The 72089-nt window shown below is 44.6% G+C and overlaps 1 protein-coding gene across 1 annotated transcript; it reads left to right on the top strand.

The window, feature by feature from the left end:
• Window positions 1-32799: 32799 nt before the first annotated feature.
• Window positions 32800-58541, top strand: LOC120914477 (RING finger protein 224-like). Its single transcript, XM_040325160.1, has 2 exons — window positions 32800-33177; window positions 57735-58541. Exon 2 carries the CDS (start codon window positions 57742-57744, stop codon window positions 58255-58257), a length of 516 nt encoding a protein of 171 aa, XP_040181094.1. The 5' UTR covers window positions 32800-33177; window positions 57735-57741; the 3' UTR covers window positions 58258-58541.
• The last annotated feature ends 13548 nt before the right edge of the window (window positions 58542-72089 follow it).

Here is a 72089-nt window from a genome sequence, read left to right as displayed (position 1 = left end):
CCTACTAACATTTCTTCATTCAAGACAAATGTATTGCCAAATGGTCGTAATACTCACTTTGAGCCATGCCCACATAACTACTGGGTAAAGGAGAAGGTAACTAGCTGCAAGTTGCAACATTGCAACACAAACCTTTCCCGCACCTACTATGACAGCTTTGGTTCTACAGTTTTCAATGTAAGCAGTGAAGACGACAAGTTGGCTCCTTCGGCAGAAGACAAAGAATTCCTTAAAGTAATGGACAATGAGTTCTTTCAGGAAGATTCCAATAGTTGGGTAGCACCCCTACCCTTTCGCCTCCCGAGAGAGAAGCTACCAAACAATCTACATCAAGCAGTCAAAAGATTCTCCTCCTTAAAGCGTACCTTAAGCAGGAAGCCAGAGATGGAAAGACATTTTGTGGACTTCATACAGAATATCTTTGACAGGGGTCATGCCGAACCCGCACCCCCATTGAAAGAAGGAGAAGAATGCTGGTACCTCCCTTCCTTCGGTGTGTATCACCCACGAAAGCCAGACCAAATCAGAGTTGTCTTTGACTCCAGTGCCCAACATGAAGGCTTCTCACTTAACGACATGCTCCTCACAGGGCCCAACTTGAACAACAACCTCATTGGAGTCCTAATTCGCTTTCGTCAAGAACCTGTAGCGGTGATGGCCGACATTCAACAAATGTTCCACTGCTTCATCGTCAAGGAAGATAACAGGAATTACCTCAGGTTTCTATGGCACAAGGACAACGACATCAACAAAGAGGTAATTGATTACCGAATGAGGGTGCATGTCTTTGGGAACAGCCCTTCCCCAGCTGTAGCAATCTATGGACTAAAAAAGACAGCTCAGCTTGAAGAAGCTGAGTATGGATCCGATGCTCGTCAATTTGTTGAAAGGAACTTTTACGTAGACGACGGGCTCAAATCCTTTCCTACTGCTAAAGAAGCAATTAATCTTCTTACCAGAACAAAGGAGATGCTAGCTGTAGCAAATTTGAGACTTCACAAAATTATATCTAAGAGCCAAGAGCTAATGAATGCATTTCACCCTGAGGACTATGCTGCCAGTGTGAAAGACCTTGACCTTGGGTCAGACAGACCCCCTATACAGAGAAGTCTAGGTCTGCTGTGGAACATCAAGGCAGACACATTCACCTTCCAGGTGTCAACCTGTGACAAACCCTTCACCAAGAGAGGAGTCTTGTCCGTAGTGAACAGCATCTACGACCCACTGGGATTTATAGCCCCAGTCACCATCCAAGGTAAGATGTTATTAAGACAGCTTACTACTGATAACATAGATTGGGACACTTCGTTACCTATTGAGAAACAACAAAGATGGGAGAAATGGAGAGGTTCTCTGAAGACATTAGAACAGCTCCAAATTCCACGTTGCTATGCCCCAGTCTCCATCTCAGCCGCTGTCCAGAGGGAAATCCATATTTTCTCAGATGCATCAGTTGAAGCTATAGCTGCAGTGGCCTATTTGAAGACCTCAGGAGTTAATGGAGACATACACTGCAACTTTGTTCTAGGCAAGACAAAGCTAACACCAAAACCCGCACATACCATACCCAGACTTGAACTTTGTGCAGCTGTGCTAGCAGTGGAAATAGCTGAAGTCATAATGAGTGACTTAGGCAGGAGTACCGGCTATACCCGCTATGGCGGGGAGAATATCACTATCACTATTGACTGTGCTACTGTTGAAGTCCCACGATTATAAACGATAGACTGCAGGACTCAAGCCATCTGTTTTTTGGACGTCATGTTTCATTGTTCATTTACTTCATACCTTCTTGTGTTTGCGGGTATCTCGTATCTATGGTTTACACACCAGTTTTACCTTTAACGTTTCTTTCCCTACAGGTTCAAGTTGGACTTATCTTTATATATGTAATAGACTTTGAAATCTAAAGATTTCAGGCGGGGAGTGTCATGTTACATGATATTATTTTATTATGTACTGTCTCTTTAATGTCTATCTATTTTGTCTCTTGTGGCATTCCTTAGTTTGCATGCTGCTCAGTCTCCTCCCCCTCTTTTCTGTATCAGTCATTTTAATGCTGTAATTCATGTGACCTGTGTCTTTTCTCTATACCTGCATGGAAGAATCGTTCTTTTACCTGTTGTAACTTGCATTCTACGGATCATACGACGAATAAACATCGCCAGATCTTCTTTCATGTGAGTTGTGACTGAGTAAGCTATCTGGAAAGGTGATTTGGGATGGATAATCTCTTCAGGGCAATGAGCTCCATGTGCTACTGAAAACCCACATTCATAGCCTTAGCAGCCGATTCAGAATAGGGTAGGAGGCACATCCCTTAGTAAAAGCGCTACACTGTACACACAAAAAACACTGTTGGGCACACGTTTAACCCTTTGATCACTCTAGATATTTAAAGTGGAGTTCCACCCTAAAAATGAACTTTCTATGAACAGCTTGCCTTTAAAGGAACACTAAAGGTTCGTTTTTTTATTAGATCAATTGATTGCTGTAAGCTAGAGCATTTAAACATCACTTACCTCGTTTTTCCTTTTGACCTCCAAAATACAGTAATCCAGGTTTGAAAATGCCATTTCCTGTCACTCCTCTTCTTGCTTTCCACCAGCACCTGAGCCGTTTTGCATGGTGGAAAGCAGAATGTGCTCACCCCCTCCCTATGACTACAGCCCTGCATGAAGATGCTCTCTTATCCCTCACAGGCATGGAGGCCAAGCCTAATGGGAACTGTAGTTCCCATTAGGCCGTGATGTAGCAAGAATGAATGCGCACCGCAAACCAGGAAGCCAGTGAGAATAACGATTCAGGAGTGACGGAGGTGAATAAAACAGCTCGATTTCAACAGGTATCAAACTAGTTATAATGCAAAACATTACTTTTTACTTTATCAGCTACTGTCAGCCTTTAATTTAAGAGGAAAATATTTTTGTCTTTACAACCCCTTTAATGTAAAAAAATAATAATCATTTTTACATTTTTTTTACTCACTTCTATCTGGCTGTTACTAAGCTGATTTTGTAATCTGCTTAGTTCCTGGTCCTAGGTGGTTCAACTTCCTGTCCTAAGACCCCATTGCCTCCTGGGAAATGATGACACTCATTTCCCAGGAGTCTCTGGGCATTACTGTGCCTAAAAATCACCCAGCATGCACCTCTCCCTGAAAACCAGGAAGAAAAAGGAACTGGGCTTCACATGCCCACACATATGACAACATGAGCTGAAGGATATAAGGCAAGTGTTTGCAATCATTTCTGGAATGATTGGGGAGCTATTAATATGTTCTAAGACTATTTAATGTGATTAATTTTAGCGTGCAAAAAAAAAAAAAAATATGCCTGGAACCCCGCTTTAACCCCTTCCCAGCCAGTGTCATTAGTACACTGACAGAGTATTTTTTTTAGCACTAATCACTGTATTCGTTTTACTGGTTCCCACAATGTGTCAGTCTCACTATAAGTCCCTGATTGCCGCTAATACTAGTATTATTTTATTTATGTATTTTAATTGCAGTATACTGTATATCCTGTAGTTTGCAGAAGCTATAACTTTTGCTCAAACCAAGCAATACACCCTTATTATATGTATTATTATTTTTTTACCAAAAGTATGTAGCGGAATACATATTGGCCTAAATTTATAAAGAAATACATTTTTTATTAGATATGTTTTATAGCAGAAAGTAAAATAAATATATATATATATATATATATATATATATATATATATATATATATATATTTTAAATTGTCAATCTATTTTTGTTTTATAGCACAAACAATTTAAAATCCAATGGCAAACAGAAAACACAAAAAAAAAGCTCTATTTGTGGGGAGAAATTATATAAATTTCATTTGCAATGTCTGTGCAATTGTCAGTTGAAGTAAACCAGTGTCATATAGAAAAAAATGGTCTGGTCATGAAGGATGGTACATTTTCCAGAGCTGGTTAGGTTTAATAATATGCTTGGGGAATTCTTAAAACTCTACACAGTGTTACAGAACAGTATGCTTTTCACATATAGTCTCAGCGACAGCGTACACTGACATTGCAATAGTTGGCTAGGGAATTGTTTTATTCTTTTATGATGAGCTTGGGTTACATACAGCAGCATCCCAATCAGATTCATTTCAGGTAGATTTATTGGCAGCATATGCTTTTTCATCAAGCAGTAATAGACCCAATTTGACCAGCATTTTGACAGAATTTTAAGTATTTTAAGGGGTAACACATGCCAAAAATAACAAAGAAAATTAAATGACTTCCACTCCCCCCACCTCAAAATCCATACCAGAATCTTATCTGAGAATGCACCCTAGCAGGCCAGGAAGGGGAAGGCTTTTGAGCCTGCCCCCTCCTGCACCATATCAAGCCACGTGCCCTCACCACCGCTGCTGAAGTAAAAAAAGGTGTGGGGTCACCCAGTGACGTCACTGACCATATATTGACATGTCCATTTGATCAATGATGTCATTAGAGGTGGGGACATCTATGGTTAATGACGTCACCGGGTGACCCAGCCCCTTTGTTTAATTCAGTGGTGATGGAAAGCAGAAATGTCATTGGGCAAGCGACAGAATCGGTTGGGTGTTAGCTTATGCCGGGTTTTTCATCCGTATGGGTTGGCAGCCATCATTTATCATGATTGACGTGGACCTAGATTGTTGGACAATGTGATTGATGCTGGATGTACAACATGGGCATTTTTAAAATATTTAAATTGTATTTCAAGACAAGTTTGGAGGATGTACCCCCCCAAAATAGCGTCCGCCTAAGAAATACCCTCCCCAGCATGCCCCGTGAGGAAAACACTCCTCTGATTGGCTGCTGGAGAAAGGCGCCTCCGCCTGGACTCCTCTGGCACCACCTGCTATCCAAATGTATCTATGGAACACAGAATGAAAACACAGAACAGTCCTCACTGGTCCCTGCTGTCTTCTGGGACATGTGTGTCTCCCAGAAGACAGTGGGTGGAGGAGGGTCCGGACATGGTGTAGCTCACCACGGAATCTACGTCGATCAATCGTCGGAAGTGGGAGCAAATACCTTTATTATACAGGTATCTGCTCCCCCCTGAAAGGTGCCAAATGTGACACTGGAGGCGGGGAAACCGGAAAAACTCAAGTTCCATTTTTGGCTGGAGCTTTATGACGGCTCACATAGGGAACCATTGATTAATAAATAATAATATGAAATAAATAATAAATGAAAAATAACGCTTGACGCGGCTTAACGCTGTATCCAGCGTTTAGAAGTGTCAGACGTTTTTTACAACTGTGACACTGGTCTTCAAAACACGCTGGCCCTGGGTTTTTTGCAGCTTGAAAACACCTATGTGTGCATGGACACATAGAATAACATGAAGAGACGTTTTTTATTTTTCCACAAAAATATTTTATTTGTGGAGCATTAAAGAAGATATAAACAGTACCAAGATTACATTAATTGGTAAGTGAACCATGACATAATTGTATAATACAAAGCATAAGTTGTGAATATGTGACGAAAGCGGATGTCAGATACCCGCCCTCCGCGCTAACTTGCGACGAAGGACCAGCCAACCTCACACCACGCTGTCACTTATGTAACAATGCCACTCTCACCTGTGTCCAGCACCAAGATTTTCCAGCTTGAGGGACCACAATCTAAGTGCCAGCAGCCTGAGAGCGATTGTCACTGGGCTAATTACGCAATTAACCCTTTAACTGCCACCACCCCCGTTTTTAAAAGGTGTGGAGTGTCATGCTCGCCCCCTCCCTTGGACTACGGGAGAGTCAGGATGCCCACTAACACACAGCTCCTTTCTCTATCTGCAAAGTAGAGAGCGTCCTGGCTCTCCTGTAGTCCAAGGGAGGGTAAAAGCACAACACTCCACACCAAGGAGAAAGCCTCGCATTACTGTGTGGAGTTACAGATAGAAGAACAGGAAGTGAGGATTTCTCAGAAGAAATAAGGACATTTAAAAGTAAAATGGAAGGATGAGGTAAGTGAAGGAGGACTGCACTAAGGTAAAGAAAGCTATTTAGGGCAAAAAAATGGACCTTTACAACCCCTTTAAGGGGGATAAGCGGCATACTTGATGGGTACCGACTCCCATTGCTTATGGTGAAGGCAATTGACAGGTGGCCATTAACTCGTACTCTTGCAGAGGGATTGGAGTATAATGAGTTAATATGAGCAAACATGCGGGGTAGGTGCCCAATTCCTCTAAGCACTTCTTGCATTTAGTCCCAGGCCACTCTGTCAAACGCCTTCTCTGCATCAAGGGCTAGAAAGAAACCCTGGGTTTCGGATGTGGTGAGCCAGTGGTGGAGATTCAGCGGGCGTATGGTGTTGTCTCAGGATGAAACCTACTTGGTCTGGGGAAATTAGATCGGGTATGAGTGGGAGTAATCTGCTATCTTGGCGTAGAGCTTAATATCCACGTTGAGCAGGGATATGGGTCTGTAATTAGAGACTTGTGTCGGATCCTTACCGTCTTTTGGAATCACAGCTATGTGAGCTTCCAACATTCTTCCCGGGGACATCAGGGGATTAGCAAGTGTTTTAAAGGTTAAAAGCATTTTAGAAGATAAAATGTCTAGGAAGCGTTTATAATATTGCAGTGAGAGGTTGTCCAGTTCTGGGCTTTTGTCTACTTTCATCTGTTTTATAAGCTATACATAATTCCTTCATGAATAGAGGACTTTTCATGTCTTTGGCCTGCTGGCTGGTGATTGTTTTGAGGCCATATTGGGATAAGAAGTCTCGGATCCATAGGGTATGGGCCTCTGAGAAGCTTGGACCCAGGCTGTCAGACTCCAAGTTATAAAGCTTGGAGTAAAAGAATTCAAATTGTTTGTCCTCATTTTTAGAGAAGAGTGTGCCCTGCTTATTTCGTATATGATAAATCATAGACTAGTTTTTAGAAGCCTGTACCGTACGTGCTAGTAGCCTCCCATTTTTATTGCCATGTTCCTAGAAAATGTTTTGTTCCAGAACATAGCGTCTCTGTAAGAAAACTGTTGGAATGCGCCCGGCGTGCAAACGCACACTCACGGGCAAGACAGATTCACACGTGCACCAATGCGCATGCACATCACACTGCGTGCACGTGTATGAGCACCCCCTGACCCCAATTGGTGCCAGATGGCCTATTTAAAGGGTGCCCTGACTCCTGAACAGTGCTGACTGGTCTTCAGCTGTGTCCTGATATCCTGAATCCTGTAATATCCTGCTTGATACCTGTTGCTGAACTTGGCTTTCCTCGATCCTGCCTTTGGACTGGTTCCTGATCCTGGCTTCCCATCTGACCTTGAAGACAAAAATAAATAAATAAATAATAATAATAATAATAATAATAATAATAATAATAAAAAATAAGGAGTTTCTAAAGGTGGGGAGTTAAACTAAAAAAAAAAAAAAACGGGGGGTGGCCGGGCCCCTTACAGGTGTAATGCCTGTACCCCCTGTCTATTCGAGAGTATTTTTAATGAGGGGCTGATTAGAAAGTGTAATCAGTTGGGAAAAATGTATCTACCTTCTGGGTCTATGAGAGAGTCAGATAAGTGAAAATCAGCACTATTGGCTATTAGGATGGATACCCCTTTAGTCTTTGAGTCTGGGCTAGTGGCATGTAGTGCTGTTTGATTGTGCCGCTTCAATTGCAGCTAGATGGGGGGTTTAGTATAGATGCCTCTGTAGTGGTTAAAGAGAAGGGGGTTAGTAAGTTAGTGGAGTGTACAGTCTAAGTATAAGGGAAGATACCAGAGGTGGCTATAGAGAATCTATTCCACCTAGTGGGGTATAGCTGGAACATCAGCTAAAGACCTTAGAGACTGCTGTCTGGGGACAGTGGTAGGCGAGGGAATCGTGCCACTGAGGACAATAGGGATACACAAATAAAACAGAAAAAACAGGGGATTTGAAAGAATTTTCTGATGTCCATGGTAAACCGACAACAAAATGGATAAAGGTGGATTACTCATCCTTCAGTACATCAACTGCTTAGCAAGTGCTCCTTTGATTCCACTGTCATGTCTCATTAGACTATGTGTACAGGTGATTAAAAATGTCTGCGTTGCGGATGGTTCCTGGGTGCTCAGAATAACCCCTTGCAGTTAGGGCCCAAGTCTTTCCCATCCACTCATCCGCTATAGAAAGCATAAGTGCAGTGAAATTAGCATAACATGTAGTAGTGATAGGAAAAAAAAGGAAGTTCCGTATGGGTCGTAAAGCTACCACAGCTCACATGAGCCTTGCGTCATATGTGGTAGAATCACTATTTCCATTTGCATAGCAGCCATACTCAGCTCAGCTGGGATCTATGGGAAAAAGCAGTATTGGTAGCTTTGAGGGAAAATTGTCTCTGCAAGGTGAAGTGGTGTCAAACATCTCATGACATCATTGTAGATGCTAACAGTCCAGAGCTTAATGTGGGGACGTGGCCAAGTAGTACCTGCAGGTATGTTGAGGTTCAGTTCCAGGCATCATGTGTGTGCCAGTGCCTTTAGAGTAGCAATGCTGGTATGTATGAGGGCCTCGATAAAGTTAGCGAAAGAGCAAAAAAGAAAAAGAGAAAAAAAAAAGAAAGTCAAAACCAGGAACAATTCATAGTAGCACTTACAGGCAGAATGATATGTTTAAACCTCTTGGCAGTCTCGACGAGGAGTCGCGGACAGCCCTGGACTGCATCAGGCTACCTCTCCATGTGAAAGCCAGTTGTTGGGCGAAGTAGGATCCAGTCTGCGCCGTCTGGAGCACTGTCTTTGAGCCTTGGGTGAAGGGCTGAGAGAGGCTGGTTTTTACGGTTCAGTCGGGAAATAGTACCATTCAGGAACTTCAATTTGCGGTAAGTTGAGTTGATCGCAGAATGAATGAAGGTCTTCCGGTGTGCGGAGGAGTGCAGTGTGACCTCTGGTGGAGGCAGATAGACAAAACGGAAACTTCCATCTGGATGTTGCGAGAGCATAAAGCATCCAGCAGGGTGTTTAATGTACATGTATTCTGCAGTGTTATTTGCAAGAGGTCTTGGAACAGTTTAATTTCTGTACCATTAAACAGTATGCAGCCTTTTTCTCTGGCTTTACAAAGTATTTCCTCCTTGAGAGGGAAATTAACAATACAGCACGCAACATCCCTTGGTGGTTCAGAGTCCCGGGGAGGAGGTCTTAAAGCATGGTGTATATGTTCCATCCCAATGGGGGAATCTGCCAGGCGATCGATCAAATTGTTAGAGATGGAACATATTGCCTGTGTCAGCGCAACAGCATCAATTCCTTGGTGTGCTTCCCACCCTCTAATGTTATGCCTACGACCCCTGTTATCTAGATCTTCTACCTGTCGGTGTAGATCAAAGATATGTGGTAACTGGGTGTTATATGTTTTTTGGACTTGCCTGATTGCTTCTGTATGGGTTTGGAAAGTCTGCTCCATGTCTGTGAGACAGTGAGCCACAGCCTTTACATCTCATTTCAGATCCGATATGGCTGCTAAAAGGTTGTTTTTGATATCCAACGCCACTTTTTGCAGTTTCAGAAGGCTTGGAGGTTGACCTGGGTGGTGGCATGGTGGGGCTTCTCTATCCATGTGTGATACGGATCCACTACTAGGCGTCCCGGAGGTTGAGGCCTGTGAGGCCACGTGCTTTCCTGAGCACTGAGTCCAGAACAGATCCAGGATGTTTTTGCTGAGCTGCGTTCCGGTTTCTTTGGAGGTGCGGGGTGATGAGGCACTTCTATTAGGTTTACCCATGTTCGATATCGGCTTCAGAATCCCCAGGGAAGGTGTTTTATGTCCTCAGTGTGCAGGAGATCCTCATGCTACCACCTCGATTCCCGGTCAGGCCACGCTCTGCAACGAAAATGCCTGACACTGGTAAAAACAGCTGTAAAAACGCCCTTTGTGCATGAGGCCATCAAATTAATTTATATTCAGTCATGCAAGCCTTGCACACTCTTTTTGGTAGATTTAAATGAGATCGTACAATAAAATTGTAACGTGTGTGGTGATCTTTAGGAGCTGTAATGCGTCCTACCTGTTTTTTGGCACCTAAGTGTGATTGATGACTAACTGATCAGAATGTTGAAATGTATGTAAAAATGTAGGAAATGTATTATTTACTCCTGAAACATGAGTGGGCGTTAATTTGCAGGAAATAAAAATGTCACAGTTTGCCTATAGGTGTGATCTGTAAACTGATCTGCCTATCACCCCAAGCAGGGAGGGGGGCTGTTTTCTCATAGATCAGCTCTGCTGCACTTTGAGAACAGTCCATTGTGATCAAGGAGACTCTTTTTTTTACTTGTAACTGCACAAACGGCGGACTGCGACAAGTGTTCTTCTAGCTGGAGTCCAAGATATGTCATACTGTACAGCGATACGTGACTTTCTGCTAAGCAGTTAAGTGTCACGTCATCTGTAAACAGGTAATTTTTCTGGGCTATTTCTCAGAATCTGACAGTCATGTGATAAGGAACTAAAAATCTCCTCTGTCTATCTCACAGGAGGTTAAAAGCCACATTGTTAGTTATATTGTTATCATATCTGCTGGTTAAAGACATACCTGGTAGTTGTTATGGATTCAAATAAACATTTATAATAGTGAGTAATGTCTTAGTTTCCTACATTAACTATTTATTTTCAGAAATTCTAAACCAAAATAATAATACAAATATTATATATATCTATACATATATATATATATGTATAGATATATATACTGTATATATACACACATATATACAGTATATCACAAAAGTGAGTACACCCCTCACATTTATGTAAATATTTTATTATATATTTTCATGTGACAACACTGAAGAAATTACACATTGCGATAATTATTATTATTATTTAACCACTTGCCGACCGCCTTACGTATTTTAATGGCGGCACTTTAAAGATGGATATCTCGGTAACGGCAGCAGCTGCTGACACAACCGAGGTATCCATCTTTAGTGCCAACGGTCCTGTAAACGATAACGGCGGTCTCCGCGGTGGATTCTCCGCGAGATCGCCGTTATCGTGGCGGGAGAGGGGCCCCCCCCTCCCGCCGCTCTCCCGCGCCCTCCGCCGCTTACCGGAGCCGTTGGTAGCGGCGGAGGCGAACGGGTCCGTTCGGCACCTGTGTGGGGATGCGACTGAGGGAAAAATCGCCCCCACCCGTCCCCATATCTCTGCTGGGCGGAAGTGACGTCAAAACGTCAGTCCCGCCCAGCGTCTTAAAGCAACATTTTTTTTTTCTGTCATTTGAAAAAAAGGCAGTTTAATTTTTTTTTCTTTTTTTGCATTTAAGCCTAAATATGAGATCTGAGGTCTTTTTGACCCCAGATCTCATATTTAAGAGGACCTGTCATGCTTTTTTCTATTACAAGGGATGTTTACATTCCTTGTAATAGGAATAAAAGTGATATTTTTTTTATTTCAGCGTAAAAAATTATACAAATAAATAAAAATAAATAAGAAAACAAAAATTTATTTTTTAAAAACGCCCCGTCCCGACGAGCTCGTGCACAGAAGCGAACGCATACGCGAGTAGCGCCCGCATATGAAAACGGTGTTCAAACCACACAAGTGAAGTATCGCCGCGATAGTTAGAGCGAGAGCAATAATTCTAGCCCTAGACCTACTCTGTAGCTCAAAAAATGCAACCTGTAGAATTTTTTAAACGTCGCCACGAGATTTTTAAGGGTAAAAGTTTGACGCCATGCCACGAGCGGGCGCAATTTTTAAGCGTGTCATGTTGGGTATCATTTTACTCGGCGTAACATTATCTTTCACAATATATAAAAAAAATTCGCAAAAATTATTGTTGTCTAATTTTTCACAAAAAAAGTGCGCTTGTAAGACCGCTGCGCAAATACGGTGTGACAAAAAGTATTGCAATGACTGCCATTTTATTCCCTAGGATGTCTGCTAAAAAAAAATATATAATGTTTGGGGGTTCTGATTAATTTTCTAGCAAAAAAATTGTGATTTTTACATGAAGGAGAGAAGTGCCAAAATAGGCCTGGTGATTAAGTGGTTAAGGTACTTGAATAGCGCTGTCAACTTACGCAGCGCTTTACATTAACATTGTACATTCTATTCACATCGGTCCCTACCCTCAAGGAGCTTACAATCTAAGGTCCCTAACTCACATTCATATACTAGGACCAATTTAGACAGAATCCATTTAACCTACCAGTATGTCTTTGGAGCATAATGTAAAGTAGTGAGTGTACAGCTTGTATAACAGTGTAAATTTGCTGTCATCTCGAAATAACTCAACACACAGCCTATAATGTCTAAACCGCTGGCAACAAAACTGAGTACACCCCTAAGTGAAAATGGGTCCAATTAGTCTTGTGACTCATTAGTGTTACAAGGTCCCAGGTGTGAATGGGGAGAAGGTGTGTTAAATTTGGTGTTATCACTCTCACTCTCTCATACTGGTCACTGGAAGTTCAACATGGCACCTCATGGCAAAGATTTTTTTTTTTTTGCTCTACATAAAGAAAAAAAAAAACTGGGCTACAGCACGGTGGCCAAGACCATACAGCGGTTTAACAGGACAGGTTCCACTCAGAACAGGCCTTGCCATGGTTGACCAAAGAAGTTGAGTGCATGTACTCAGTGTCATATCCAGAGGTTGTCTTTGGGAGATAGATGTATTAGTGCTGCCAGCAGTGCTGCACAGGTTGAAGGGTGGGGGTCAGCCTGTCAGTGCTCAGACCATACACCACACACTGCATCAAATTGGCCTGCATGGCTGTCCTCCCAGAAGAAAGCTTCTTCTGAAGATGATGCTGAAGACAAGCTAACAAAGGACATGGATTACTGGAACCATGTCCTGTGGACTGATGAGACCAAGATAAACGTATTTGGTTCAGATGGTATCAAGCGTGTGTGGCGGCAACCAGGTGAGGAGTACAAAGACAAGTGTGTCTTGCCTACAGTCAAGCATGGTGGTGGGAGTGTCATTGCCTGGGGCTGCATGAGTGCTACTGGCACTGGGGAGCTACAGTTCATTGAGGGAACCATGAATGCCAACATGTGGCATAGCAGAGCGTGATCCACTCCCTTCGGAGAGTGGGCCGCAGGGCAGTATTCCAACATAACGACCCCAAATACAACACCAAGATGACCACTGCATTGCTAAAGAAGCTGAGGATAAAGGTGATGGACTGGCCAAGCATGTCTCCAGACCTAAACCCTATTGAGCATCTGTTGGGCATCCTCAAATAAAAGGTGGAGGAGCGCAAGGTCTCTAACGTCCACCAGCTCTGTGATGTCCTCATGGAGGAGTGGAAGAGGATTTCAGTGGCAACCTGTGAAGCTCTGGTGAACTCCATGCCCAAGAGGGTTAAGGTAGTGCTGGAAAATAATGGTGTCCACACAAAATATTGACACTTTGGGTCCAATTTGAACGTTTTTTTTACTTAGGGGTGTATTCCTTTTTGTTGCCAGCGGTTTAGATATTAATGGGTGTGTGTTGAGTTATTTTGAGGGGACAGAAAATGTACACTGTTATACAAGCTGTACACTCACTACTTTACATTGTAGCAAAGTGTAATTCCTTCAGTGTTGTCACATGAAAAGATATAATAAAATATTTTCAAAAATGTGGGGGTTGTCTTCACTTTTTTGTGATACTGTATACAGTGCCTTGAAAAGGTATTCATACCCCTTGAAATTTTTCACATTTTGTCATGTTACAACCAAAAACATACATGTATTCTATTGGGGGTTTATGTGATAGACCAACACAAAGTGCCACATAATTGTTAAGTGGAAGGAAAATTATAAATGGTTTTCAATTTTTTTTACAAATAAATATCTGAAAAGTGTGGTGTACATTTGTTTTCAGACTCCCTGAGTTAATACTTATAGAACCACCTTTCGCTGCAATTACAGCTGCAAGTCTTTTTGGATATGTCTCTCTCTACCCGCTTTGCACATCTAGAGGGTGAAATGTTTGCCCATTCTTCTTTGCAAAATAGCTCAAGCTCTGTCAGATTGAATGGAGAATGTCTGTGAGCAGCAATTTTCAAGTCGTGCCACAGATTCTCAATTGGATTTAGGTCTGGACTCTAACTGAGCTATTCTAATACATGATTATGCTTCAATCTAAACCATTCCATTGTAGCTCTGGCTGTATGTTTACAGTTGTTGGTAGGTGAACCTCCGCCACAGTCTTAAAGTGGAGGTTCACCCGAAAAGTTAATTTTTAACCTTAGATTGATGCTCATTTTGTCAAGGGGAATCGGGTATTTTTTTTTTTTAATCGAAGCAGTACTTACCATTTTAGAGAGCGATCTTCTCCGCCGCTTCCGGGTATGGGCGTTCCTATTCGATTGACAGGCTTCCGACAGGCTTCCGACGGTCACATCTATCGCGTCACGATTTTCCGAAAGTAGCCGAATGTCGGTGCGCAGGCGCCGTATAGAGCCGCACCGACGTTCGGCTTCTTTCGGCTACTCGTGACGCGATGTATGCGACCGTCGGAAGCCTGACGGAAGCCTGTCAATCAAATAGGAACGCCCAGTCCCGCAGCCCATACCCGTAAGCGGCGGAGAAGATCTCTCTCTAAAACGGTAAGTACGGCTTCGATTTTAAAAAAAACTACCCGATTCCCCTTGACAAAATGAGCATCAATCTAATGTTAAAACATTTTTTTCGGGTGAACTCCCGCTTTAAGTCTTTTGCAGACTCTTATGCCCCGTACACACGATTGGAAATTCCGCCCCATTTCTTGTTTCGAAATTTTCTTTAACCAATGAGCTACCTCTCCAATGGGGCCTGTATTTAACAATCCCCATGTACACTGTGTTGAAGGGATCTCTATTGTGCACCCTGTCATAATGTGTAACCACTGAGTGTTTATCAAAGCCTCTTCTAATATTACCAATGTGTTCATTCAATCTAACACGAAGAGCCCTTTTGGTCTTCCCCACGTATTGCAATCCGCATGGGCACTGAATGAGGTAGACCACCACCTCAGATGAACAAGTAATAAATGGTTCTAACTCATAGGACCACAAAATGCTGGTGGACACAAAATTGCAAATTTTATTATCTTTACATTTATTAAAGCGGGGGTCCACCCCAAAAAAATTTTTTAACATTACATTCAGCCGAGATGTCAGAATGACATTAGGCTGTTTTTATTTTATTTCATTGCCGTACATACCGTATTTTCACCACCGCAATTGATTGACATCCTTCCGACCAGCGCATACTGCACGTCACGAAATGCCGAAAGAAGCCGGACTGCGAGTCGGCTCTATACGGCACCTGCGCACCGACGTTCGGCTTCTTTCGGCAACTCGTGACGCGCTGTATGCGCCGATCGGAAGGATGTCAATCAATTAGAAATGCCCAGTCCCGCAGATTACATACCCAGAAGCGGCAGTGAAAATACGGTATGTACGGCTATGAAATAAAAAAAAACAGCCTAATGTCATTCTGACATCTCGGCTGAATGTAATGTTAAATTTTTTTTTTAAGGGTACACCGACTGGCAGGCGACCGGAGTGGTGCTGGATGGATTTCCAGCGGCAAGTGACAGCGCTAAGCCCCTCAGGTATGGGTTGGAAGGTGGTACTCCATGTGGTAGGCCCCAGGCCCTCTTTCCATGCATGGAGAGGTTTGTCTTGCGTCAGGCCCGAGAGGAAGAGAGCTTTGCATGGGATTTTGCTTTTTTTATAGCTACTCCCAGCAATCTTCCTAATGGTAACAAAGATCCCTGGGATGTGTAGTCCAGGCACATAATCATGCAAAGCAATTATCTGACGGGAGAACTACTTATCCCACAATCCTTTTTGTTTGGTACACAAATATGATGTCAAATGATACACTGATCACTAGAGGTACAGGCAATGCCTTAAAAAACTGGAGGGTACGGTGATTTAAGATTGTAGTCCATATTGCTACACAACAATGCCGTTCTTCTTGCCACTCTTCCATAAAGGCCAGATTTGTGGAGTGCATGACTAATATTTGTCCTGTGAACATATTCTCCCACCTGAGCTGTGGATCTCTGTAGCTCCTCCAGAGCTGCCATGGGCCGCTTGGCTGCTTCTTTGATGAATTCCTTGCCTGGCCTGCCAGTTTAGATGGATGACCATGTCTTGGTAGGTTTACAGTTGTGCAATACTCTTTCCTTTATGGATTATGGATTGAACAGTGCTCTGTAAAATGTTAAAAGCTTGAGATATTTTTTTTATAACCTAACCCTACTTTAAACTTCTCCACAACTTTATCTCTGACCTGTCTGGTGTGTTCCTTGGCCTTCATGGTGCTGTTTGTTCACTAAGGTTCTCTAATAAAACTTCTGAGGGCTTTACAGAACAGCTGTATTTATACTGAGATTAAATTACACACAGAAGGACTATTTACTAATTAAGTGACTTCTGAAAGCAATTGGTTCCACTAGATTTTAGTTAGGGGTATCAGATATTTATTTATAAAAAAAAATTGAAAACCATTTATCATTTTCCGTGCACTTCACAATTAAATGCCACTTTGTGTTGGTCTATCACATAAATCCAAATAAAATACATTTAAGCTTTTGGTTGTAGCATGGAAAAAAATTGGAAAATGTAAAGGAGTAAGAATATTTTTTTTAAGGCACTGTAGCTGCCTCCATTTACAGGTGCATCTAAAAAAATTAGAATATGATCAAAAAGTTTGTTTATTTCAGTACTTCAATTCAAAAAGTGAAACTCGTATATTATATAGGTTCATTACACACAGAGTGATATATTTCAAGCACTTCTTTCTTTTAATTTTAATGAATAGAGCTTACAGCTAGAGAAAACCCAAAAGTAGGTATCTCAGAAAATGTGTTTTATTAAAGTGGAGGTTCACCCTAAAAACATTTTTCTAACATTACATTCTGAATACTTCCAACATTTACAGTATGCTGATTTTTTATTTTATTTTGCTGTACATACCGTCTTATAGCTGTTTTCCACTCGGCTTCCGGGTTCTCACTCCCGCGGGAGTAGGCGTTCCTATGAAGAGGCGCAGTGTCATGTGGGACTTCGCACAGATGATTGACGAAAGAAGCCGAACTGCCAGTCGGCTCTATATGGCGCCTGCGCAGTCTGCTCTACACGGCTCCTAGTCGGTGCCGTATAGAGCCGACTCGCAGTTCGGCTTCTTTCGGAAACTCGTGACGCGCCTTATCCGCCGGGGGAGGTTTTGTCAAGACTTAAATCATCTGGGCGAAGTCCCACATGACACTACGCCTCTTCATAGGAACGCCTACTCCCGCGGGAGTGAGAACCCGGAAGCCGGGTGGAAAATAGCTATAAGACGGTATGTACAGCAAAAAAAATAAAAAATCAGCATACTGTCAATGTTGAAAGTATGCACAATGTAATGTTAGAAAAATGTTTTTAGGGTGAACCTCCGCTTTAAGTGCATACTATACTGTACATAGTCATACTTCTCAGCCAACATTTTTCTATTAAAAATCCTTTTTTTTATTGGTTTTATGTATTATTCAAATTTTCTAAGATACAGAATTTGGGGTTTTCTCTAGCTGTAAGCCATAATCATCAAAATTAAAATAAAGAAATGCTTGAAATATATCACTCTGTGTGTAATGAATCTATATAAAATATGAGTTTTCACTTTTTGAAATGAATTACTGAAATAAATTAACTTCTTGATGATATTCAAATATTTTGAGATGCACCTGTATACTGTATATAGAAATGAAAACTGTAATATACAACATGTATACCGGCTCTAAAGAATGATGGTATGTCAGCTGAGGAGAGATGGCCATACTACGGAAGGAGTTACACGGGGTATGGAGCGGATAATGACAGGTCTGGGGTTATTGTATCAGATGCTTATTGTTAGCCCTGATGTTACATACAAGATCTCTGTATACAGAAATAAGTCAACAATAGCAGCCCTTGTCTGGCTCCTGTGAGCTGAATCCAGGCTTTAGAGAGGCCAAACTGGTTTATCCTCTACACAAGCATGCAGCTCCTCATTGCACCCAAGGAATGTCAACATACACATGGCTGAAATTGATCAAACGTAACATTCATAACTCACTTTGATACTCAAAGATGGTTTCAGGCGTATTAAAACAACAGGTGTTCATTGTCTTCCAATTCTCTATCAAGCAGTCATAGTCAAAGTAGAAAAGCCTGTCCTCTGCCAACATTTTGCAGAGTGTGGAAGCAGTCCCCTGCCAACATGCTTTCTGTATAGAAGCAGTGGTCCCTCTGCAGAGATCCAACACTCCCTGTTCTGGGTCTGGCCTATAGCTTTGCAATCAGCAAGTCCATTCTCCCTAGCGATTGTAGAGCTCTAACCCTGACTCAACAGCGGGTACGTCGGAACTCTTTGGAGAAACTACTGCTTAAAAACTAAGAACAAAGGTCCCACTCTGCACCATGCTGACAGGACAGGCTTTTCCACTAAAGCTGTGGCTGCTTTAGAAAGAAAACAAACTATAAGATATTGAGCGGTTGGTGATATTGATTGAGATATTGGTGGTTTTTATGCACCTAGAAGAAAAGTTACTGATTGAAATTTAAGGTTTAAAGGGGTTGTAGAGGTAAAAAAAGAATTCCCTAAATAGCTTCCTTTACCTTAGTGCAGTCCTCCTTCACTTACCTCATCCTTCCATTTTGCTTTTAAATGTCCTTATTTCTTCTGAGAAATCCTCACTTCCTGTTCTTCTGTCTGTAACTCCACACAGTAATGCAAGGCTTTCTCCCTGGTGTGGAGAAAGCCTCTTGAGGGGGGAGGGGCGAGCAGGCAAGTCAGGACACTCTCTACTTTGCAGATAGAGAAAGGAGCTGTGTGTTAGTGGGCGTCCTGACACTCCTGCTCGCCCCCTCCCCCTCAAGAGGCTTACTCCACACCAGGGAGAAAGCGTCGCATGACAGTGTATAGTTACAGACAGAAGAACAGGAAGTGAGGATTTCTCAGAAGAAATAAGGACATTTAAAAGCAAAATGGAAGGATGAGGTAAGTGAAGGAGGACTGCACTAAGGTAAAGGAAGCTATTTAGGGGGGGGGGGGGGAAATTACATTTACAACCCCATTAATTAGGCTTTATAGCCTTGGCAGCATAGATCACATTATCTTCAGTTACCACAGGCATTGTGGGTCTTTGACATCATAAGACTAGGGTTGCCACCTGTTCGGGATTCACCCGGACAGTTCGGGTTTGGAATAATGCGTCCGGGTTTCAGACTGTCTGAGACACGGACACATTATTCAGACCAGACTAAGTCTTTCACCTTCTCTCTCCTGTCTCTGAGTATGCTAAGGTAAATCAAGGTTCTCAGAGCACTCATTACATCTAAGCTCCCCTTTACACCAGAGGCCACAGTACTCCCCCTTACATCAGAGTCTTCGCTGTACACCCGAGCATCCCTTATGTTAGAGTCCCCAGAGTTCTCCCTTACATCAGAGTCTGCAAAGTCTCTCCTTACAGTAAAAGGGAACTCTGCGGATTCGGAAGTAAATTGGGAACTCTGTGGACTCTGATCTAAAGGGGGAACTCTGTGGACTCTGATCTAAAGGGGGAACTCTGTGGACTCTGATCTAAAGGGGGAACTCTGTGGACTCTGATCTAAAGGGGGAACTCTGTGGACTCTGATCTAAAGGGGGAACTCTGTGGACTCTGATCTAAAGGGGAAACTCTGATCTAAAGGGGGGACTCTGTGGATTCTGATCTAAAGGGGGAACTCTGTGGACTCTGATCTAAAGGGGGAACTCTGTGGACTCTGATCCAAAGGGGGAACTCTGTGGACTCTGATCTAAAGGGGGAACTCTGTGGACTCTGATCTAAAGGGGGAACTCTGTGGACTCTGATCTAAAGGGGGAACCCTGTGGACTCTGATCTAAAGGGGGAACTCTGTGGACTCTGATCTAAAGGGGGGACTCTGTGGACTCTGATCGAAAGGAGGAACTCTGTGGACTCTGATCGAAAGGGGGAACTCTGTGGACTCTGATCGAAAGTGGGAACTCTGTGGACTCTGATCTAAAGGGGGAACTCTGTGGACTCTGATCTAAAGGGGGAACTCTTGTGATTAACTTCATATGATTAGAAATGTTATTTAATAGCAACATCTATGCATACTATAAAAAAAAAAAATTCTGTGTGACGCAGAAGTGTTCGGGTTTGACTTGAAGAAAATGTGGCAACCCTATTGGACACTGCAAACGTTTAAAAGTTGCCCTGTATGAGAGACTGGGGATAATTACTGAGTGTGAATGGGGCCTACAACTCCATCCAGAAAATAAAAAATAATACTTTGTAGAACTAATAATAGAGTAGAATTGTTGTTAGAGTAGGTCAATTGTTCGGCTTGGCTGGCAGTGTTTTTCTGGGTCAAGGTTTGAGTGACACAGTGAGGGCTGCATGACTCACAGGCCGGATCTCTGAGACCTCCCCCTACTTCTAGAACTTGCTGGAAAAAACTTCCAAAAGAATGGGTGTGGAGGTGAGGAGGAGCTGTCTGGAGTATTCTGATGGCCCTGACCAACCTCCTATGGATGGATTGGCAGGGGGCAGGCCCCCGCTCAAATACTCAGGGTCAGCCCAGCTAGGACAATGGAGTTTGGGTGGAAGCTGGAGATGGAGTGTCTGTCGGTAGCCTTTGAGGGTAACCCCCTAGTCTGTGGGGGAAGAGGGGGTGAATTTGGGACTGGGTTTGGGTGCAGAAGAGACCCTCTTCACGACACACAGAGGTGCCTTGACCAGAGGTATGGAAGTAGAAGAAGGACCGCAGTAGAACATTGCTGGGAAAATCCTCAGGGATGAAGATGGCCGGGTGGGCTGGTGAGTGATACAGTCAGGGAGGACTGGGAGAGAGCAGTTTGGGATGGATGCAGTCAGTCTGGGAGGCAGGGCCGGCGCTACCACTAGGCAAACTAGGCAGCCGCCTAGGGAGCACTGCTGCCAAGGGGCGACCGGCCACTGGTGTTCCTACTCTCTTCTCTCTGCAACAAGCAACTAAGCCTCAGCATCAGCTGCTGCTCCATTTGCATATAGTGTCAGAGGCGCAGTGGTGGTAGAGGACTGTGTCTCAACTCCCAAATGAACGGAAGCAAGCAAACATTCATTTATGGGCACTAGTAGGCTGCATTGATGGGCACTGGGGAGGCTGCATTGATGGGCGCTGGTGAGGCTGCATTGATGGGCGCTGGTGAGGCTGCATTGATGGGCGCTGGTGAGGCTGCATTGATGGGCGCTGGTGAGGCTGCATTGATGGGCGCTGGGGAGGCTGCATTGATGGGCGCTGGTGAGGCTGCATTGATGGGCGCTGGTGAGACTGCATTGATGGACGCTGGTGAGGCTGCATTGATGGGCACTGGTGAGGCTGCATTGATGGACGCTGGTGAGGCTGCATTGATGGGCACTGGTGAGGCTGCATTGATGGGCGCTGGTGAGGCTGCATTGATGGATGCTGGTGAGGCTGCATTCGATGGGCACTTCATTTAAAAGGTGGGGTATACATGGGCAGGACAAAGGGGGTGGAGTCAGGGGTGAAGCCAAGGGTGTGTGGCAAAATTAGGTTTCGCCTAGGGTGGGGGGACTTTGGAGTCTTAGCGAGGAGGGCTAGTGAAAAGGGTAGCTGCAGCCGGGCAGTACTTGAGGAGGTGGTGTTGGTATCAGTAGCCACAGAAGGAGGACAGCTGAGTACTAAGACTTTGGTACACAAACTAGGGGCACGCGGTCCCTGCCTGTAAAGGGCTTTTGCTCTTTGTCTGACTGAGCCTTTGTCAGATAATCCATACAGTGCAAGCTGGTTCTGGGAGTTGTAGTTCTACTAGCAAGATGGAGGCAGAGGAGACGTGTATGTAGTTGTGCCCCTAAAGAACTCTACTGCTTTGATCAAGTGGGCATTAGACATGTGCAATTTTTTCAGTTACGAATACGTTTTCCGTCAATTTTCGTTATTTTAGTTGATTCGTTAACATACGAATGAACGAACGGTTTAGCGCAATTAATAACGAATAACGATATTTTCAAAATAACGAATATGAAAAACAACGAAGATACGAAAGATGAAAGAAACGAAAACATAGAAACAACGAAAATACCGAACCCAAAAAAAAATAATTACGAAAAACAAAATGAACGAAAATGCAAACTTACTAATATTCGAAGACCGAAAAGAAAACAACCGAAATGCAGAACAAAGAATAAAAAACGAAAATCAAAACTAACGAAAAATAAATTACGAATCTTCGTAAAACGGAAATGAAAACAACGAAAATACAAAATAATGTAAATTAGCTTTTGTTAGTACTGAAATATTTCTGGACATTGACCAATAGCCACTGAGCGCTGTCCCTTTCCTCTGAAGAGGTTTGTTCCTTCCCCCAATGAGCTTCTTTCTCATTACCTCCTGGCTCCTTGTGTCTTTTCCTGTGTTAGACTGCATCTAATTTTTAGATTTGTATTTGTAATATCTGACATATTTTAGTTCTCTTCTACGTCAGACTTCATTCTAGACAGGGGCCTGGATTCAAGAAGCAATTGCGCCCGTGTAACCATAAGTTACACGGCGCAATTGCTTACTTGCTCCGGTGTAACGAGTGCTCCTGATTCAGGAACCTTGTTACACCGACTGCAGGCTAAAATCTGTGCGGCATAAGGCTCTTATGCCACGCAGATTTTAGGCTGCATTCTTGCGTGGGCCGCTAGGGGGCGCTCCCATTGTGATCAGCGTGTAGTATGCAAATTGCATACTACCACTGATTCACAAACTTGCGCGGGCCCTGCGCAAGCCAGGTACGGAGTTTCCGTATGGCAACTTTAGCACAAGGCTGCCCCTTCTAATAGTAGGGGCAGCCAATGCTAAAGTATAGCCGCCGCTCCCGCGAAGTGAAATTTAAATTTCGCGTCGTTTGCGTAAGTGATTCGTGAATGGCGCTGGACGCCATTCAAGTTCACTTTGAAGCAAATGACGTCCTTGCGACGTCATTTGCCGCAATGCACGTCGGGAAAGTTTCCCGACGGAGCATGCGCTGTACGCTCCGCGCGGGAGCGCGCCTAATTTAAATGATTCCCGCCCCCGGCGGGATCATTTACATTGCGCGCGCTTACGCCGGGCAATTTTGCCGGCGCGCCCTCACAATTTACGGAGCTACTGCTCCGTGAATCGAGGGCAGCGCAAAATATTTGCTGGGGCGCAGGGCAAAATCGTTGCCCTGCTCCCCCGCAAATATCGCGCAAATGTACCTGAATCTGGGCCAGGGTGTGTGTGCTAACTAAGACAGTCAGGTCAATCACAGTAAAGTACGAATTACAAAATTACGACGAGTAGTGTGTCGAATAAACGTAAAATGTATTCTAACAGAATTACGAATGCAATAAAATCTACAAAAGTACGTTTTTACAATCAAAGGAAATTAGATCATAAAGCAACGAAAATATATTTCTTACGAAAATACGAATGCGGCATGATGGAAAATGTAATGTGAATACGAATAGCAAAACAACTAACATTAAACCAACGTAAAAACTAATAAAATCATTTTAAAAATACGAACGCGGCAGAATACAAAATATAACGAAAATACTAATCTCGATTCAACGAAAAATAAACTAACAGAAAAAAACGGAAACGGAAAAAAAAGTGTTACGAAAATACTAAAGAGTACGAATACGATAACTAACTAACGAAATTACGACTCGTTACGAATCACGATAAACGAACAGAAACGAAACAGAAATAAACGAAAATTTTTGCTGTGCACATGTCTAGTGGGCATCCCAAAATATCTCCCTCAATAAAATATAAAACAAACCACTGGACTGTTCTGACTCAAGTGTGCTGTGAAGATGCGATGTGCCTGGCTGTGCAGGGTATGGGATACCATTCTACTTGCGGCTCCTTAGGGGGTACGCTACAAATGTACGTTGCAAAAAAAAAACAGGTGATACAATACCAACATTTCTTTTTTCTTCAGAACAGACATATGTTTTGTGATCTGTGACGGTCGCACGCACGCACACTATACGCCTTTTGTTCCTGGAATTATTTGCGATTACTTGGACAATTGTGTCATTCAAGCAGAGGATGTTAAACAGCCCAGGATGCTCGCTAAACGCCACAAACACAGGCAAATTGCTTGGCTAATCCAAACAGTTATTTAGCGCTACAGATCATTGGTTAGTTAAACACACAATCAATTCACCCCCTGAGGTCGCATGAGTCACTCTAATCACCTCTGGAAATGGGAATGCTTTCCATCGCTGTACGAAATTTAACATTAATATTTTACAGACTATGCTGCTCATTAGAGCCGCCTGTTTCAGTAAACTGGTGAAACTCCTCGTTCTGCTTATTTATACCGCACACTGGTGCCTTAGCCCCTCCCCCTACTGGGACCATCATTTTCTTTTCTTAAAATACACATTTTAGACCTGAAGATCCCAAAAAATCCCTAAAATGTTTTATGCTTTCTTAACCACTTCCGCCCGGACCATTTTGCTGGCCAAAGACCAGGCCACTTTTTGCGTTTTGGCACTGCGTCATCTTAACTGACCATTGCGCGGTCGTGCGACGTGGTTCCCAAACAAAATTGACGTAATTTTTTTCCCCACAAATAGAGCTTTCTATTGGTGGTATTTGATCATCTTTGCGGTTTTTATTTTTTGCACTATAAACAAAAATAGAGCGACAATTTTGAAAAAAATTCTATATTTTTATTTTTTGCTATAATAAATATTCTTAAAAAAATACATACATTTTTTTTTTCCCTCAGTTTAGGCCGATACGTATTCTTTTTTGGTAAAAAATTGCAATAAGCATTTATTGATTGGTTTGCGCAAAAGTTATAGCGTCTACAAAATAGGGGATAGTTTTATGACATTTTTAGTAATAATTTTTTTTATACTAGTAATGGCGTCGATCAGCGATTTTTATCGTGACTGCGACATTATGGCGGACACATCGGACACTTTTGACACCATTTTGGGACCATTGTCATTTTTACAGAGATCAGTGCTATAAAAATGCACTGATTACTGTAATAATTACACTGGCAAAAATAATACCAAAAGTATTGGGTCATTGAGGAAACATTCAGCAATCTACACTATAATACCAAAAGTATTGGGACGCCTGCTTTTATACACACATAAACTTAAAGCGGGGGTTCACCCCAAAAAAATGTTTTAACATTACATTCAGCCGAGTTGTCAGAATGACATTAGGCTGTTTTTTTTTTTTATTTCTAATGTCATTCTGACAACTCGCTGAATGTAATGTTAAACATTTTTTTTGGGTGAACCCCCGCTTTAAGTTTATGTGTGTATAAAAGCAGGCGTCCCAATACTTTTGGTATTATAGTGTAGATTGCTGAATGTTTCCTGAATGACTGTACTGACATCTAGTGGTGATTGATGAATAGAACAGGGAATCCTTTTATTTCCCATCACTTTCAGTCTCAGTGACAATGGCCACCAGGACAAATAGTGAAGCTGCCTAGCCCCGGGGACACAGGCAGGCATACTTGACAGATGATTTAACCTTTCGTTATGATAGACTTACCTGTCATAATGTGCCCTCCAGCACTGTGCTGTCACCAATCCTACGGGTTCTGGGCACGTCCATCTTCACCTGGTCTTTCTTCTCTTCAGCCACAATGACGTTACTGCTGCGCATGCACACAGGAGTCATACTCATTGGTTTTGCACAGAGCAGCCCTGATCCTCATCTTCTCAAGTACCCCGTCGATGCTCCTGAGTCCTGGCCACTCCCTCTTGACCAGTGCCACCCAATAGCAAGCCACTTGCTATGGGGGCACTGGCAGGGCCGGATTTGCTCTCCCTGCCGCCCCAAGGCCAGGTTCCGCAATACACCCGCTCCCCGCCAACCGAACCACCCCTCCTAATCAATGGAGAATGGCAACCAGAAGGCAGGGGCGGCACAGTTAGTTCAAATATTTTTGTTTACTTTTTGTGTTTTTTATTTTTTATAATTTTCTTATTATTTTTAATATTATTTTTCTTATTCTTTTCTTTTTAATTACTTTTTTATTTTATTAATTTAATTATTATTATTTTTTATTTATTTTTTCATAAAGTTTTTATTGAGTGATTACAGAAGAAAAAAAATACACATACATGTTGTACAAATAATGTAAGAAATTTACAGTCGTCTGTAAGTTACATTGGCAAATTGTTAGTGATGTATTTCTTATTATTTTTCATATATATTTTTTTTCACGTAACTTTATTGCTATCACACAGGAGAAAACAATTCCCTGTGTGATAGCAATTGGAGGTGACAGGTTCTCTTTATTGACCTTGTCACCTCCAAAACAGGAGTCCTAGCACTGTGCTAGAACTCCTGTCACAGCTCCTGTTCTCTCTTTATTGTCTCACTGCTGCTGTCTTATCCAGTGAGGAGAAAGAGATCCAGGACAGCTGCGGCTCTCATGCTGTGCACATTGCTGGACTGAGAGGGGGCTCAGGTGAGTATTGGGGGGGGGGGGGCTGTAGGGGAAGCAGCACACAAAAGATGTTTTACCTTCATGCATAGAATGCATGAAGGTAAAAAAAAGTTCAGCTTTTACAACCACTTTAACTCTAAATTTAAAGTGTATTTCCACTTTTGCAGGCAAATGTAGAAAGGATCTATTTTATATTTGTTACATATCCTCATTCACATAGCATGACTGAAAAAATAATAATAAATGTAGCAATGTTTCTTACCATTTTAGCTGCTATTTTCTGAAAACTCCAGCAATGGGAAATTCTGCTTAGTTCTTTGTTTGAAGGGGATGGGGGTTCATGTTTGCTATAATTAACCCTCTCTGTACTGTGCTGGAAGATCTCATTATCAGTTGTACACTAGATGTGACCACTCTCTCACTCCTAACAAGGGGTGAAAGATTTGGGAGCTGGCCTTCTGCATTGTAATGAAATTAAACTGAATCTGTCCTAACTCTTTTTATTGGGGCAGACTGATTCTGAACTTATTACGAAAAGCTTACTGTCAGTCATTATACCTAACAAGTATTAAAGAATACATCCTCCTTACAGAGCATGCTGCACATTACACACATAATTCGGGTGTAACATGTAACATGCTCCAGACCTGTCCCCCACACCTCTGATTTCCCCCCTCACAGTGACAGTGGGCAGGAGATCTTCTCCCCGCATCTACTGTCACAATTAGAAAATAGCACAGCCATGTGGGGCTCCACCTACAGAGCCATGTCGTTCCTTTATAGCAGTGGTCATCAACCCTGTCCTCAGGGCCTACTAACAGGCCAGGTTTGCAAGATAACTGAAATACATCACAGGTGATATCATTTGCTCCTCAGTGATTGCAGTATTCTAGTCTGCATCTCCCCAAGGTAATACATAAAATCTGGCCTGTTAGTGGGCACTGAGGACAGGGTTTATGACCACTGCTTTATAGTGATCTGTGAATGAGAGGACCACGAGTACTGTGAGCCATTGTGGCTGATGGCATGCTGGGAATCCTGGAAGTTGTGGAAAGAGATGACCAGCAGACAGGCTGGAACTCACAACATGAAAGGAGATTTTTCAAGTTTAAGCTTGTATTGGTTTGTTGAAAATAACTGTTGTTTGTATTGTTATTACAATGCTGATGTTATAAGATGAAAGTGCATGCTGTGACCCGATATTCCATAGATTTCCTTTTATCAATCTACCGAATGACTTTTTTCATACAAACCTGTTGGGTTTTCCCTGCTTAATCCACGCTGTAGGCTATGGCCTGCAATGCTGATCAGTGCATTCCCCGCTGTCAGAATGCGGTAGCTCAGTGGGGAGGATTCCCCCATCCATATTGAATGCGTGAATGGGGGTGTTGCAAGGAATATAATTTCTGAGTTTTGAACATATTCTGTTTCCAGTCCCAACGGTCAGATAAGCTGAGGCTTGCAGTGTCCTGGGGGACAGGATGCCCCCCCCCCTCAGGAATGTAATCTGTTAGACCCGACTCTGCAATGTCTACAAAATCCTTTGATTAGCCCCTCCGCAGACAGAAGGGAAGTGCTACTGTCAACATAATTGCAGCGATCAAAAGACCAGCAAGCTATCGGAGATTATATGGGCAATATCGCCCCCAGAGGCTAGGTATGGCAGGAGAATCAGTGACAAGAATTAGAATCATGGAAGTGCAACGATTGGTCGAACAGCAGATGGGCGGGTAATAGGAGGGAGTTTATGGATGAGGTCCTTTAAAAACAGGATGTCTGTGAATAAGAGAACCCTCTCTTTTACATCTGAACACAGACAGTGAGGGTTACCGAGAGGAGTGTTAAGTATCTTTCATTATTATTAACAGTATTGTTATAGGCTTTATAGATATCTGTTGTTATAATGTGATATTCCTACTTTGAAGGAAATAAATATAATGTGTGTACCTAGCAACGGTATCTTCCTGACCCGATCCGACCTGATCTCTATCCTAAACCCATCCTGGGCTTGCCCTTCCTGCTTCCCCATTGCCTTGGATCCCTGTCCCCTTGTTACCTGGATCCCTGCTTTGCAGCACATCCATCTGTCATCTCCCTGTTCCCGTTCATTCCCTGTCCTCATCTATCTTCGTTTTTTGCGCTCTGTGATTGGCCAAGCATGCGTGTCATAGTGCATGCTTGGCCAATCATCAGCCAGCAATGCCGCAGTGAATTATGGGCCGTGACGCACCACTCGAATTTGGCGCGAGCGGCCCGTAACGTTCGTATTTCGACGAACGATCAAACATACGATGTTCGAGTCGAACACGAAGCTCATCCCTATTTGTGGGTTTATTTATTGCACTGTGTTCTGTTGGAGGTGGTTGTGTGTTATTCCCTTCTCTTTATAAATTATTTTATTTTTACCTATATATGTTTTGGGTCTCCTCTTTGCAGTCACACAGTCTGGCCATTAGCTTCTCTGACACATAGATGCAATAGTTATGTACAATAGGTTACAATAGAGGGTATATCTATATGTATATATAATATATATATAAATTTTTGCATCAGTTACTTCAGGGGGAATCCATCCCCTTTTCTTTTTTCAACCCGATGGTGCACATTTTTGCCTATTCCGCATTTGTTGCTGATGGCACCCTTGGCTCACTGGATCTAAAGCCTATGCGTCACTTCCGGTGCGCCGGTTAACGCGTCAGCGTCACTTCTGTTTTTTTTCACAACGTGAATTTTCGTCACTTCCGGTGCGACCTTGCCACGTGGCAGAAGTTGAAGCGTCCACTCCTCCCCTGTGTTTGGCACCAAACCAGGTGCCCAATGGGTAGGTGGAGCGAGGTATTTAAAGACACTGGTAGAGGATTTCAAAGTAAGGCCACGATGAGAGGAGGAAGGAGTGTATTGTGGAACTGTCGTTTCAGGTAATTGATCCGCTCATTTCTTGGGACATCTCCAATATTTCTGGACTGGGATTAGTGACTATATAATTATCTTTTAGGTGTCGGGGGTCCTCTTGGGACCTTTGGTTATATCAGTCACTTTCCCCCTTTTTTGGATATGTGGATGTCCATTCATTCGAACTGATTCTACAGTATCTAATCCATTACAGGTAGATTTTGTTTTTTTTTATGAATCCTATATTTGTAGATACTTGAATCATTGCCTGTCACTAAGTCTTTCTCCACCCCCATCCCCACTTAGGCTTACCACCTACCAGTTCCTAATACTCTAGTATGTTTTTCATTACATACCACCCTCTATGGTTACACTAGATGATCCATGTGTGGGGTTCCCTCTGACTACTCGGCCTCAACAAAAGTTTATATAGTCTATGTTTGATCAGTCCATCTTTATACAGGTAACTTTTTCTCCTAATTTAGTCTTTAGTCTTTAGCCTCAGCCATGTTTGGGACCAAATATTATGTTTGTATATTTTTGTTTAGCATTTGTATATTTCTGTATTATCATATTGCAATTATATGTATTGTTTTCTTTCTAATTTCATTAGATAGTGCCTGATAAATGTAATTCTCCTGAGGAAGCTACTAATCGAGGTGAAACATGTTTAGAATTTTCTCAGTTGCACATTCTGAAACTGCATTGTATATTTTTGGATGGATTTTTATTCTGTCATCTTTTAACTTTTTGATACACTTGTTGTGTTAATTCTGCACCTCAAAAATCCTGAATCCTTATTTTATTTTATTGTTAATTTTCTTTGTTGTTTTCAATTAAGGGGATGTGGTGCCAATGTAATTTTTAGATGATAAGTAAACAAATTCTTGTCCTTGTTACATTTTCTAGGTGGCTTGCCACCCTTCTGTAAAGTGATCCGCTTTTCAGAGGTCGTTTGATAGGTGGTGAGGGGGAGATATGCTGCCTACTCACTGCATGATTTGATTCTGTACATGGAGCACCACTGTACTGTAATCATGTGCATTTCATGCAGTTGCAGGGCAGCCCCATAGTGTTTGGCAGTGGTAATGTTCATCAAATGTGACATGCTGTAATTTTTGCCATACCAGCAATGAACAGCATCACGTCCACACCATTTGTACCATCCTGAAGGGCTGTATGGCCTTATTCATGTGAGCAGCTGGGGCATCAAAACTGCAGCTTAACTGCTTGGTTTTACCACCCCCTAGCTGAACATGTATACGTATCCTAACAATCATGCTTTTGGACTGAAGAAAAAAATCTCAATACGTTCTGCTTTAATAACGGAGATTCCAAGGAACCTGATCACCTAATCCCTTCACCCTTTCAGGTAAGTCCCTAGATGTCCAGTTAAACCAGCGATGACAGGTGTGTGACGTTCACTGGCCTCGGGGAGAATATTTGCGAGATTAGCGATTTTAAAGGATCAATTCACCTGAAACTCAAAACTCAGTTTTAAAGGGAAGCTTACACCTCCTTTCATGGAGACCTATCAGCAGCAACACTCAGACCCCCTTATAATGGCTGGGTGGAGCAGGGAAGGACTGGGTTTGCCTCCTTAGCTAGTACTGATGATATATGGTAGCATACCTCCCAACATTTTGAGATGGAAATGAGGGACACCTACTAGCAAACGTATGTAGGCATAGGACACGCCCCCTGCCACACATTTTTTTTTACAACTATACAGATCACACCAAAATGAGGGACACATGAGAAGGAAAGAGGGACAGAGGGACATTGCTCCAAATCAGGGACAGTTGGGAGCTATGTGGTAGGGGGCGAGGAAGCTGCTACCCCATTCATATATTAATCAGAAAGGAACATGACGTCAGTAACAGCTGCTGGGCATTCTAGAGATCTCCACCTTACCCAGGCATTACATTGGAGCTGTAGGATGTCAGCAAAAGTTGCTGCTGTGACATGTTGAGGTATCACAATAAAACATGTGCTTTAGAAACACTAGCCTTATACCAAGGTCAAAAATAACAGTGGCACTAGGTTAGGTTGACCAGACATCCCCGTTTTCCAGGGATAGTCCCCGGATTGAGGACACTGTCCCCGGACCAAGTCTGTCCCCGGTTTTGTCCCCGGATTGGATTTGAACAAGGGCTGAGGCAATTTCAAAGACAGTCAGTGCAGAATTAATAAAGAAAAATCTGAATTAGACACCCCCACTCCTACTAGCTTAGGGGGTGTATTTTTTCCATTATCTGTGCCCCTTACTGATGATCATGTGCTGGTCGGAGCGGAGGGAATATTTCTTCAGTTTCGGGCGCATGCCCATCCAACTCCGCTCACATATTCTTCTGCCTTGGCTCAAGTCCCGGCTAGCTGCCTGGCTGCTTATCTCCTTGCCCGGAGAGTAAGACTTGACAGGCTGTGAGGCGTGCGACGGCGACGGGCAGAGAGTCGCTGATTGCCACCATTACTAGTAAAAAAAAAATATGTTCCCGGATTTCATTTTAAAAATCACCTTATGCTAGGTATGAGGTTTAGATTCCCCCACCACCATGGGTTCAAGATGAATCCTGTGGGTTGAAGTGAATTTATGTGACGTTTTACCCAGAAGAGCCATATTGAATTACACATGGTCTTTGAACAAGCAGGCTTAGAAGGACCAATAAAGGGGCTGTGGGTTAAACCAGAACTAGTGTCCCCATTGGAAGTTTTCTCATCTAGTATTGTTCTGGTGACAACCCAAAATGTGGGTGAATCTCCCTAATGTGGGTTCAGGCAGCAATAAAAACTGACAAGCGTTCTAATCCCTCGGCGCAAAACAAAAGTTTTGCTTTTAGTTATACTTTAAAGTAAACTCTCACCGCGTACACACAATCATTTTTCGTCATTCCAACTTCATCATTAAAACGACGTTGCCCACACACCATCGTTTATTAAAAATGCTCTAGCAAAGCGCGGTGACGTACAACACGTACGACGGCACGAAATTTAAAGGAATATTTCACTTTTATTGTTTCACCTTTTTTTCCCACCGGGAAATCCGGCGGACATTTGCCCGACGTTTTTTTTGCAGTTTTCCTATGAAAAACACACATGGCCGGGATTCACGGCCAAAGCTCCATCAGTTTTTCTGTCGGGAAAACTGGCCATGTGTAGGGGAAAGACTGAACTGTCGTCCCGTACGTGTGTATGAGGCATGAGGGATAGAAGATACTGTGAGGTGGTGGAATTCTGCACCAAAAATCTAATATCAGTGTTGGCTGGATGGACCACTTGTTCTCATATTATAAAATAATTCTTATTCTCAGAACAGGTTTCGTGCATCTGCCTTAGGAGAGGGAAAAGAGCAAAGGAAAATATTGAGTTTCTTGAGCTTTTGTGCGGCTGAGTCTTCTACAAGGCCGTGTTTCCATGCAGAGCCCATGTTGTGTGATACTCTAGCTGAGGCCGGTAACATGAGCCTGACATAATTATGGGAGTGATAAGCCTCTGGAAACTTGGAACACAGAGCCTTGCCTCTAGTATACGATGGACAGTACAGGAAACACAACATTTTGAGGATTCCACTATTCATAAAAAGAAATTGCAAAGATCGATGCATCCTCTAGCTTGGCAAGAAGAAGACCTTGTGGTCTCTTTGCTCTTGTTGCAGCGTGTTTCTTTTCACACTGAGAGACCAGTGATGGCCTTACTCCTCTTGAAGATTGTGTGATGGCAACAGGGCCTCTTTTCCATTTCTGGATATTATTACAGTTTTTCAAGGTATTCTGAGAAACCGCAGAAATATGACATCATCTTCTCAAATGGCTCTTTATGATACACGAAGACTGTTACCTCAGAGTCAGTCAGCTGTAGACCATGGTGCATTAACAGGTGAGTGCAATTCGTTACCTCCACGGCCCAGGTATAGTACATTATCCACCATGATGTTACCTTGTTGAAATGAAGGCAGAAAGGTCTCTGTCCTGCTTGGGGTGGCTACCCACCAAAATCTGCTAACTGTAAAGGACCACTGTACTTTAAATGGACATTTATATCTGTTATACCTTTTCATGCTATGTGTAACACTTTCCAGATATTTGTTACCTCACACAGAGATCCTGCAGTGGTGGTCCTGCAGTGGGACCCCTTCTTGCTATCTTGGGGCCCCCCCAGGGTGCCGGAATGCCAGAGCCCTGTCGCAAGTGCAACCTTTGCGAGCCCAGTAGTTCTGCCACTGGTGTCATTCGTTTTTATTTTTGTTATTTTATTTTTGTATAATATTTTTTTCACTATTTTATTTTTATTTATTTATTTTTAATATTCTTTTAAATTATTTTTTATTTTTACATTTAGGACCCCTGTTGGGGGGCTTTGGTAAAATACCAGGGGTCTAAACAGACCTCTAATGTTTCGCCTTTGAGACAGAGAAAAGAAAATTAAGGACATCTCAATCTCCATCTTTGCAGCCTCAGCAGCACAAAATGAATGGACAGGAATAGCTCTGTGCAGAGCTTCCTGTTCATTCATAAACGTAAGCATAGCAAACACAGTTTACTATGCCTCAGCTATGAATGAAAAAACAAAAAAAAAACAGTCAGTAATCGTTACCAATCATTGACTCAATTTAATAAGACAAGAAAGGGGCTGGTAAATGACACATTTACCGTCTCCTTCCCTGCTTTCCATCCTGACAGTATCCACTGCAGCAGCCAGCGGGGGGGGGGGGGGAACTGCAGGGGCGAAGGTAGGCAGAGGAGCACACAAGGGCCCGAGGCAGCAGAACAGGGAGGCAGCAGGGGGGGCGGCATGTAGAGCAACCAATGCCCTCCATTTCCCTCCTGCAGATGCTAACTGTCAGCAAGAGGGATAGGAGGAGAAGTGGGCCTTCAGCAGCGGCATGGAGGGATTGATTCCTCTACATGCCGTCACTTCACCCATCCGGGTGTACAGGGGGGCCGAAAAAGGCCCCCTGGAGCATGGGGCCTGGTCGCAAGTGCGACCCCTGTACATGCATCCCTAGCCGGAATGCTTTTCAGAGATGTTTGACAGACGGCAAGGAGGTGATATGTCGTCTCCCCACTGCCTGATATAACCCTTTAAATACCGCACTACCATGCCACAATCGTGTGCATTGCATGCAATTGCCGGGCATTTGCAGGGGGGCCCCATACAACCTGCATTAGTTGCGTTTGGTGGTAACATGCTGTTTAATCTTTGTTGTGGCTGTGAAGCACAGCATTGTGGTCATGGCACGTGGCATGTGTAGAGCACCAAACAGACTGGCGGTCGGGTGCAGTAAAACAGTGGCTGAATCGCCTGGTTTAATGCCCCCTTCCGCACCTGAGAATGAGCCCTGGGCCTAGGTTCACACTGACTGCAGGAATCAAAGCTGAATTTGCATTATTTCATTCCATGTCAGTCCCGACTTTGGGGGCGATTTCAGAGACGTATCAATGGAAATCACCCCCCCCCCCAAATCGCCAAAAGTAGTACAGAAACTTGGATTTGGACGCTGCCATTCATTGCGTGCAATTGCCACCGATTTGGCATGCCATTTGACATGTCAAATGGCATGCCAAATCGCATCAATGTGAACTAGGGTGACCACATATCCAAACTACCATTCAGGGACACCCCCTTCCCGAAAATCAGCTTGTGGTGTAACGAATCACAGCACAGTGACTGGACACAAGAGGCGGGATTTATGATTTCTCCAATCACAAGCAGGGGGTGGGGACTGTGCTCCTCCAGGCATTCCCGGCCAGGACAAGTACTGTCAGTGAGTAAAGCAGTGATGTTGCGGCCTTTTTTGGGGGCATTCGTTTGGCTTGGGGGGTGGCTGTGTCAGTTTCATTCCGGGACACTGTAGTGTCCTGGAATGAAGGTGCCTGGGACAGATCTGCAAAATGCGGGACTGTCCCGGGCAATCCGGGACACGTGGTCACCCTAATGTGAACCAGAGCTAACAGTCACATGTTATTTTAAAAGAAGGCAACAAACTGACACTTGGCATTTTGCCAGTATGGGAGAAAATATTGTCCCTACTATTTCATGTGGAAAATGATTGGAAGTAAAGAAAACTACTAGAAGTATATCAAAAATATAAATTTTATTCCATACATAGTACTACTAGTACTATCATTCACCCCATCCTGTTATGCTCCCTCCATTTTCTCCTACTATTTCACGTGCATCATAGTTGTCTTTTATTCTAGGTCTCTTTATCTACATTAACAGTTTGTAAAGTTGTAGGCCTTAGGCCTCGTACACACGACAGAGAAACTCGACGTGCTTGGCACGTCGAGTTCCTCGTCTCGTTTTGGGATGAAGCCGCCGAAGAGCTCGGCGGGCCGCCTTCTCCTATAGAACAACGCGGCCAACGAGAAAATAGAGAACATGTTCTCTATTTTCTCGTCGAGCTCCTCGGCGGCTCCATCGAGCCAAAACTGTACAGACGACAGAGATTCTCGGCAGAATCCGGGTTTTGACCGAGTTTCTCGGCGAATTCTGCCGAGAATCTCTGTCGTGTGTACGAGGCCTGAATGTTTTCCTAGTGATCCTCTCTTCTCCCTGGTAAGGTCTGTCTGAAAACAATAAATTCTCTGCAATCTTTAATGATATCAAGTACCCACAATGCCCTAATCAGTCAAAGACCACAAGATCTATCCCTGGCCACTACTCAGAGCAGTGTTTTTTATTTGTAGAAAGAAAGAGGTAACGTTTTATTTAAAAATGGAAAGTGATTTGGAAATACAAATGTGTTCCTATTTATTCTCTGAGACTGAGGACCTGTCTACAGTTTTGCACAGAAAAGCTGAGTATCAGTCCAGCAATCTGCAACATTATGGAATCTAGGAATGTGCTGAAGGTGTCACAACATTAACACAACCCAGTACCCTGATGTGGGTGTGAGCAGGAAAATGGTTTTAATTTTTTGCATTACAAATAAAAAAGACCGAAAATTTTGAAAAAAAATCAAGTTTTCCTTTTATTTCTGGTTTAAAATTTTGTAAATAAGTACGTTTTCTCTTTCACTGATGGGCACTGATAAGGCGGCACTGACGGGCACTGATAAGACAGCACCGATTAGGCAGCGCCAATGAGGTAGCACTGACGATGGGCACTGATAGGCACTGGTAGGCGGCACTGATGGGTGGCACTGATAAGCATTGATAGGTGGCACTGATGAGCACTCATGGGTGGCACTGGTGGGCACTGATTGGCAACACTGATGGGCCCTGAAAGGCTGCAATGATGGGTACTTATGGGTGGCACTAATAAGCGGCACTGCTGGGCACTGATTGGCGGCACTGCTGGGCACTGATGGGCATTGATACATTGCACTAATGGGCACTGACATGCAGCACTGATATGTGGCACTGATATGCATCCCTGGTGGCACTGGTAGGAATTTTGGGTGGGCACTGGTTGGCAGCGGCCTGGGCATTGATTGTCAGCTGCCTTGGCACACATTGGCATTTCCCTGGTGGTCTAGGGGGCATACCTGGTGGTCCAGTGTGGATGCCCATCCATGGTGGTCCTGGGTGGCATACTGGTGATCCTGGGCGGGCATCTGAGGGGGGGCTGTGCTGATAAACTATCAGCACAGACCCCCCTGTCAGGGGAGCAGCCAATCGGCTCTCCTCTACTTGCGTCTGTCAGACGCGAGTGAGGAAAAGTTGATCAACGGCTCTTCCTGTTTACATCGTGATCAGCCATGATTGGTCACGGCTGATCACGTGGTAAAGAGCCTCTGTCGGACTGACACACCGCACCACCAATCGCTGCGATGCGCGCCGCCACGGGCGCACAACAACTGTTATCCCGCTGGATGTCATATGATGTCCAGTCAGGATAACTGAACCACCGCCCTGCCGTAATTTTGCTATAGGCTGGGCGGGAAGTGGTTAAACACACATGTGACAATAGTTAATCCTCTGAGGTATTCCTCTTATATGTTCCTCCATCCTTTGGAATATATCTTAGGCAACCGATTCCACCATATAATACTCCTTCCTATTAGTCACCAGAGTCCTCCCCTCTCGTCATCTACATGCAATATATAATAACCTGTGTGTGGAGACGGTTGTTGCTCTGTAGCTCCGGTTGGCAGTGTTCCCTCCTTCCGTCACACTAAGACAAGCTTTCCAAACACTTCCTCATATGTCAGCCCTCCAAGCCCCGCCTACTAGTTTTGTCACAGCCTTGTGACTTCCTCTGGGTGACATAATCTATCCATTCTACATAGAGGGGGTGGCGTGACAGGGGAGCGATGTCACCCACCGTACATTTTCATCTCGGTCATCAGAACGAAAAATAAAGAATCAAATTATTCTCCCCAAAGGAACTCCGTAGTAATTTATTGTACAGTGGAACCTCGGTTTACGAGTAACTAAGTTAACAAGCGTTTTGAACGACAAGCAACTTTGTAAAAATAATTCTGACTCGGTTTGCGAGTGTTGTCTCGCAAAATTAGCAGAATTCAAGGTAATGGGACCTGCAGTACCGCATTTGGTCTGCGGTGGGGGGGGGAAGCATCGGAGCCGAACGGCAACGATCAGCGCCGTTCAGAAATGGCCAGAGGACAGTTAAACTGACCTCGGCAAACCTCGGAAAGGTTCGTAAACTGAGTTTTTCCGAGGTTTGCCAAGGTCAGCCGAACTGTCCTGGGCCTTTCTGGACGTTTCCAACGCTCTCCGGCGCTGCCTCTGCTTGCATGCGGTATTGCATGCCATTGAAGTCAATGCGGAACAAATTATTATAGTTTCCATTGACTTTCAATGGGGAAACTCACTTTGATATGCAAGCTTTCTCCTGGAACGGATTATGGTCGTAATCCATGGTTCCACTGTACATGCTTGTCAACAATTTCACCATAAAGAATATCAAAAAGCCAAGGTTTTTAAAGATTTCCATTCACTCTCTGTCCCGGAGAGTGAAGTTCTGGACGGGGTGCCCAATGACAAGGAGTGTTCAAGGGGCCTCAATCTGTTCCACTGGAATCTCCTTAAAGTGGAGGTTCACCCTAAAAACATGTATTTAAAGTGGAGGTTCACCCCAAAAAAAATGTTTTAACATTATATTGAGGCTATTTTAGGGGAGCAGAAACAGATATTTTTTTTTAAATCAATGCCGTACATTTCGAGATAGATGTTCTCCCGCCGCTTCTGGGTATGGGCTGCGGGACTGGGCGTTCCTATTTGATTGACAGCCTTCCGACCGTCGCATACAGCACGTCACAAGTTTCCGAAAGTAGCCGAACGTCGGTGCGCAGGCGCCGTATAGAGCCGCACCGACGTTCGGCTTCTTTCGGCAACTGGTGACGCGCTGTATGCGACCGTCGGAAGGCTGTCAATCAAATAGGAACGCCCAGTCCCGAAGATCATACCCGGAAGCGGCGGGAGAACATTTATCTCGAAAACGGTAAGTACGGCATTGATTTAAAAAAAAATACCCGTTTCTGCTCCCCTTAATTAGCCTCAAACTAATGTTAACATTTTTTTTTTGGGTGAACTCCCGCTTTATCATTCCATTCAGCATAATTCCAACATTTACACTATGCCGTTTTTTTTTTTGCTGTACATACCGTCTTATTGTTATTTTCCACCCGGCTTCCCGGGTTCTCACTCCCGCAGGAGTAGGTGTTCCTATGCAGAGGCTAGATGATTGACGCCTTGTGAAAAACTTCCCCCCGGCGCATAAGGCGCGTCACCAGTTTTCCGAAAGTAGCCAAACTGCTAGTCGGCTCTATACGGCGCCTGCGCCTGCCGTGTAGAGCTGACTGCGCAGGCGCTGTATAGAGCCGGCTGCTTTCGGAAAACTGGTGACGCGCCTTATGCGCTGGGGGGAAGTTTTTCACAAGGCGTCAATCATCTAGCCTCTGCATTAGAATGCCTACTCCCGCGGGAGTGAGAACCCGAAAGCCGGGTGGAAAATAACAATAAGAGCCGGTTCACACAGGGGAAGGCACGACTTCGACATGAAGACGACATCTAAGGCGACTTGCAAAATGACTTCTGTATAGAAGTCAATGCAGGTCGCCCCGAGTCGCCCCCGAAGTAGTACAAGAACCTTTTTCTAAGTCGGAGCGACTTGCGTCGCTCCTATTAGAATGGTTCTATTCACTAGAATGGGACGCGACTTGTCAGGCGGCTGCGTCGCCTGACAAGTCGCCCCAGTGTGAACCGGGTCTTAGACGGTATGTACAGCAAATAAAAACAAAGAAAAACGGCATAGTGTAAATGTTGGAATTATGCTGAATGGAATGTTAAATACATGTTTTTAGGGTGAACCTCCGCTTTAAACATACCTTGTGTGCTGCAGAGGGTATACCTTACCCTGTATAATTAATAGAGAACATTAATCATTCATAGGTAGACAATGTGTGACAATTTCCCTGGAGGGAAGAGGACACGACTGTCTATCTTCGGGGTCTTGCAGTTTAGGGTGTATTGGCCTGACCTTATAAGTGAGCCTTAAATGACTTCAAGCTCAAATGAACCCTTGGTTTAAAATGAGTTAAATACATTCCAAGTGCATCAAAACAAAGGGAAGTGCAAAGTATTATGCCGCGTACACACAACCGTTTTTCGGGTTCTAAAAAATGACGTTTATAAGGGTCTAGAAAAAACAATGTTTTTTTCAACCCCATGCCTACACACGATCGTGAAAAAAAATGCTCTAGCAAAGCGCGGTGACGTACAACACGTACGACGGCACTATAAAGGGGAAGTTCCATTCGGATGGCGCCACCCTTGGGGCTGCTTTAGCTGATTTCGTGTTAGTAAAAGACGATTCGCGCTTTTCTGTCTGTTACAGCGTGATGAATGTGCTTACTCCATTACGAACAGTAGTTTTACCAGAACGAGCGCTCCCGTCTCATAACTTGCTTCTGAGCATGCACGTTTTTTTCATGTCGGTAAAGCCCACACACGACCATTTTTTACAACTTTAAAAACGACAACGTTACAAACGTCGTGAAAAAATAGAGCATGTTCGAAAAAAAATGTGCCCATTTTTTGGATCGTGAAAAATGCTCTAAAGCCCAGACCCGATCATTTTTAATGACATATAAAAAAAACTTAATTTTTTAGAACCCGAAAAAACGGTCGTGTGTACGCGGCATTACAGTGTTTTTTCTTTCTAAAACAGTCACAGCCTGAGCAGAAAAGCCTATCTCCTGCCAGCAGCTCCAGAATGTGAAAGCAGCAGTCCCAAAGGAGATGCCAGGCATGCCCCCTGAGTAATTCTGCATTCAGGAAAGCTCATGTTTGCCACTGATTTCAAAGCTCTGAATCTGCAGACCTCAGCAGAGAGACCACTGTTTCACCACAGATAAGGTCCAGCTCTGCAGCTGCTGGCAGGGGACCAGTGTTTCTGTTGAGCTTGTGGCAGATTTGTATAGAAACAAACTCTAAAATCGAAGAATTTGCATACCTTTTGTTTTCATGCAACCAGAATGTACTGTACTTCGCTAATCTAAACTGGATGTTTTTTTTTTCAGCTCTCCAGGCAAAATACAAAATGTAGCACTGACAGAGCAACTGTTGACTCATACTTTTGGGTTTGGATACTCTGGAAGACAAAGTAACACTTCCCTAAAATGTTGTTATGGCCACAGACTAGCCTCTCAGAGCATGACATCATCAGCGCAGTATACAGTTAATATCATCTAAACGGCGCACATTTAGGAGCTATTTACAGTACTTATAGGTAAGCCTTGTTCTAGGCTTACCTATAGGTACAAATGTTACAGGGAGGTTTACAACCTCTTTAACCACTTGCCTACTGGGCACATACACCCCCTTCCTGCCCAGACTAAATTTTAGCTTGCGGCACTGCGTCACTTTAACTGACAATTGCGCGGTCGTGCGACGTGGCTCCCAAACAAAATTGACGTCCTTTTTTTGATCGCCTGTGCGGTTTTTAGTTTTTGCGCTATAAACAAAAAAAGAGCATCAATTTTGAAAAAAAACACAATGGGGTAGATTCAGGTACAGCTGCGCGCTCCTTACGGAGGCGCAGTGTACCCTTTTTACCCTTTTTACCCTGCGCCTGCTTATCATGAAGCAGTAACCACGTAATTTGCGTGGGCGCTCGTCAAAAATGCCCTGCGTAAGGGCGCCTAATGTAAATGATCCCGTAGGGGGCGGGAATCATTTAAATTAGGCGCGTTCCCGCGCCGAGCGTAGAGCGCATGCTCCGTCGGGAAACTTTCCCGACGTGCATTGCGGTAAATGACGTGGCAAGGACGTCATTTGTTTCAAAGTGAACGTGAATGGCGTCCAGCGCCATTCACGATTCACTTACGCAAACTACGTAAATTTCAAATTTCGCGACGCGGGAACGACGGGCATACGTAGCATTGGCTGTGGCTTATTGGGTGATTCCAGGAATATCCCTCCTCGTGGAATATTGGGGTGATTTTCTTTATGGGGAGAAGGGAAGACTTTGACGGGGATATCATTCTAATACCGTCACAATTGGTTGGCAGCAGCGGGATTTTCCCTTCTACTCTCCTTTACACCCGGATTCCAAGCAGACACTGGAAGAACTACTGGAAGTCGTGGAAGGATTGCTAGCAACAAAACCAAGCAGGGCATCATAGCAGAATTAATGGAGCTAGACCAGGAGAACTTGGTTGCAGCAACGCCAGCAGTACAAGAGATGGAGACACCAGTGATTCAGGAAGAGGAATCACCAGCCAACAAGCTAATGAGAGAGAAGCTAGCATGGTTCGGTCCGAACCCAACGGCGGATGTGGTGCTGAAAGTGATGGACCTGTTAGCGGAGGAGGCTAAACAAATAAGAGACGCAGAACTACAGAAGGATAAACAAATAAGAGACGCAGAACTACAGTTAAAACTGGCAGCAGTCCAACAAGCAGCCGCACATTCTCCAAACAGTGAGTACAGCACAGCAGACGCAAGGAAGATTCCGTTTAGCGCTTTTAAAGCTTTTGATGAAAAGGACTGTGAGCATGATAACTACCTGGCAGATTTTGAGCGACAATGTAACCTGCACCGAATAGCTAGAGGAGAGTGGGTTGCAATATTGTCAGGCAAACTGTCAGGCAAAGCTTCTGATGCTTTCCGGACCGTGCCAGATCAGGATATCCATAGCTACGCCAGGGTTAAAGAAGTGCTCCTGGCTCGTTATGCAGTAACCCCAGAGTCCCACCGACAGAAGTTCAGGGACTCACGCAAAACCACGAAAGACTCTTACGCGGAATGGGCATGCCAGTTATCCCTGTCGGCCTCTAACTGGGTTAACAGCAGCCAGGCCACCACCGCAGAAGACATTTTGTAACTAATGCTCCTGGAGCAATTTTACAATCACATCCAGACGGACGTCAAAGACTGGGTGAGAGATCGCAGGCCCATGACTCTACCAGAGGCCGCAAAGTTGGCAGATGAATATGCGGATACTCGCAAGACAAACCAGGTCACACCACGAGTACAACCTCCACGACCAACGGCGCCCTCACACCCACCAGCCGCTAGATACCAACCTCCTAACAGACCGATGACATCTAGCCCTCGCTATCCACGCCAGGAGGACAACGAACAACGCTGCTTCCGGTGCAAACAGCTGGGTCACTTCAAGCAGAATTGCCCCCTGAATGACAACACCAGGTCAAATTGGTCTCAACCTGGGTACCGCCCACCAGCAGCAGCCCATTGTGTAGACTCGGCTTGGGATCCCCAGGAGCTGGGTCGGGAAGAACCATTGGGCACCCCTTACGAAGCCCTCATGGTACAATCTGTTATTACGGACAACAGGGAACACCATTGTCAGCTGGTCATGGGCGACAGCCATGAGCCGGAGGGGCCCTGGAGGGAGCTGGGCAGAAAGAGGCACCGCCGGCCACCCTCCAAGAAGAAGAGGTCCTGGAAGCCGTATAACAAGCTGACCTGGGAGGAGAAGAAGCGACTGGAGGAGAGGGAGTCGCAGCGGGCGTCCCAGATGCGGGCCGAGATGTTCGCCAAGGGCCCACCGGTGGCCCCTTACACCACCACCCAGTTCCTGATGATGAAGGACCACGTGGAGAGCCTGCAGGACATGAGCAAGCAGGAGCTGATCCATGAGTACATGGAGCTGGAGGAGTGCATAAGCCGCATGGAGGAGGAGAACAACCACCTGAGGTCACAGCAGGCTGACCCCCCCAGGCTCCATGAACTGGAGATGGAGCTGGAGAAGCTCAAAGAGGAGAACCGGCGGCTGCGGAGGGAGCAGAGGGTGGCTGACCCTATGGGGCACTGATCCCCCCCCCCCCCCCCCGAACTCTGAGCACCAGTGCTACAGCATTTCAACAAATATAACTTTTTCATTTTTTTATGAATCTCCTGTGATTGTCACTTCAGAGCCATAACCTGCCCCCTCCCATAGCGGGACACCTAGACGGCGGCGCACAGACCCATTCGCCGTCTTCACACTGACTGCTGGTGACTCTGCAGATCGCACAAAGACTTGGGGACTGACCGGCGTGTGATCTGACGACCCGGTGGCATACCTGAGTCGGAAACTGTTGCCAAGGGAGGTCAGTTACGCCACCATTGAAAAAGAGTGTTTGGCCTTGGTATGGGCACTCAAAAAACTCACACCTTACCTTTATGGCCGGGCTTTCACTCTCATCACCGATCACAACCCCTTGGTGTGGCTTAACCGGGTTTCAGGGGACAACGCCCGGTTGCTACACTGGAGCTTGGCCTTACAGCCCTATGACTTTACTATTCATTATCGCCCAGGCAAGCAAAACGGGAATGCCGATGGATTGTCACCCCAAACGGAGTTAACCTCAGACTAAAAGCTCCGAACCCGTCAACCCTACTGGACCAGGAAAGGTCCAACCGGGTTGCCGAAGCAGGGAGAAAAAGGGGGGCCATTGTGAAGGATGCTTCAGTGTAATTCTCCCTGCTAGTAATGTTGTGTGTGTGTTAGAGAATTTCAGGTGTGACTCACTCCTCGGCTAACAGGCTGTTGATGTGGTAATGACCCTTCCTCAGCCAGTCCTATTTCTAAAGGGTAAATGGTCTATTGTGTGTGTGAAGAAGCCCTGTGGTTACTGTTTACTGTGATTAGAAGTGGCTCATGTTAATTATTCTGATTGCTTCATTGTGGGAATTATCCCTTCTATATGCGGGGCCAGGCTGCCTAGATAATGTATTCTGTACAACTAGTAATTACCTTCACTGATGTCATTATATCCACTTATCCACTTATACCTTCACTGATGTCATTATATCCACTTATCTACTTATACCCTTAACAGCAAACACCTTTTGCTGCTCGGGGACTTTAATCTGTGGGCCAACTCCGCACAGGATCCCATTGCGGACGCCTGCATTGATCACCTGGAGGGATTAGGGCTACAGCAACTTATATGCGGGCCAACACATGCTTCAGGTCACACACTCGACCTAATTTTCAGACAAAATCTGAAAATAAGCATTTTAGAAAATGAACCATTGCCATGGACAGACCACCATGCAATTAATTTCATAATCTCCAAAATTCCCCCAGTGATAAAAGCACCCAAGCCGGTGACAATACACTGGGCTAGATCTCAGAAGAAGCTCCATTCGGAACTCTTCAATTCTACCTTGGGAAACAGAATCAAAACAATCCATCCACATCAAACAGCCGCAGATACACTGGATGCCATAAACGCAGCCCTGCTACTGTCAGCCGATTTAGTAGCACCGAAACGCAAAGCCTGCATCCGAAAAAGAATGTCCGGCTGGTTCAACAACCAGCTGTCGCTTCTGAAGCAAGAGCGCAGAAGGGCGGAAGCCGCCTGGAAAAGAAGCCCTTCAGAGGATAACCTCATCATCTACAAGGCAATAACAACACGATATCATAAAGAAATCTTCAAAGCCAAGAAACATCATTTTTCTATGGCGATTAACAGCGCCCTAAACCGCCCCCGCGAACTCTTCAAGATGGTCACCCAGACCATGAATCCAGGATGTCTTGAAGTCCCCAACTCAGACACCCAAGAGTTCTGCAATGAACTATCGGATTTCTTCATCAACAAAATTGAAAGAATCCGGGAAAGCATCATGCAAAACAATACCCCCCTCAACCCCACCGTCAATCAACCACAAAACACCCACAGAAACGTTCTACAATCAACAAAGTTCACTCTGGAACCGATCTCCATCGATACCACAAAAAATATCATTGGTGCTTTGCGGAACAGCACATCGCCCAATGATATCATCCCCACCAAACTGCTGAAGGAATGTGCCGCCATCCTGGCACCACCCATCACACAGCTTATAAACCAGTCATTTAAGGAAGGCACAGTGCCATCCCTGTTGAAAGAGGGCACAATCCAGCCCATCTTGAAAAAACCTAACCTGGATCCCAAGGACCCAACTCACCGCCGTCCCATAACAGGCCTAAATGTTCTCTCCAAGATAATGGAGAAAGTAGTGGTACAACAGCTGCAACAGCATCTAGATACCCACAATCTACTGGATCCATTACAATCAGGCTTCCGTCCCGGACACGGGACAGAAACGGCCTTACTCAAAATATGGGACGATGCCCTCGAGGCCGCAGACGAAGGAGAATCTTGTCTCCTGTTTCTGCTGGACCTAAGCGCAGCCTTTGACACGGTAGACCACAAACTGTTACTGATGCGACTAGCCAAGGTAGCAGAAGTCGCAGAAGGTGATTTACCATGGTTTTCTTCCTTTCTTGAAAACCGATCACAAACAGTTAAATTGGGTTCTTTCACGTCGGAAAATCGCACGGTGTCATGTGGAGTCCCCCAAGGATCAGTTCAAGAACAGTTCAAAAACAGAACTCCTTATGTTTCACGCCAGCTGAAAGAGTCAACTGGCAACAACCTGGACACCGCCGCCCATTCTGGGCCAAATCATCACCCCTAGCTCCAAAGTCAAAAGTCTCGGGGTCATCTTCGACACCTTCATGACAATGGACGCACAAATAGGGTCAGTAGTCAGCGGAGCGCACCATCTGTTGCGCCTACTACGCAGACTTATTCCATTTATCCCCAAAGAAGACGTAGCAGTCGTGGTGGGATCAATCGTGAATTCCAGACTGGACTATGATAACGCCCTGTACCTCGGACTCCCAAAGTACCAAATCTCCCGTCTGCAAGTCGTTCAGAATACGGCCGCCAGACTGGTGACTGGGAAAAAAAAATGGGAATCAATCTCACCTTCGTTGAGAACCCTTCACTGGCTGCCAGTAAAAGACAGAATTGCATTTAAAGCACTCTGCCTGACACATAAGTGCATCCATGGGAAGGCTCCGCAATATCTTTGCGACAAGATAGAACCTCACAATTCGAATCGCGTTCTGCGATCCACCGACCAAAATCTGGTCAGGGTACCAAAAACCAAATACAAGTCCAAAGGAGAAAGAAGGTTTGCTTTTCAGGGTCCTAGACTATGGAACGCTTTACCAACCAGCATTCGGTTGGAGGAAAACCACCTGACTTTCAGAAGACAGATCAAAACTCTGCTCTTTTGATGTCATGAGACACGAACAACTAGCGCCCAGAAGCGATTCAGTTCGCATGCGCCGCGCTTTATACGTTTTTCGTTCATTCATTATCTAAAGAAAATGTGTTTTCAGGGTCGGCTCCGAAATGTCTGCCCATGATCTGTATGGAAGCCCCAGTGTGAGGGGGCGGAGATTTGTCATTGTAACAGTTTTGGAAATTACATATAAGCTGTGTGTTATACCATTAAAGTCTGTCTTGTTCCAGCAGTAAGCATGACCCATGTGTGGCTTATTGGGTGATTCCAGGAATATCCCTCCTCGTGGAATATTGGGGTGATTTTCTTTATGGGGAGAAGGGAAGACTTTGACGGGGATATCATTCTAATACCGTCACACCAAGCATACGTCGAATTGATTCCGAGCATGCGTGCGTATTGCATACAGATGATCGGAATTTCCGAAAATAACTTTTCCCATCGAAAAATTTGAGAGCCAGTTCTCAAATTTTTGCTGTTGGAAAGTCCGATGGAGCCTACACACGGTCAGAATTTCCGACCAAAAGCTCACATCGAACTTTTCTTGTTGGAAATTCTGACCGTGTGTACGCGACATTAGTCCGTAGGGTTCAATATTGAGTTGGCCCACCCTCTGCAGCTTCAACTCTTCTGGGAAGCCTGTCCACAAGGTTTAGAAGGGTGTCTATGCAAATGTTTGACCATTCTTCCAGAAGCGCATTTGTGAGGTCAGGCACTGATATGGACGAGAAGGCCTGGCTCACAGTCTCTACTCTGTGCACAGTCATGGTGGAACAAGAAGGGGTCATCCCCAAACTGTTCCCACAAATTCGGGAGCATCGAATTGTCCAAAATGTCTTGGTATGCTACCGCCTTCAGAGTTTCCTTCACTGGAACCAAGGGGCGCTGAAAAACAACCCCCCACCATAATTCCTCCTCCATCAAATAATTTGGACCAGTGGACAAAGCAAGGTCCCTAAAGAAATTGATGAGCGAGTTTGGGATGGAGGAACTTGACTGGACTGCACAGAGTCCTGACCTCAACCCAATCGAACACCTTTTGGATGAATTAGTGCGGAGACTGTGAGCCAGGCCTTCTCATCCGCATAAGTGCCTGACCTCACAAATGTGCTTCTTAAAGAATGGTCAAACATTCCCATAGACACTCCTAAACCTTGTGGACAGCCTTCCTAGAAAAGTTGAAGCTGTTATAGCTGCAAAGGGTGGGCCAACTCAATATTGAACTCTTCAGACTAATACTGGGATGCCATTACAGTTCATGTGCGTGTAAAGGCAGGTGTCCCAATACGTTTGGCAATATAGTGTATAGTGTAGTGTATATATATATATATATATATATATATATATATATATATATATATATATATATATATATATATATATATATACATAATAAGTTTCCATACCCTGGCAGAATTTATGATTTCTTGGACATTGTTCAGAGAATATGAATGATAACACAAAAAACTTTTCTTTCACTCGTGGTTAGTGTTTGGCTGAAGCGTTTGGTTAGTGTTTGGCTGAAGGCTGAAGGATCGATCCGTGGTTTATCTGGTGTACTGAGATTGTGAGCTGCTGCCTGGTTATTATTGGGAGGCTGATGCCGCGTACACACAACTGTTTTTTGGCTTCTAAAAAATGAAGTTTTTAAGGGTCTAGAAAAAACGAAGTTTTTTTCAACCCGATCATTAAAACTGCCTTGCCTACACACGATCGTGAACAAAAAATGCTCTAGCAAAGCGCGGTGACATACAACATGTATGACGGCACTATAAAGGGGAAGTTCCATTCGGATGACGCCACCCTTTGGGCTGCTTTTGCTGATTTCATGTTAGTAAAAGACGATTTGCGCTTTTCAGTCTGTTACAGCGTGATAAATGTGCTTACTCTATTACGAACGTCTCATAACTCCCATCTCATAACTTGCTTCTGAGCATGCACAGATTTTTCACGTCGTTAAAGCCCACACACGACCATTTTTTACAACCTTAAAGCGGATCTCCACTCTAAAGTGGAGTCCCGCTGATCGGCACCCTCCCCCCCTCCGGTGTCACATTTGACACCTTTCAGGGGGGAGGGGGGTGCAGATACCTGTCTACAGACAGGTATCTGCACCCACTTCCGGCCCTACGATACGGGTAAAGGACGGGTTTTTTCTCCGCTTCCCGTCGCCCCCCCCGTTGTATGCTGGGAACACTCGGCTCCCAGCACACAGCGGGAGCCAATCGGCGGGCGCAGCGCGACTCGCGCATGCGCCGTAGGGAACCGGGCAGTGAAGCCGGAGCGCTTCACTTCCTGGTTCCCTCACCGTGGATGGAGGGGGGAGCAGCAGGGTGACGAGCGATCGGCTCGTCATCTGCTGCGATCACCGCTGGACTCCAGGACAGGTAAGTGTCCTTATATTAAAAGTCAGCAGCTGCAGTATTTGTAGCTGCTTGCTTTTAATATAGTTTTGTAGTGGCACATCCGCTTTAAGAACGACAACGTTAAAAACGTAGTGAAAAAATAGAGCATGTTCGGAATTTTTAATGGCCATTTTTTAGATCGTGAAAAATGCTCTGGAGCCCACACACGATCATTTTTAATGACATTAAAAAGAACTTCATTTTTTAGAACCCGAAAAACGGTCGTGTGTATGCGGCATCAAACACAAGCCAGCTGAGGTGAGAGGCTGGGGAAAACGGGGTCACTTGGAGCACCTGTCAGTTTGCAGTGGAATTTTATCACTCTTCACTTCAGGAATTGTTGTGGACATTCTATCCATCCCTGCATGTGATTGGACTCATTGGGGCAGATCCACAGAGCGAGTACGCCAGCGTATCTACTGATACGCCGGCGTACTTTCAAATTTCCCGCGTCGTATCTTTGGTTTGAATCCTCAAACCAAGATACGACGGCATCTGGGTTAGATTTGACAGGCGTATGGCTTCGTACGCCTTCGGATCTTAGATGCAATACTTCGGCATCCGCTGGGTGGAGTTCTCGTCGTTTTCCGCGTCGAGTATGCAAATGAGCTATTTCCGACGATCCACGAACGTACGCGCGGCCGTCGCATTCTCTTACGTCGTTTCTAGTCGGCTTTTTCCGGCGTATAGTTAAAGCTGGTGTTTTGCGGCTGTAACGGTCACCACCGTTTACGACCTTCCATCCACGACAACAGCTCATCCGACACACAGACAGACCAGCAGGCATCCCATTTTCCCAGAATCAAGATGAGACACGCAGCTCTGTACTTGTTCCAAATGTAAAGATACTTTAATGATTTCTCTCAGTCTTTTTATATAGTACAACAGGTCACAGAATTTACAGGAACAATCAAACTGCCCCCCCCCCCAATCACACACATTCCTCAATTACTAACAACAAAAGCCTTCACCCACTCCGTCTCCGCATACCGCTTGACACCTCTGAGCATCAATAGATTGTAGACAGGGTTATCACACATAAGCAGTCTCTAGTATGCATAATTAGAGTTCTGGGAGCAGACCTGATGCAATTAGCATGTCACTAGACTAATCATAGAAATTAGTCATAGAATATTGACTGGTTGGGGTCACAATTAACCAACATCTTGTAGTCTCTCAAGATCCTGCAATATGAACTGTCCGTGATGTCAAATCTCATGTAATCCATGAATTACGATTCACTGGCCACTCCATGCCCAAAGGGCACAGAGTGGACTCAGACCCAAGAGTTATCAGTGACGCTGACACAGGAGTATCCTCCATCCTCACAAAGTCTTTGGGTGTCACGGGTCATTCCGTTACATCTCTCCCCTTTCGGTGGGAGACTGACACAGGAGGAGACCCCGAACGGGTTGACTCCGAAGTCAGTCAGTAGATCTAGTCCTCCAATGCTGGTATCCATACCGTACCCCAAATAAATTGCTCCAAACAGAGCATTACTCACCCAGCCAACCTCTGTCTCTCTCAGAGAATCTGCCTGCCGCTGGGGAGAGGCCTGGACTGGCCCTTCTCCCTGGAGTCCTTTCAGCCGCTGGAGAGAAGACAGGGTGACTGGGCTCAGTTCCTCATGCTGCTGGGGATCTGGGCCAACTGGCCACCATCCCTGGGGTATACCAGTGGAGACTGAAGTCCCATCCACTGGTCCAGGAACTCCCTCTCCTTCTAGGTGAGAGCAGAGACTTGTGGCACTCTGCTCCTTTGCCAGCCCTTCTGCTGGGTCGCTTTGAGGGGAGACCACAGTCCCATCCCCCGATGTCAGCTCAAGCTGCAGTTGTGTGCAGCAGCCAGTATCATCCTGCCCTGCTGCCAGGGATTCAGCTGGGGGTAAATGCTTTACCACCACAGCTTGTTGCTGGGGAGAGGGGCCAATTGCCCTGGCTCCCTGGAACTCCACTTCCATGGTGACTGGTCTCTGTACCTCTCCCCTCTCTTCAGTTGGTGCTGCTGTGACTTCTGCTGCTGCAGCACCTCTTTGCTCTAGCCAAGTGGCATCCACAGCCGCTATAACCCGGTCTATGATCTCCGGTGGAGGATTAGGTCCATACTGTGCCAGTCCACGTCTAACAGCCCGGTCCCAAAACTCTTCATCGGGTGTCCTGTCTGTTATGCTGGGCCTCTCAGCTCTATCCATTTCGACAAGTTGTGCGATAATGTCCCTTCTCTTACGGTTGCAGGCCGATCTGCCCCGGCTCTCCAGTAAGTCCTTGAGGGAAGAGAGCTTCAGCCGCTCATACAGCGTCTCCATCGTCCTGTGTCCTGGTAGCCGTCCTTTAAGGGATGGAATTATCCCACCGCTGTGCCACCACTGTAACGGTCACCACCGTTTACGACCTTCCATCCACGACAACAGCTCATCCGACACACAGACAGACCAGCAGGCATCCCATTTTCCCAGAATGAAGATGAGACACGCAGCTCTGTACTTGTTCCAAATGTAAAGATACTTTAATGATTTCTCTCAGTCTTTTTATATAGTACAACAGGTCACAGAATTTACAGGAACAATCAAACTGCCCCCCCCCCCCAATCACACACTAAGGCTAATTACTAAACATTCCTCAATTACTAACAACAAAAGCCTTCACCCTTCACTCCGTCTCCGCATACCGCTTGACACCTCTGAGCATCAATAGATTGTAGACAGGGTTATCACACATAAGCAGTCTCTAGTATGCATAATTAGAGTTCTGGGAGCAGACCTGATGCAATTAGCATGTCACTAGACTAATCATAGAAATGAGTCATAGAATATTGACTGGTTGGGGTCACAATTAACCAACATCTTGTAGTCTCTCAAGATCCTGCAATATGAACTGTCCGTGATGTCAAATCTCATGTAATCCATGAATTACGATTCACTGGCCACTCCATGCCCAAAGGGCACAGAGTGGACTCAGACCCAAGAGTTATCAGTGACGCTGACACAGGAGTATCCTCCATCCTCACAAAGTCTTTGGGTGTCACGGGTCATTCCGTTACAGCGGCGTATAGTTAGACTTGCCATGTTAAGTATGGCCGTCGTTCCCGCGTTTATTTAGAATTTTTTTTTTTGCGTAAGTCGTCCGTGAATCGGGATGGACGTAATTCACGTCTATGTTAAAAAATATGACGTCCTTGCGACGTCATTTAGCGCAATGCACGGCAGGAAATTTAGGGACGGCGCATGCGCAGTTCATTCAGCGCGGGGACGCGCTTCATTTAAATGAAACACGCCCCCTACTCGCCGATTTGAATTAGGCGCCCTTACGCCGCGAGAGATAGACTACGCTGCCGTAACTTACGGCGCAAATTCTTTGAGGATTCGAAGTTTAAAAAAGTAAGTTACAGCGGCGTAGCGTATCTCCCATACACTGCGCCGGTGCAGATCTCTGTGAATCTGCCCCATTTTATTTATTATCATCATTTTTTTGAGGAACACTTATCATTGATTCACCTGTTGCACATTATTGCATGAAGATTTCATTATGCATCTTGTGAACTACTACTGCAGTTTATTCACATCATTTTGATCAATTTTTATTTTGCACCATTATTGCACCTTATTGTGGTATTAGATGCACTATTAATTAATTATGCACAATTGTTTTTGTACTCAGTACTAATAATTGTTTTTTAGCAAGCGCCATTACACCTCCTTTATTATTCACTACTGTCAGTTTGCTGCTTAGTTTATTTTTTATTTTTTTTAGATCACTGTTTTCTATTTAGTGTGGTTTGCGCATTAGTTCCCCCTATTATTTAAACCTGGTGTTATCAGTCTCTCTCTCTCATACTGGTCACTGGAAGTTCAACATGGCACCCTTAGAGCAAAGAACTCTCTGAGGATCTGAAAAAAAAACATTGTTGCTCTACATAAAGATGGCCTAAGCTATAAGAACATTGCCAAGACCCTGAAACTGAGCTGCAGCACGGTGGCCGAGACCATAGAGCAATTTATCAGGACAGGTTCCACTCAGAACAGGCCTCACCATGATAAACCAAAGGAGTTGAGTGCACGTGCTCAGCCTCATATCCAGAGGTTGTCTTTAGGAAATATACGTATGAGTGCTGCCAGCATTGCTGCAGAGGTTGAAGGGGTGGGGGTCAGCCTGTCAGTGCTCAGACCATACGCCACACACTGCATCAAATTGGTCTACATTTACGTCATCCCAGAAGGATGCCTCTTCTAAAGATGATGCACAAGAAAGTATGCAAACAGTTTGCTGAAGGCAAGCAGACTAAGGATATGGCTTACTGAAACCATGTCCTGTGGTCTAATGAGACCAAGATAAACATATTTGGTTCAGATGGTGTTAAGCGCGTGTGGCGGCAACCAGGTGAGGAGTACAAAGACAAGTGTGTCTTGTCTACAGTCAAGCATGGTGGTGGGAGTGTCATGGTCTGGGGCTGCATGAGTGCTGCCAGCACTAGGGAGCTACAGATCATTGAGGGAACCATGAATGCCAACATGTACGGTGACCTACTGAAGCAAATCATGATCCCCTCCCTTCAGAGACTGGACCACAGGGCAGTATTCCAACATGATAACAACCCCAAACACACCTCTAAGGCCTCGTACACACGGTCGAACATGTCCGCTGAAACTGGTCCGCGGACCAGTTTCCGCGGACATGTCCGACCGTGTGTACGGCCTAGTGGACAGGTTTCCAGCGGACAAAAGTTTCTTAGCAAACTTAGAAACTTGTCCGCTGGAAACATGTCCGTCGGACATGTCCGATGGTTAGTACACCTAATCGGACATGTCCGCTGTTTATGACGTGTAACCAGCGTCCCGAAATCCCGCGCATGTGTCGAATTGATTTGACGCTTGCGTGGAAGCATTGCACTTCCGTGTTTGAGAACGTCGGTGTCTTCTACGTCACCGCGTTCTCTGTCCGCGGGGATTTTGGTCTGATGGTTCGTACACACATCAGACCAAAAGCTCCCAGGAGACATGTCCGATGAAAACGGTCCGCGGACCGTTTTCATCCGACATGTCTCCTTGTGTGTACGGGGCCTTAGACGACCACTGCCTATCTAAAGAAGCTGAGGGTAAAGGTGATGGACTGGCCAAGCATGTGTCCAGACCTAAACCCTATTGAGCATCTGTGTGACATCCTCAAACGGAAGGTGGAGGAGCGCAAGGTCTCTGTGATGTCATGATGGAGGAGTGGAAGAGGACTCCAGTGCCAACCTGTGAAGCTCTGGTAAACTCCATGCCCAAAAGGGTTAAGGCAGTGCTGGAAAATTTTGGTGGCCACACAAAATATTGAAACTTTGGGACCAATTTGGACATTTTTACTTAGGGGTGTACTCACTTTTTTTTGCCAGTGGTTTAGACTTTAAAGTAGAACTATAGGCAAACAAAATTCTTCATCTTGGATAGAGCAAGGGAGAGTTAAAACCCCTGTCAGATTCGCCAGCTGTGTCCCATTGGGGAGATTTCCCTTCACTTCCTGTCCCATAAACAAACAGGAAGTGAGAGGAAATACCTGTAAATTAAGGGAATTCCTTGGAGACTCCCAGGTCACTATAACTAGTGTCCCCATTGGAAGATTTCCCCTCTATTACTTTTCTGGGGGACAACCCAAAATGTGGGTTTTCTTTTACTTTCACTTTTAATGATAAAGTGTAGCAAAGTGTAATTTCTTCAGTATTGCAGCATTGTCACATGAAAAGATATAATAAAATATTTACAAAAATGTGAGGGGTGTACTCTCTTCTGTGAGATACTTTATATATATGTCAAGGGGTATGAATAGTTTTTCAGGGCACTGTATCTTTTAGCTTTTTTCCTGAAATAGGAGGACATAGAAAGTTTATGTATTCATATAAATAATTATCTTCTGAAATCGAGGAGCCCAGGCAGGTCTTCGCTGCAGAAACAGCAAGAGGATCCACGGCGGAAGTCACCCCTCTCAGTATGCAGTATAACGGGGAAACTGTGTGTTCAGGCGCCTCGTCCTGAAAGAGGAATTTCTCGAAGGGTTTACATGTTGTGTTTACATGAACATGTGAACGGAATTTGGTTAGGAAAGTGTACAACTGAGCTCTGGCAAACCAGCCTGTGCATACAGTTTTTGAAGAAACTTAGCAGGTAGGTTGTTCCAATCATCTTGGAGAACTAACCATAGATCTTCTGTGGATGTAGGCTGCCTCAAATCCTTCTGTCTCTTCATGTATTTCCAGACAGACTCAATGATCTTGAGATCAGGGGTCTGTGGGGGCCAAACCACCACTTGCAGGACTCCTTGTTCTTCTTTATGCTGAAGATAGTTCTTAATGACATTGGCTGTATGTTTGGGGTTGTTGTCCTGCTTCAGAATAATATTGGGGGCCAATCACACACCTCCCTGATGGTATCGTATGATAGATAAGTATCTGTCTGTATTTCTCAGCTGTGAGCAGGGCCGTCTTAATAGCATCATGGGCCCCTGGAATCAGGAGGGCACAACACTGGGATCAGGAGGGCACAACACTGGAATCAGGAGGGCACAACACTGGCATCAGGAGGGCACAACACTGGCATCAGGAGGGCACAACACTGGGATCAGGAGGGCACAACACTGGGAGCAGGAGGGCACAACACTGGGATCAGGAGGGCACAACACTGGGATCAGGAGGGCACAACACTGGGATCAGGAGGGCACAACACTTGAATCAGGAGGGCACAACACTGGGATCAGGAGGGCACAACGCTGGGATCAGGAGGGCACAAAACTGGGATCAGGAGGGCACAACACTGGGATCAGGAGGGCACAACACTGGGATCAGGAGGGCACAACACTGGGATCAGGAGGGCACAACACTGAAATCAGGAGGGCACAACACTGGGATAAGGAGGGCACAACACTGGGATCAGTAGAGCACAACACTTTGATCAGGAGGGCACAACACTGGGATCAGGAGGACACAACACTGGGATCAGCAGGGCACAGTATAGGGACACGACCATATCGGGACAGTTTAGTAAAAAGCATGACTGTCCCAGCAAATCCGGGACAGTTGGCAAGTATAACGTAATGCAAGATTATTGTGGGGCAGTGCCCAGGAGTGCCCTTGCATTAAGATGGCCCTGGCTGTGAGCACCCCATTGATTGGGCATTGTTGAAGAAGATCTGAGACTAGTGCTACAAATTTTTTGGAACAACCTACCTTCAAAAACTGTGTGAACAGGCACGTAGGGCCAGATTCACAAAGGAGATACGACGGAGTATCTCAGATACTCCGTCGTATCTCTCAGAGTATCTATGCGACTGATTCATAGAATCAGTTACGCATAGATATCCCTAAGATCCGAAAGGTGTAATTGTTTTACACTCTTGGATCTTAGGATGCAGTACCGCGGCCGCTGCTGGGGGGAGTTCGCGTCGTAAACCAGCGTCAGGTATGCAAATTAGGAGTTACGGCGATCCACGGCGGATTTTCGCGTTCGCTACGTCGCCGCTAGTCTAGTTTCCCGTCGCAAAGTTAGTCGTCGTTTTTGGTGCCTTAACTTTACACAGCAATCGTATCGCTGTATAAAGTATGGCCATCGTTCCCGCGTTGAAATTTAAAAATTAACGTCGTTTGCGTAAGCCGTCCGGGAATACAGAATTACGCTACGCGCGTCGCCGTTCGAAAAAATTATGTCACTGCGCGCAAAGCACGGCGGGAATTTCGAAACGGAGCATGCGCAGTATGTCCGGCCTGGGAGCGCACCTAATTTAAATGGCACACGCCCATTTAAATTACGCGGGCTTACGCCGGAGGCCGCCGGCGTAGTTTTCATCGCAAGTGCTTTATGAATCAGGCACTTGTGATGAAAACTTGCTGCGGTGTAACGTATCTACGATACGTTACGCCGCCGCGATTCTACGTGAATCTGGCCCAAAGTACCTAGAAGAATTATAGAATAGATGCCGGTTTGTAGCCAAAGGGTAGTTACACCAAATATTTATTGGATTTAGATTTTGCTCACTATGCATGAATACTCAATAAAATTAAAAATAGGGGGAACGCAATAGCGCCCCCTACCTATGGGAATAGGGACAAATCAATAGGGTACTGCACTGTACTCTAAAAAATAAAGTACAGTTATTTTTAGTCACTTACCTGTCAGCTGACATTTAACTTCTAGAAGATTCTACAGTTGGTCAGATGAACCTATAGGAAAAAAAAGGTTATAAAAGAAATCAGACCAACGTTTTTTAGCAGAACAACGGCTGCAACAGAAGAAAAGGCACACCCCCCCCTCCCCTCCCTTGTAATATATCGGCAAAAAAAACATTGTTTTTATTGGTTATGTATCGTCATACCAGTAATAAAGGGCCGCGGCCATTCATACCACAGTTTAAGATTATTTGTTTTATTATATTTAATATATTTAAAGATTAAGATAATATTGAATTTGGTCTCTAGTCCCATGCATAAGCACATTTTTTAACTGCCTGTGGTTCACTTGTGATTGGTGTCAAAACTAAAACAATCCTCCCCTGTTGTGTCTTTTTAGACTGACAATGTTTCACAGCAACAACAACCCTGAATGTGGCAACAAGGTGGAGCTCAACATCACCGGTAGCCTGCCATACGATGCCGAAGCAAAACGCAGTAGTCATAAGATCGACTGCATCATCTGTTTCTCCAACTACAACCTCACCAACAGGCTTCCCAGGCGGCTGTACTGCGGTCACACCTTCTGTCAGGCCTGCATCCGTCGCCTCGATTCTGTAACCAACGAGCAAAGATGGATCCCCTGCCCTCAGTGCCGCCAAAACACGCCAACACCCCGGGGTGGAGTGGCCATGCTAGACTTGGACCTAGCTGCCTTTTTAGCAGTGAAGTCTGAGAAGGACAGCCCACGGTCAGCCAGCAAGACTTTAGACACAGATTCAGAACTCAAAGTTTTTGCAAAGAACGTTCCGATCAGCAGGCAGCCCACGGGCAGCTGCCAAGAGTCTGTCTCCGAACCACGATTTCCCAGGAGGATATGCTGTAAAAATTGCTTCTGCTGTCCCTGTTGTTCTTGTGTGTGAGAGATCCAGAATACAGTGAAGGCCAACCAGTGGGAAAAAGCAGCGATGGGATATTGTCCATCATTAAAAATTATCCACATGCAAAGTGCAAATAGTTATCATCGACCAATCAGAATCTCGTTATACAAGCTGCAGTGGTAGAAGATGGATTCAGATTACTTGGTCCGGGTTTTGCTCTTTTCCCATTCTACTTTTATGGAAAAGGCCCACACACAGCACATGTACTGCATATAGTGAAAATTGCTCAACATATTCTAAAGTGCACTGAGGCCTCGTACACACCACCCAACATGTCCGATGAAAACAGTCCGCGGACCGTTTTCATCGGACATGTCCGCTGGGATCATTTGGTCTGATGTGTGTACACACCATCAGACCAAATTCCCCGCGGACAGAATACGCGGTGACGTGGCGGCGACGTGGTGGTGACGATGACGCCGCGACGTGCGCGCACCAGGAAGTTCAATGCTTCCACGCATGCGTCGAATCACTGGGATTTCGGGTCAGCGGACATGTCCGATGAGTCGTACTGACCATCGGACATGTCCGACGGACAGGCTTCCAGCGGACAAGTTTCTTAGCATGCTAAGAAACTTTTATCCGCTGGAAACCTGTGCGCTAGGCCGGGAAACTGTCCGGTCGGCCCTACACACGACCGAACATGTCTGCGGAAACTGGTCCGACGGACCAGTTTCAGCGGACATGTTCGATCATGTGTACAAGGCCTAAAGGTTTTATATTCGATTTTGATCATTAATATACTTCCCTTCCCTTCTGTGTATGGGGAGCACTTGACTAACTTACCTTCCTTGCACAAATGGCCACTTAGGCACAAATTCACTTTAAAGCTCAACTCCGGGCTCAGCCCCCCAATCCCCCCTCTCCACCTTGTTTTCCCTGTCCTGGCAGTATGTTATTTGTTTTTTACTTTCAATAATAAGTCAGACTTGCCTTAAAAAGCCTTTAATAAGGCAAAATCGAAAATTCAAAACAAACTTTTACTTAAAGTGGAGGTTCATCCGAAAACTTAATTTTTAACATTAGATTGATGCTCATTTTGTCTAGGGGAATCGGGTAGTTTTTTTTTAAATCAAAGCAGTACTTACCGTTTTAGAGAGCGATCTTCTCCACCGCTTCCGGGTATGGGCTGCGGGACTGGACGTTCCTATTTGATTGACAGGCTTCCGATGGTCGCATACATCGCGTCACGATTTTCCGAAAGTAGCCGAACGTCGGTGCGCAGGCGCCGTATAGAGCCGCACCGAAGTTCGGCTTCTTTCGGCTACTCGTGACGCGATGTATGCGACCGTCGGAAGCCTGTCAATGAAATAGGAACGCCCAGTCCCGAAGACCATACACGGAAGCGGCGGAGAAGATCGCTCTCTAAAACGGTAAGTACTGCTTCGATTTTAAAAAAACTACCCGATTCCCCTTGACAAAATGAGCATCAATCTAATGTTAAAACATTTTTTTCGGGTGAACTCCCACTTTAAGAACTCTTAACCTAAATATACTGACACAGTAAGATTTGTAACTACTTAGGCCCCTTTCACACTGAGGTGGGGGCGGCGTCGGTGGTAAAGCGCCGCTATTTTAAGCTGCGCTTTACCGTCAATTTCGGCCGCTAGGCTCCTTTACCCCCGCTAGTGGCCAAGGAAGGGTTAAAACCACCGCAAAGCGCCTCTGCAGAGGCGCTTTGCCGGGGGTATAACCGCGGTGCCCATTGATTTCAATGGGCAGGAGCGGTGGAGGAGCGGAATACACACCACTTCTTCACCGCTTCAAAGATGCTGCTAACAGGAATTTATTTACCGTCCTACTAGCTCACCGGGGAGAGCTGAATGAATGAATGAATGAAAATCTTATATAGCGCGGCACATGCGAACTGAAACACAGCTTCCCCGTGCTTCACTGTGGCGCTGTCATCGATTGTGTGTTCCCTTATATAGGAAATCACAATCGATGACATCACACCTACAGCCACCCCCCCCCCCCCTACAGTTGTAAACACACATGAGGTCACACATAACCCCTTCAGCGCCCCTTGTGGTTAACTCCCAAACTGCAATTGTCATTTTCACAGTAAACAATGCAATTTTAATGCATTTTTTGCTGTGAAAATGACAATGGTCCCAAAAATGTGTCAAAATTGTCCGAAGTGTCCGCCATAATGTCGCAGTCACGGAAAAAATCGCTGCCATTAGTTATAAAATAATTAATAAAAATGCAATAAAACTATCCCCTTTTTTGTAAACACTATAAATTTTGCGCAAACCAAATCGATAAACGCTTATTGTGATTTTTTTTTACCAAAAATAGATAGAAGAATACGTATCTGCCTAAACCGAGGAAAAAAAATAATGTTTTATATATTTTTGGGGGATATTTATTATAGAAAAAAGTAAAAAATATTGTTTTTTTTTTCAAAATTGTCGCTCTATTTTTGTTTATAGCGCAAAAAATAAAAACCGCAGAGGTGATCAAATACCACCAAAAGAAAGCTCTATTTGTGGGAAAAAAAGGACGCCAATTTTGTTTTGGAGCCACGTCGCACGATCGCGCAATTGTCAGTTAAAGCGACGCAGTGCCGAATCCTTTAGCTGCCTAAAGGTCCGGGTCTTAAGTGGTTAAAGGCTACTACATTCCCAAGGCTTAATGATGTCCTCAGTTTGAAACCTTTTTTTATAATTTGATGTCTTATAACTTTATTGAACCCCCTTCTCATATGTCTGTATATAGGTCGCTATACAAATGTTAATGTTATGTAACTTAGATGCCGTCCTCTACATCTACTTACTAGTTTGTTTATATTTCTTTCTTTTGTATGGAATTAGGTTCAAGTATTGTCTTATGTATGCAATAATTTTAAGCATGTCTAAATTTACATCCATATTTTTCCTCTCTTTTACGTCGGGGAGATATCCTGTTCCCTCCCCTGGTCAGGTGGGCTTACACATGTGGGGTCTCCTTGAGTGGGCACTTGGCCACCATTGATAGTCTCCTTGCGTGAGGTGTGGAGAGAGTTACGCCCCCTCTCTCTCTCACTTTGCTTGGTCGAAGATGTTCTTCAGTCTGCCACATAGACTGTGTGATGGAGGCGTTGCTTGTTCATCGGCCAGCGCAGCCTGTTTGGTCCATATGTTTCCGGCAGTGGGGGCATTTAAGAGTGTTGGCCACATTCCCCAATTACAACGGCTTTCCTGGGAAGTGATAGGCACCGTAACCGCGGGAAAGGCATTTTGCTTGATATTTTGGTGGTATTTTTGGTCTCAATATTTATTAAGAGCCTTTATTTATTTTTGCCTTTAGGTTGGTGACATCTGCTAGGGTGATGTATAATAACCCCCCTCTTCTTTTTTCCCCTTGTATGGGCAACTTTACATGTCTGACAACACCTGTACAATTTCTGTCTGTTGACTGGCGCTGTGTAATAATAGTGTCAGTCATTGGACAGTATTTTTCCCTCAATACACACTATTAGGTACATTCAGGTACATGGGTGCAAACTTGCGGTGGCGTAGCTTAGCCTGTTTAGGCTACGCCGCCGTAAGTTAGCTAGGCAAGTACATGATTCTCAATGTACTTGCCTTCTAATATACGGCGGCGTATCCTAAAGCGGGCGGGCGTAAGGGCGCCGAATTCAAATGTCTTGGAGGGGGGCGTGTTTTATGGTAATGAGGCTTGACCTCACGTTTTTTACGTTTTTCTTTTAATGCGCATGCGCCGGGCGCCTACATTTCCCAGGGTGCATTGCGGCTAAGTACGCCGCACGGGCCTATTGATTTCGACGTGGATGTAAACAACGTAAATCCCGTTTCGCGGACGACTTACGCAAATGACGTAAAAAAATCGAATCTCGCGGCGGGAACGGCGACCATACTTTAACATTGTTATTCCACCTAATAGATGGAATAACTTTAGGCCTGCTAATGCCTTACGGAAACGGCGTAAAACTATTGCGGCGGCCGGGTGTACGTTCGTGAATCGGTGTATCAACTCATTTACCTATTCTACGCCGACCGCAATGGAAGCGCCACCTAGCGGCCATCCGAAATATTGCAATCTAAGATAGAACGGCGCAAGCCGTCCTATCTTAGATATGTTTAAGCGTATCTCTGTTTGAGCATATGCTTAAACATAGGTCGGCGTAGATTCTGAGTTAGGTCGGCTTATCTACTGATAAGCCGGCCTAACTCTTTCTGAATCTACCTATATATCACTTTATCACTTTTTGGGGGTGGTTTACCATCTTGAAGCCACGTTGCTTCTACACCTGTGTCCACAGGCATTATACACATTCAAGTCCAAGTCATCCTATTGCCTTAATTTATGGATATGGAAAATTTAATTTGATGCCTAGATTGTATTCAGGTGTTCGATGTACTGTACTCTATGCCATATGCATGTGTTCACATATTATTCATAAATCATTTTTAAAAGGTACATATGCTAATACTCCCCTTTCCCTAGTAGTTTTTGCACGATCAACAGCTTATTTTACATTTCAGCTGTGGGGTGATTTTCTGGCTGGTTTCTTCTTGAGTACCTGCCCAGGGAGTTTCCCCTTGTGTGCACTTATGTCTCCAGGCAAGGTGAACACTCTTTATGGATGTACAATGTATGGATATGTGGCAACAACTATATGCCTTGCACAAATGTAACTTGTGTTTTTCATCTATATAGTGAATTTTGTTTTGTCCTTCTGTGTGTCCTGAGGAAGCGGAAAGCGAAACGTTGATGCACAAGGACTGATTTGACTGTTCATTTCTCTGGAACACGATTACAGTGACCTGTACTGGTATTACTACTGTCATTGTTATATGCATTTGTGCACATGCTTTTGTTAATGCACGTGTTTTACATGTTTTTTGTAATATTATTTGTTCGTCAATAAAATTGTTTTATACTATTCAGTGTCCCATTTACCTCTAAAGTGTTTTCATTTACTTAGACTTCATACAAACTTGCAGTGTTCTCATAGGTCATGATATGCAGGGTAGTGCCCCAACAGCAACAGAAGATAAAGATAGACCTAGGTCAGTAAGAGAATGGGAGAATAAAGGAAACAAAGGAGAGAGAGAGAGAGAGAGAGATGAGGGAAACCCAGAGAAAGTGATGAAAGGGATAACACCAGTGGAACTGCACAGAAAATATGAACATAGCTGGCTCATGGACCCCATAGTAGGCATTTTTTTTAACCACTTCCACGCCGTCCCATATCAGATACCTTATGCAGAATTATGTATATATAATCACAGCAAAAACCGATCTGCGGGTGCCGACCAATGGATGTCACCTGTCGATTGCTGGAAAAACACACAGAACAGAGCTCAGCCTATGTAAACCAGGCAGAGCTCCGTTTTATTGGGGGAAGTAATGGATTTTTTTCCTGAAAAACAGGAAACAAAATCCATCACTTCCCTTAGTAAAAGCAGCAAATACAGTGCACAAAAACACAGGCTAGGCACACATTTAACCCTTTCGATATTTAAATATTTAGATATTTCAATAAATATGTGAAAAGTGTGGCGTGCAGCCCCCTTTACTCTGATATCCCTAACTAAAATTTAGTGGAACCAATTACCTCCAGAAAGTCACCTAATTAGTAAATAGAGTCCACCTGTGTGTAATTTTTATCTCAGTATAAATACAGCTGTTCTGTGAAGCCCTCAGAGGTTTGTTGGATAACCTTAGTGAACAAACAGCATTATGAAGGCCAAGGAACACACCAGACAGGTTAGGGATAAAGTTGTGGAGAAGTTTAAAGCAGGGTTAGGTTATAAAAAAAATATCCCAAGTTTTGAACATCGCACAGAGCTCTGTTCAATCCATCACCTAAACTGACCGGACAAGAAGAGCATTAATCAGAGAAGCAGCCAAGAGGCCCATGGTAACTCTGAAGGAGCTGCAGAGATCCACATCTCAGGTGGGAGAATCTGTCCACAACAACTATTAGTCGTGTACTCCACAAATCTGGCTTTTATGGAAGAGTGTCAAGTAGAAATCCATAAGAAGTCCCTTTTGAAGCCATATGGGGACACAGCAAACATGTGGAAGAAGGTGCTACGGTTTAGATGAGACCAAATTTGAACTTTTTGGCCTAAAAGCAAAACAAAGTCCTGCTTGCAATTTGGTGAAAAGCCATGTGGGGGACACAGCAAACATGTGGAAGGTGCTCTGGTCAGATGAGACCAAAATTTACCTTTTTGGCCTAAAAGCAAAACGTTATGTATGGCGGAAAACTAACACTGCACATCACCCTGAACACACCATCCCCACCGTGAAACATGGTGGTGGCAGCATCATCTTGTGGGGATGAATTTCTTAAGCAGGGACAGGAAAGCTGGTCAGAGATGATGGAAAGATGAATGGAGCCAAATACAGGGCAATCCTAAAAGAAAACCTGTTAGAGTCTGCAAAAGACTTGAGACTGGGGCAAAGGGGCACCTTCCAGCAGGACAACGACCCTAAACATACAGCCAGAGCTTCAATAGAACGGTTTAGATCAAAGCATATTCATGTGTTAGAATAGCCCAGTCAAAGTCCAGACCTAAATCCAATCGAGAATCTGTGGCAAGACTTGAAAATTGCTGTTCACAGACGCTCTCCATCCAATCTGACAGAGCTTGAGCTATTTTGCAAAGAAGAATGGGCAAAAATGTCACTCTCTAGATGTGCAAAGCTGGTAGAGACATCCCCAAAAAGACTTGCAGCTGTAATTGCAGTGAAAGGCGGTTCTACAAAGTATTGACTCAGGGGGCTGAATACAAATGCAGCCACACTTTTCACATTTGAAAATCATTTATCATTTTCCTTCCACTTCACAATTATGGGCCATTTTGTGTTGGTCTATCACATAAAATCCCAATAAAATACATTTGGTTGTAACATGACTAAATGTGGAAAATGTCAAGGGGTATGAATACTTTTTCAAGGCACTGTAAAGTGTTGAGCCTCGTACACATGATTGGATTACCATTGGACTAATCCATGGAATTTTGTGCGAAGGGTGTTGGCCGTGAACTTGTTCTGCATACAGACAGCAGAACTGTTTCAGTCAACATACAGGAAACTACATGGTTTTTCAGCTCTTTAGCTCCACCCTTTGGGCAAATTCTACTAATATTGTCTTATGGTTAGCATTGGTTCGGAGAATGCGTGTTTGTACTTTGGATTTTTTTTCCAATGGACTTGTGTACACATGATCGGATAATCCGACAAGAAACATTTGTTGCTGGAAAATTTGAAAGCATGCTATTAAACATTTGTTGTCGGAAATTCCGACAACAATTGTCCAATAGAGCGTACAAAGTGTCGAATTATCTGACAAAACCCTGCCATCACACATTTGTTTTTCAGAAAATCTGATTGTGTCACACATGCAATATAAAAACTGACCAGTAGATGGCAATGCAGGATTGTTTCTGCATTTCAGAATTGGTGGGGCTCTATATGGCAGCTACCTCTGTGCACTTTGGAGTTTAATCATTAGACTGGCATGGTACCTGAAGCAAGCACTTTTTTCTGTAGTTTTTTTTTTCTCAAGGGTGTTGATGTCTGTACAGCGTGAATGAGACATTTTTTTTTCTGTACTAGCACTGAGCTGCATGCAGGTAGCCCATATAAGTGAAAGGACATGCATCACCTGTACTCACCCGCACAGCTGAATTTCACAGGTATGCAGAAACAGGTTCATAATCTCAGTTGCAGAGTCGGTGGGTTTCGGCAGGTTACACCTGGATAGCACTGGATTCACTTATCGGGTGAGTATGCTATTAAAGCTCAACCCAGTGCAGTGCCCAATTACCAAATCGGCAGAGTAGGCACCGGCCTATGAGCCCCATAGTGTTTAAGGGCCCTGCGACAACGGATCAAAATAATAATATTTGATCTTGAAAGGAAATTACAGTGAAGCTTTCTTTTAAAGCATTGCCTATGGGAATTTTTAAGTAGCGAAGTTTGATGCCACTCCACAAGCGTGTGCAATTTTGAAGCGTGACATGTTAGGTATCTATTTACGTCATCTTTAACATTATGCAAAAATATTGGGTTAACTTTACTGTTTTGTTTTTTTTAAAGCACAAAACTTTTTTTTTCCCCAAAAAAACACGTTAAAAAAATTGCTGCACCCACCCACTGCCCATCGAACGTAGGAGCGCTGCCTGCCCATAACCTAGATGAGGCAAGTGCGGGGCTGGTTGACGGACCACAGCCACAATCAATCAGTTGAGGACACAATCAAATGTGACAGTTAGAAATCCCGACATTCAAGGAATGTAACAGTTTTTTGAAATAGTTAAAGCGGGGGTTCACCCTTAGAGGGCACTTTTCCCCTTAGATTCCTGCTCGTTTTTACTAGGGGAATCGGCTATTTATTTTAAAATATGTGCAGTACTTACCCGTTTACGAGATGCATCCTCTCCGCCGCTTCCGGGTATGGGCTTCGGGAATGGGCGTTCCTTCTTGATTGACAGGCTTCCGAGAGGCTTCCGACGGTCGCATCCATCGCGTCACGATTTTCCGAAAGAAGCCGAACGACGGTGCGCAGGCGCAGTATAGAGCCGCACCGACGTTCGGCTTCTTTCGGCTACGAGTGACGCGATGGATGCGACCGTCGGAAGCCTCTCGGAAGACTGTCAATCAAGAAGGAACGCCCGCTCCCGAAGACCCATACCCGGAAGCGACGGAAGAAGATGCAGCTCGAAAACGGGTAAGTACTGCTCATATTTTAATACAAATTGCCGATTCCCCTAGACCGAACGAGCAGGAAGATAAAGGGAGAATTTTTTTTTTTTTACAAATGGGTGAACTCCCGCTTTAAATCAAGAGGTTAAGTTCTATTTTTTGAATTTACTGCTGGTCAGGGGCTCTGGGCTTCAGCAAAATGGCAGCCTCCGGCAAGAAGAGACAGGGGCAATGCTGGAGGCAATTTACAGCATGCATTAATTTCGGTAGGTTTTTTTGGGGGGAAAAAAAAGGTCTATGAATGAAAGGTGGCTATTACAAGCTCCTATGTCAGTTTTAAACTGTCTGTCCCAACCCCTCTAACTATTCTTTTTGGCTGGCCATCTTGGCCGTATAGAAAGTGGAAAAATAACAGATCTTCTGGCAGGATCAGCAGGGGATAACAACATGTTACAGGCTATGTTACAATACATGTTGTGTTAAAGTGGAACTAAAGGGAATTTATACTCATCTTTCCTCCAACAGTCTGATCCCACCCCAGGCCGGCACCGGCATCTTCTCCTGTGTTTTCAGCTTCATTGGACAGTGTGGGATGACTTCACTTACAGACTGCATCTAATATGTAATTTCTGATTCTGCTTGTAGGGCCACTTTAACCATTTCTGGACCGCCCCACGCAGATATACTGCAGCAGGGGGCCCTCCTGCAAGAAATCATGTAACTGCACATGATTTTGTGCAGTGGGTCTGGAGCACGTGTGCTGCAGGCGACCCGCTCCTGCTGTGATTGGACCCGATGTTCGTCTGGCATCTTGCAATCATTCTAAGGAGAGGCAGAACGGCGGTCTGCCTATGTAAACAAGGCAGGCTGCTGTTCTGTGAGAGGGGAAGATGGAGATCTTGAGTTTGTGCTAACAGGAACACAGATCTCTGTTTTCCCCCAGTCAGTTAAAAAGCACTCCCAAGAAGCATATTCAACCCTTTGATTACCCCTGATGTTAACCCCTTCCCTGTCTGGTCCCCAAAAAGTGTCACTTAGTGTCAGATTTTTCCGCCGCAAAGCACAGTCCTGCTAAAAATTGCTGGTCGACTCCATTACTAGTAAAAACAATAAAATAAAATTCCATAATTATATCCCGTAGGCGCTAATACTTTTGCGCAAACCAACCAATATACACTCATTGGTTTTTTTTTGTTGTTTTTTTTTTTACCAAAAACTTGTAGCAGAATACATATTGGCCTAAATTGTTTTTAATTTTTTTTTTTTAATCGGATATTGTGACGGACCCCCATACTCAAGACGAATCTGTCAGCCGTATCGCTCCTCTGTCCGGTAACACACAATCCAAGTTACCTTAGCTTTCCCATTCACTAGTCGTAACTCAGTGTAGGATAAAACATCAGGCAGTTTATTAGAACCAGAATACAAGTCTTATATACAGTTAAAGAGGAGGTTCCTACCTCCTGCTCATATTACTCCAACAAAACATAAATTAAAATGATCAAATTAACTAATCCCTTAAAGCAGCCGATGTGACTCCTTAACTACAATACACATTATCATACATATCAACACAGAACTCCTTCATACAATTGCAGGGTTAATTAGCACAAATAACAATGGGTGAAAGTTATACTAGAGTCATTGGCCCAGATTCACAGAGAGCAGGCGCACATTACGCCGCTGTAGAGTAACCGATGTACGCTACGCCAACGCAGCACAGAGAGGCAAGCAATGCATTCAGCAAGCTATTGCTCCCAACGCTGCGTCAGCCTGGTGTAGGTTTCGAGGGCGCAGGTGGAAGTGGGCGTGACCCATGCAAATGAGGCGTGACCCCATGCAAATGATGGGCCGAGCGCCAGACAGATACGTATCACGAACTGCGCATGCGCCGTGACGAGGATGCATTCCCCTGCGCCTGCTCACAACCATGTTGGAACAACTGCCTACGCCCAGCCAGACACACGTCCAACGTAAAATACGCCGGCTTGTGTTCCCTGGTGCAGACCTTTGCATGTCTGCTGCTGGGTTGCACCTCCTTTATGGGGCTTAACTTTACGCCGGATGTACAACTTACGCGCACCTTGCGTAGCCTGCATCGGGCGCACGCAGGCTCGTGAATCACCGTATTTCCCTCATTTGCATGTTTGAATGGCTAATCAATGGGAGCGGCACCATGCTCCCAGCCTAAATGTGCGCCCACCCTACGCGGGCGTCAGCAAGTTACGTCGGTGGGGTGTAGTCTGGTTTTAGGCGCATATATTTGTGGGTCTGGCGCACAGATACGACGGCGCACATTTGCACTTACCTCGGCGTAACTTGTTATACGTCGGCGTAAGTGCTTTGTAAATCTGGGCCATTTACATTATATCAGACAACAGACAGACAGGTGGCTGGAGTTGACATCAGCATATTCTAACAGTTTGTGTCCCAACATTACTATTTCTAATATGACATATACAGGGTTCCCAGAGTCTGTGTGTCTTGGGGGGACATGGACCTGAATCCAAAGTAACATCACCTCAAGGGTCCCCAGGCATACAGCTCACAAAGAGCACCGTTCCCCCAAATGCCAGGGCCCTTTATCGCAAGGCAAGAGGCTAGCATTCAGTCCCCTCCAAAAGCCTCTGTCCCGGGTGAGTCTGTCACAGATATGTTTTATAGCAGACAGTAAAAAGTATTGTTTTTTTTTTTTTCTCAAAATTGTCGCTCTTTTTTTTTTGTTTGTTTATAGCGCAAAAAGTAAAAACCACAAAAGTGATCTAATACCACCAAATGAAAGCACTATTTGTGGGGAAAAAAGAACATCAATTTTATTTGGATGCAGCGTCACACGACTGCGCAATTGTCAGTTAAAGTAACACAGTGCCATATTGCCAAAGATTTCCGGGTCATGAAAGGGGTAAACCTTCTGGGGCTGAAGAAAGTAAATATTGGCAGATATGCTGAATAAAAGATGGCTGTACAGGATCCTGACCATGGACCTAAAGAATTGCTGACGCCTTGATTTTGTTTTTAATGTTACAATCATAAGCTCCGCCTCCTACCTAGTATAGGCTCAGAAACAGTGATTATTTAACTGACTGGTTCGCTTTAAAAATCTATCTCCTCTGACAGCTGGCTTAGCGTTTTGTCATTCCGTTCCCAGGAGCTGAACACCTTCTATATGATGCAAGAGGGAAAGTCTAAGTTTAGCACTGACCTCTGTAGACTGGTAGTCTCCTCTTAGGTAATCCCCCCTTCCCCAGTGATGTCTGCTAAATGGAGGAATCCCTATTATTGGGGGGGGTGACCTTCATATGCCTATTGTGCGTCAGCATTCATCGGACGTTTGCCAGATTGAGCATGCATGGTCTCAGTTCACCGGCGTGCCTCTGACACACTAATTCAAGCACTTTAAGCCTTCGTTGTATTTGTTTACATTATGACGATCACACGATATGTGTCATTGGTAATGGCGTAGCAAGCTTGCTGTGCAATGTTAAAAGTTGAAATGTGAGCCAAAGTATGTCGTAATAACCATGTAGAGCTATTTGTACTGATCTTCAATGGTTGTGCATTAATATTGCTCTTTAGCTCAGTGCTCCCAACTGTCCCTGATTTGGAACAATGTCCCTCTGTCCCTCATTCCTCCTCATGTGCCCCTCATTTTGGTCTGATCTATATAGATGTATATAAAATGCACTTTTTATCTATCAAAAAGTGTTTTCCAGTTCTAAACCTTTCATCTGATTTCTAAATTGCTGCATTTGTAAATTCCAAAAGCCAATATAAAGGAATAGTAGGGGTTAAAAAAAAAGCACTTGTGGGTTTAACCAATCTTGTTTTTTTGTACAATTCTCCTTTAAGGGGGCGTGGCAAGGCGTGTGTCTTATACCTACATACTTTTGCTGATAGGTGTCCCTCATTCCCATCTCAAAAAGTTGGGAGGTATGTTAGTTATCCGCCGCCGGCGGCGCGCTCGCGACCCAGGCCTAAGCTCCGTGACCGCACCCGCGGGACCCACGGACCCGATCGCCGCCGGTGTCCTGCGATCGGTCGCCGGAACTGAAGAACGAGGAGAGGTGTGTGTAAACACACCTTCCCTGTTCTTCACTGTGGCAGTGTTATTGATCGTCTGTTCCCTGATATAGGGAAAGACGATCAATGACGTCACACATCCAGCCCCACCCCCCTACAGTTAGAAACACAAATGAGGTCACACTTAACCCCTACAGTGCCCCCACGAAAAAAATCAATGATCATCGCCATTAGTAGTAAAAAAAAAAATATTAATAAAAATGCAATAAAACTATCCCCTATTTTGTAAACGCTATGAATTTTGCGCAAACCTATCGATAAACGCTTATTGCGTTTTTTTTTACCAAAAATATGTAGAAGAATACGTATCGGCCTAAACTGAGGGAAAAAAATGTTTTTTTTTTATATATTTTTGGGGGATATTTATTATAGCAAGTTTTGCAAGAATTGGATCGCTCTTCAGATAACAAGCACATGTGAACGAGCCCTTAATTATTATTCTTTTTTTATTTTATATTTTCTTTTTTAGAAATGTTTAATTTTTTTTACATTTTTCATTTGCCCTTTTGGGGGGCTTTGGAGAAATATCAGGGGCCCACGGATGTCTCCCTTTTGAAAAAAAGGGGAATGAGAACATAGATTCCTCCATCCCCTTCTCTATAGCCTCAGCTGTACATATGAATGAATAAGAAGCACTCAGAGACTTTCTGCTCATTCATAAACTAAAGCATAGTAAACATAGTTTTCTATGCTTCTGTGATGAATGAATACAGGAGTGATCGTTACCGATCGCTCACTGTGTTCTTTGAGTAAAGGTAGGGGCTGGTAAATATAACATATTTACCAGCCCCCTGCTCTCCATCCTGAAATGACCCCCCTGTGTGTCCTCAAAAGCTGGCAGTGGGAGGGAGAGGAAAGGAAGAATGCTAGCAGTGCTGCAAGAGAAAGGGGACACAGGGGGTCCCAGACATCAGGGGGTGTGGGTGATCAGAGCAGTAGAAGCGAAGGTGCGAGGAGCGCAGATACTAGAACTGATCCCCTGCAGTGCAGCCATAGAAAGGGTGAAAAGGAGTGCTGCAGGGGGAGCCACAAGAGGATCGGTGTCACCGATAAGGCCATACAGCCGG

This window comes from Rana temporaria, chromosome 9 (genome assembly GCF_905171775.1).
Source record: "Rana temporaria chromosome 9, aRanTem1.1, whole genome shotgun sequence".
In the NCBI taxonomy this organism is placed as follows: Eukaryota; Metazoa; Chordata; class Amphibia; order Anura; family Ranidae; genus Rana; species Rana temporaria.
Note: the sequence above shows the minus strand (reverse complement) of the source record. Positions and strands in the feature narration are given on the sequence as shown.

Coding starts and splice junctions, on each gene's coding strand:
- LOC120914477 (XM_040325160.1), top strand. CDS start 57,742: ATGTTTCACAGCAACAACAACCCTGAATGTGGCAACAAGGTGGAGCTC.